The sequence below is a fragment of the Aquarana catesbeiana genome, linkage group LG03, assembly GCF_042186555.1.
Source record: "Aquarana catesbeiana isolate 2022-GZ linkage group LG03, ASM4218655v1, whole genome shotgun sequence".
Taxonomy (NCBI): domain Eukaryota; kingdom Metazoa; phylum Chordata; class Amphibia; order Anura; family Ranidae; genus Aquarana; species Aquarana catesbeiana.
Genome location: NC_133326.1, coordinates 45,443,762 through 45,515,850, shown reverse-complemented (window position 1 = coordinate 45,515,850; position 72,089 = coordinate 45,443,762). Strand labels below are relative to the sequence as shown.

At 43.2% G+C, this 72,089-nt stretch overlaps 1 protein-coding gene across 1 annotated transcript; it reads right to left on the bottom strand.

Moving 5' to 3' along the window:
• Positions 1-34,760: 34,760 nt before the first annotated feature.
• LOC141131323 (ras-related and estrogen-regulated growth inhibitor-like protein) lies at positions 34,761-61,505 on the bottom strand. The gene is made up of 4 exons (XM_073618457.1): positions 61,247-61,505; positions 53,668-53,721; positions 47,865-47,941; positions 34,761-39,320 (listed from the first exon to the last, which is right to left on the bottom strand). Exons 1-4 carry the CDS (start codon positions 61,488-61,490, stop codon positions 38,892-38,894), a joined length of 804 nt encoding a protein of 267 aa, XP_073474558.1. The 5' UTR covers positions 61,491-61,505; the 3' UTR covers positions 34,761-38,891.
• Positions 61,506-72,089: the final 10,584 nt, after the last annotated feature.

Genomic DNA, 72,089 nt, shown 5'->3' with positions numbered 1-72,089 from the left:
TTTTATTTTACCTAAAGTAACATATGTTGAAATTATATCAATCAGTTCTGTTACAGGGGAGGTTAATCAGTGATTAACTTTTAGGGACCTCAGATATTGGCCTGACACGTCAATGTTATAAAAAGACCATTTCTTTCTTTCTTTCTTTCTATTCACCCTGAAGATACACTATATTGCCAAAAGTATTGTGACACCTGCCTTTACACACACATGAACTTTAATGGCATCCCAGTCTTCTTCCGTGGGGTTCAATATTGAGTTGGCCCATCCTTTGCAGCTATAACAGTTTCAACTCTTTCGGGAAGGCTGTCGACCAGGTTTAGGAGTGCGTCTATGGGAAGGATTGACCCTTCAGAAGCGCATTTGTGAGGTCAGGCACTGACCTCACAAATGGACGAGAAGGCCAAGTAGACAAGAAGGCCTGGCTCGCAGTCTCTGCTCTAATTCATTCCAAAAGTGTTCTGTCTGGTTGAGGTCAGGACTCTGTGCACGCCAGTCAAGTTCCTTCACCCCAAACTTGCTCATCCATGTCTTTATGGAACTTGCTTTGTGCGCTGGTGTGCAGTCATGTTGGAACAGGAACGAGTCATCCCCAAACTGTTCCCACAAAGTTGGGAGCATGAAATTGTCCAAAATATCTTGGTATGCTGATGTCTTAAGAGTTCCCTTTACTGGAACTAAGGTGCCAAGCCCAACCCCTGAATAATGACCCCACACCATAATCCCCCCTCCACCAAATGATCTGGACCAGTGCACAAAGCAAGGTCCATAAAGACATGGATGAGCGAGTTTAGAGTGGAGGAACTTGACTGGCTTGCACAGAGTCCTGACCTCAACCAGATAGAACACCTTTGGGATGAATTAGAGTGGAGACTGCAAGCCAAGCCTTCTTCTCCATCATCTTACGGAGCACTGTTCAATCCATCATCCGAAAATGGAGAGCATGGCACAACTGAAAACCTACCAAGACATGGCCGTCCACCTAAACTGACAGGCCAGGCAAGGAGTGCATTATTCAGAGAAGCAGCCAAGAGGCCCATGGTAACTTTGGAGGAGCTGCAGAGATCCACAGCTCAGGTGGGAGAATCTGTCCACAGGACAACTACAGTATTAGTCGTGCACTCCCCAAATCTAGCCTTTATGGAAGAGTGGCAAGTAGAAAGCCATTGTTGAAAGAAAGCCATAAGAAGTCCCGTTTGCAGTTTGCGAGAAGCCATGTGGGGGACACAGCAAACATGTGGAAGAAGGTGCTCTGGTCAGATGAGACCAAAATTGAACTTTTTGGCCTAAAAGCAAAACGCTATGTGTGGTGGAAAACTAACACTGCACATCACTCTGAACACACCATCCCCACCATGAAACATGGTGGTGGTAGCATCATGTTGTGGGGATGCTTTTCTTCAGCAGGGACAGGGAAGCTGGTCAAAGTTGATGGGTAGATGGATGGAGCCAAACAGGGCAATCTTAGAAGAAAACCTGTGATGCCCCGTACACACGACCGGTTTTGCCGTTGGAATAAAGTCCGACCAAAGTCCAACTGTCAAGAATGCGGTGATGTACAACACTTACGACGGGACTAGAAAAAGGAAGTTCAATAGCCAGTAACCAGTAGCTTCCGTCTCGTACTTGCTTCAGAGCATGTGACGTTTTTGGTCCGTCGGAACAGCATACAGATGAGCGGTTTTCTCGATAGGAATTGGTTCCGTCGGAAATATTTAGAACATGTTCTATTTCCAGGTCCTTCAGAATTTTCTAAAAAAAAAAAAGTCTAATGAGGCATACACACGATCGGAATATACGATGAAAAGCTTCCTACTGACTTTTTCTGTCGGACATTCCGCTCGTGTGTACGTGGCATTTGAGTTTGCAAAAGACTTGAGACTGGGTGGAGGTTCACCTTCCAGTAGGACAACGACCCTAAACATACGGCCAGAGCTACAATGGAATGGTTTCGATTAAAGCATATTCATGTGTTTGCAATGGCCCATTCAAAGTCCAGACCTAAATCCAATTGAGAATCTGTGGTAAGACTTGAAAATTGCTGTTCACAGACGCTCTCCATCCAATCTGACAGAGCTTGAGCTATTTTGCAAAGAAGAATGGGCAAAAATGTCACTCTCTAGATGTGCAAAGCTGGTAGAGACATCCCCAAAAAGACCTGCAGCTGTAACTGCAGTGAAAGGTGGTTCTACAAATTATTGACTCAGGGGGGCTGAATAAAAATGCGCGCCACACTTTTCAGATATTTATTTGCAAAGAATTTTGAAAACCATTTATTATTTTCCTTCCACTTCACAATTATGTGCCACTTTGCGTTGGTCTATCACATAAAATCCCAATAAAATACATTTACGTTTTTGGTTTTAACATGACAAACTGTAGAAGATTTAAAGGGGTATGAATACCTTTTCAAGGCACTGTAGCTGCACAGATTGGGGTAGGGAGTTCCAGAGGATGGAAGGGGATCTAGAAAAGTCCTGGAGGCAAGCATGGGAGGAGTTGACAAGGCAGCTGGAGGGCGATATTTTAAAGTGAGTTTGGTAATGTAGCTGGGGTCAGAGTTGTGGACCACTTTGTATTCGCCTCAGTGCTGGCCTACAATAGCACTAGGTGGATTCTGAAAAGCACCAGAATTGGCAAGTATGAAGAGAATAAAACTATGTTTCATAAACTCCTTTTTCATTCTCACCTAAGGCTGGCCATACAGTATACAATTTTCTTTTTCAATTTCCTGTAGATTTACCTTCAACGATGTAGTGCAAGGGCCTGCTGATTGCATACAAATTGAAAGGGTTTACGGTTGACCCCATATTATATGGTTTTGGTAAATGTAAAGGAAAACTGTATAAGAGAATTGTATAAGGTATGGCCATCCTAATACTGGCAATATGTGAATTTGGCTGCCTCAGCACCATCAAGTTAGCTCAATTTACCTAAATGTATCAAACAGCAATGTATAATGTTCACTACTCTTGGGAACCAATCAGAAATGTATACTGCCCTGGCTTAAGTAAAGGAATGGTGGTTGGTTTCTAGGGGTTAGTGTCCTTCGCATTTATGTTTTGGTCACTGCCCTGTTTATTGATTTAGACTGTTTGTGCTCTAGAAACTTAAAAAAACATTATTGACATCAGTTTTTGTTTTTACATGAATTTTGCTTTTGCCAAAAAATCAACATTAGAACCCTGTAGACTTTGGCACCTTTTGTTTTAATGTCCTACTCCAATGCAAAAAGATGACTGGGAGAAAAAACTGTCAATAACTTTTGATTTCGCCAAAATATAATTTCTCTATAATAGAATAGGCAATCCAGAGACAGACTGCCATCGGCCCAATATCAGTTAAACAAGAGTGAAAATTTATAATTTGTTGAGTTACAACTTTTTGTTACAACAGAAAAATAATTAGTGGCTCTTCCACTGGGGGATACCTACTGTAAGGGGGGCTGCTTCACTGGGGGATACCTGATGTAAGGGGGGCTCCACTGGGGGATACCTAATGTAAGGGGGGCTCCGCTGGGGGATAGCTGATGTAAGGGGGACACCGCTGGGGGATACCAGATGCAAGGGGGACACTGCTGAGGGATACCTGATGTAAAGGGGGGACTCCTCCACTGGGGGATACCTGATGTAAGAGGGACACTGCTGAGCGATTCCTGATGTAAGGGGGGGCTCCACTGTAGGGTTACCACATAATCCCTTTAATCCAGGACACATATTAATTACACAGGTTTTGAGGCTGATTTAATGCAGATAAGGCACCAAGTGAGTTTAATTACCACCTTAATCAGCCAGTGTAATTAATGTGTGTCCTGGATTAAAAGGGATGATGTGGCAACACTACTCCACTGGGGGATACCTGATGTAAGGGGGGCTCCTCTGGGGCATACCTGATGTAAGGGGGGGCTCCACTGGGGGATACCTGATGTAAGGGGGGCTGCTTCACTGGGGGATACCTGATGCAAGGGTGGCTGCTTCACTGGGGGATACCTAATGTAAGGGGCTGCTTCACTGGAGGATACCTGATGTAAGGGGGGCTGCTCCACTTGGGGATACCTGATGTAAGGGGAAGCTCCAAAGGGGAATACCTGACGTAAGGAGGGTACCGCTGGGGGATACCTGATGTAAGGGGGGCTGCTCCACTGGGGGATACTTGATTTAAGGGGGGCTGCTCCACTGGAGGATACCTGATGTAAGGGGGGCTGCTTCACTGGGGGATACCTGATGTAAGGGGCTGCTCCACTGGGGGATACCTGACATAAGGGGGGCTCCACTGGGGGATACTTGATGTAAGGGGAGCTCCGCTGGGGAATACCTGATGTAAGGGGGACACCGCTGGGGTACACCTGATGCTAAGGGAGACACCGTTGGGGAATACCTGATGTAAGGGGGGCTCCACTGGGGGATACCTGATGTAAGGGGGACACCATTGGAGGATACCTGATGTAAGGGGGGCTCCACTGGGGGATACCTAATGTAAGGGGGACACCGCTGGGGGATACCTGATGTAAGGGGGGCTCCACTGGGGGATACCTGATGTAAAGGGGGCTCCACTGGGGGACACCGTTGGGGGACACCTGATGTAAAGGGGGCTCCACTGGGGGACACCTGATGTAAAGGGGGCTCCACTGGGGGACACCTGATGTAAGGGGAGACTCTGCTGGTAATGCCTGGTGTAAGGAGGGACTCTACTGGGAATGCCTGGTGTAAAGAGGGACTTTACTGGGAATGCCTGGTGTAAGGAGGTACTCTACTGGGAATGCCTGATGTAAAGAGGGACCCTACTGGGAATGCCTGATGTAAAGAGGGACTCTACTGGGAATGCCAGGTGTAAGGAGGGACTCTACTGGCAATCCCTGATGTAAAGTGGGACTCTACTGGGAATGCCTGGTGTAAAGAGGGACTCTACTGGGGATACCTGGTGTAAGGAGGCACACCAGTGGGGACATCTGATGTAAGGAGGGACTCTGCTGGGAACGCCTGGTGTATGGAGGGACTCTGCTGGGAATGCCTGGTGTATGGAGGGACTCTGCTGTGAATGCCTAGTGTATGGAGGGACTCTGCTGGGAATGCCTGGTGTAAAGAGGGACTCTGCTGGCAACATCTGATGGCATCCCTTCTCTTTAAAGAAGCCTACCCTGCTTCTAACTAATACACTGTATTACTTCCTCCATCAGCTCATCCCCCACAACTTTTACCTTTTGTATCTATTGACCCTCGCCTTTTTAGATTGTAAGCACTAATGAGCAGGGCCCTCTGATTCCTCTTGTACCAAATTGTAATGTAACTGTAATGTCTGCCTTTATTTTGTTAAGCGCTGTGCAAACTGTTGGCGTCATATAAATCCTGTATAATAATATAATATTAATCTGGTGGCAGGCGACGTGGCAAGTGACACGCTCAGGGCTCCCACTGATTCTACATTATGATGAGTTGGACTATTTAATTTTATATTACAATGTAATAATAGTAATAATGCGCTTCAATCATCCTGACACCTTACCAACCATGGTGCCGGGATGATTGAAGCACTAACACCAGGTGTTTGGAGTATCTTTATCTTCTGATTGTTAAACTTTCTGAAGTACACATTTTTCTATTGTTGTAGGATCTGGGCCTGCTGTCCCTTCATCTCTTCTTTCTTTCTTTCTTTCTTTCTTTCTTTCTTTCTTTCTTTCTTTCTTTCTTTCTTTCTTTCTTTCTTTCTTTCTTTCTTTCTTTCTTTCTTTCTTTCTTTCTTTCTTTCTTTCTCCCTCCATCCCTCGTTCATCTCAGACTTTAACCACACCCCCTTTGAGTCACGCCCCTTTAAGCCACGCCCCAATATTTAGCTTAAACCACGGCCATTTTTATTTACTACATCACTCCTACTCCTTTTAATCATCCAGTGTCTCCCTTTAACATTTGCTGCCTGTTGGCCTAGGCCAACAGTGCCTAAAGCTAAATTCAGCCCTGCATTTGTATATAGGCATCTTCTAGAAATGTAGTTATACAATCATTTATGTTTACCAGCAGCATCTGAGTCCAAAAGTATCAAATTTTATATCATACAGTACATGTCTCAATCTGAGTCCCAAAGTATTTAATTTTATATAATAAGTGTCTAAGGATATTTTACAATGGATGTCTTCCTTTACTTTCTTGGGTCATTTAGGATAAACAAAGCATATCCGAAAATAAATGTACCCCATTGTTATCAGAAGGCCTGCTTATTGGACAGGTGTCAGGTTCATTAACTACATTCAGGAAATAAAAAAAGCCCACGTCGGTTTCGTACTTAATTAGCGATATGTCTACCTCCTAACAGGAAATCTTATTTCAGGCTTCCTGATGAGCTCTTAATAATCATAAAGCAAAGTAGAACACTCTGTAACCAGCTTGGACAAAGAATACATAAATCCCATCTACTTTATATATATATATCAATGTGAGGATTACTGTAGACAAAGGATGGCCACATTATTAGAGGAAATCTAATACTCTAATAATTTTTAATGGATAAAAGTAAATTTTTTATACTGTGCTTCATTGCCCGGCTCTCTTGAAACAATTCCACTTCTAAAAATAATCCACATTTATAAAGCAACTAAAAGGACCGCAGTTGAAAGCTTCAGTTTCTTTCAAATTCCCTTTATGCCATAAATATGGAAGTCCAATTTAGTTTAAAATGTGCCTGTATTTTAGGAACTCTTTGATAGCCAGATACAGTCTACAGTGTTCTTCTACCATCTTGGTTATTTTTATCATGTCATTACACAAAGTGCCAAGAAAATTGACCGTACTGACTCAGAAGTGATTGCAGGCTTTCTACCACAGTGCAGCCACTGTACCTACACAGGAAGACACGATGATCATATGCAATCATGCGATTGTTTGCTATTTCTGACCTGTTCATCAAACAGCATTTAATGTCAATTGTTACAAATCCTGGGATCAGCTGTCAATTTTTGGCTACTTGGTGTGCGAGAAATTGCCCATGTAGTTCTGCTTCCTCCCCCTCCCTATAACCCAATTGCAAAAGTTAATAAATAAATAATTAAAATAAATACCTTCTTTTTCCAGGTCCTTAAAGCAGTATTAAATCCAAAAGCAAACATTTATTATATTGCAACTTACCAATTCCTAGATACGGTGGCTGCATTCTTTTTCTGTTTTTAAGCTTTCTTTCTTTTAAATTTACCAGGTGATCTGGCCAATAAGTCTGTTGTTTTTCAACAGATCAAGCTGTCCTGTAGCTGTAGAAGTTGGAGGGTTGAGACAATCAATTTGCCACTGACAGGGGGTGCTTGCCATGCTCTGCTTTTGTTCATTTCTGTAAAACCTTTATCCCAAAAGAAAAAAAAAACAGTTTGCTGTAACTGCTTATAAAGTGTTAACTGGAGTTTTGCTTCAATTTCTTAAAGTGATTGTAAAGTCTAGTTTATTTATTTTTTTAAATAACAAACCTGTTATACTTACCTGCTCTGTGCAGTTGGTTTTGCACAGAGTGGCCCGGATCCTCCTCTTCTTGAGTCCCTCTTTGGATCTCCTGGCCCTTCCCTCCTGTTGAGTGCCCCCATAGCAAGCAGATTGCTATGGGGGCACCTGAGCCGAGCTACAGCTCCGTGTGCTCATTTAGACACGGAGCTGTTGCTCCGCCCCTCTCTCTCCTGATTGGCTAACTGACTTTGACAGCCGCTGGAGCCTTTGGCACCGCTGCTGTGTCTTAATCAATCAGAAGGGAGAGTCCCTGACGGCCTAGGGACTCATGGACATCGCTGGACAGAGAAGGGGCACAGGTAAGTAATTAGGGGGTGTCGGGGAGGCTGCTACACACAGAAGGCTTTTTATCTTATTGCATAGAATTCATTAAGATAAAAAACCTTCTGACTTTACAACTCCTTTAATGTATTTAAATCTGCTAGTACATCCGACACTAATGATGTCTCTGTTGCTTCTTCATCCAGACTGGGGGCACTTTAATACAGGAGGTGTGTTACTGGCCAGATCACCAGGTGAAAATCGAGAGAGAAAAACCTGAAAACAAGAAAACGAATGCAGCCACCTAATGACTGGTAATCTGCAATATATTCAATTTTTGGCTTTGGGTTTAACACCTCTTTAATTCATCACCTAGGTGAGGATGAAGTACCGTGGGTAACTCTGGGATGCCCTGCAGCATTTTTGTGCATACATTCAGTCCTATGAACTACCTTCCAGGATTTCTACTTTACGCACCCCAGAAGGGAGATTGCGGGATCTCATGCATGTGCAGAAATGGCGCAGGGCCGTTTTACTTGCAGGGCCCACAGTGTGTCTGCCAATGCATAGACATGCCGCAGGATCTGCCACCTCCCATAGACCTGGCAACGATCCCTGCAGCATGTCCTTTAGTATCCAGTTATATTATGCACATTTAGGAAAGAATCCAGGCAATCTACTGAGCTGGCCAGAACCAGTTTTTTGGAGGAAATTAGTTTTTTTATATATTTTTAGGGGATATTTATTATAGCAAAAAGTAAAAAATATTGCTTTTTTTTCAAAATTGTTGGCCTTTTTTGTTTATAGCACAAAAAATAAAAATACCACCAAAAGAAAGCTTTATTTGTGGGAAAAAAAGGCCGTCAATTTTGTTTGGGTACAACGTTGCACGACCGTGCAATTGTCAGTTAAATTGACGCAGTGCCAAATCGCAAAAAATGCTCGTCAGGAAGGGGGTAAATCCTTCCAGGGCTGAAGTGGTTAATAAATTTGCCTTCTCTTTGTCCCCAGTCACCTACTCTAGATTATTTTATAAAGGACCTATATGCTCAGACCCGGCCTTGATTTCCTTTTTACATATTTTGTTTTATTCTTTGTAACATTTAAACGATGATAGTGTTCCTTCATTTTTATATTTTTTAAAAACTCTTATCTTATTATTTATAGCTTTTTTTGAAGCTATATTTTTTAACTTTGGCTGTGAGCCACATATGTTTTATTTTTAGCCTTTTAAAATTATTGCCCATGGGAATATATTTTGCAATGTGTTCCCATACAGTGTTTTTGAAGAATTACAATTTCTTTTCTGTGTTCATTGATGCCAACATTCCCTTCCAGTCTAAGTCTTGGAGAGCAGCCCTCATCCTTGGAAAATTTGCTCTCTTAAAGTTATGAGTTTTTTTATATTTCTAGTATGTGTTTGTTGTTTACAGCTTACATTAAATTAAATCATGTTATGGTCACTGCTAAGCAGATGTTCTTTTATATGAACATTAGTAATAGGATCTGCATGGTTTGAGATTACCAGGTTCAGCAGAGCATAATTTCTAGTCGGGGGCCTCTATGAACTGTACCATAAAATTGCCTTGTAATAGGTTTTTACATTTTAGCCCTTTAGCTCTTCCAGTAGTGCCATTACTCCAGTACATTTCCAGGTAGTTAAAATCCCCCATTATTATCACTGTCCCAGCCCTTGCAGCCCTTTCTATCTGTGCAAGGAACTGAGTCTCCACCTTCTCATTAACACTGGGAGGTCTATAACAAACTCCAATGATTACCTTTGTAGTGCGCATACCCATGTACAGTTCCACCTATAATGCTTCAGCCTTATTACACTCTCCATAAACTAGGTTCTCTTTCACACTCACTTTGAGCATAGCCAGGACATTTAATAGCCCAGACATGTGAAAAAAGAAGCCAAGATTCAGCAATACCAATTAAATTTTAGTTCATCATCTTGCACCAAAGCTTCCAACTCACCTACTTTGCTTGGCAGACTTCTGGCATTGGTGAACAAGCGCTTTAATCCATTTTCACATTTTGCACACGTATTTTGCATAATTTTTATTTTAGTACAAATAGTACAATTTGCAATGGCTGTTTGTAACATGGGAACCTTCAAGTCACCTGCAATAGTCCTCCCTCCATCTTTCCCCATTCCACCAACCAATAGGAACTGACCCCTGTCTGCCACATTATGATCTAATTTTCCCTCCCCCCCCTCAATACTAGTTTAAATACTCCTACAGCCTTCCCATAAACCTCCCCCTCAGCACAACAGACTCCTTCTATTTAGGTGCAAACAATCTTTAGCATATATGTTGTACCCCAATGAAAAGTCAGCCCCGTGCTCCACAAATCCAATTTCTTCCCTCTTACACCAAGTCTTTAGCCGTGCATTCAGTTTTCTAATCTCCCCCTGTCTTTCCTGTGTTGCGCACGGCACAGCCAATATTTCAGAGAATATCACCTTGGAGGTCCTTCCCTTCAACTTGCAGCCTAGTTCTTTAAATTGGTTCTTAAGGAGCCTCCACCTTGCATGTATTATGTCATTGGTTCCAACATGGACTGAGACAGCTGGTTCATGCTCAGCCCCTCCCGATTATTTATCAACCTGGTCCACCACATGCCGAACCCTGGCACCAGAGAGACAACAAACCATTCAGTTGAGGCGATCCTGGTGACAAATTATTCTATCAGTCCTTCTGATTAAAGAATGCTCTCTTACCACCAACTGTCTAGGCCTACATGCACTCCCCTCACCACCCCTAATAGATGGGCTGCTCTCCCAGCTGTGAAAATATATACTAAATATATACGCTCGCGCTAATGGTGTATCAAACAACAAAGAAATAAAATTCAAAATGCAGCTGCTATACACAAAGTGCTAATCACTTGAAAAACATATAAATATAAATATAGCGCTCGCAAACACAATAAGTGAAAATATGTTGACCAAAAAGAAAACAAAGTCCAAATACAATAAGTGAAAATAAAATCCAAATAAAGTGACTATAGGTGATCCAATCCAAAGTGAAGGAAATGTAAGGTGCTTCAGAAAAATTCAGGTGGGCAACACCCCCTCATGTATCACCACTCACCAGATCAGAACGACCCCCAGCTTTTCAGTCTGGTGGGTCATTTAAAGCTTGGTAAAGAAATCCTGGGATGGCGGATATGGTGATAAGTCTTCAGGTCCAGAATTCCTTTATAGGGTTTCTCAGCCAGAAACAACAGGTACCCAGAAGTAAAAACAGAAGGGAAATGAGAGTTAGGCTTAAAACAAGCCTTGCGCCTTGTTTTAATTTCAGGCAGCTCCAGAGGAAGAAGAAGCCAGACCCCTCAGCTTTCTAACTCCCATTTCCCTTCTGTTTTTACTTCTGGGTACCTGTTGTTTCTGGCTGTTTCTGCCTTTTCTGTCATGGGCACTTAAGTCCTTTAAGGGCGCATGAGCGGCGCCTCCCCTTTCCATCGCTGCCACCCCCATCCATGTGTCTGGCCCCTTTCAGGAAGCCGGGTGCATGAATTCCAATGCGGGGTGGGTGTTTTTTTGAAGCACCGGTTAGAGCCAGAGGCAATAAGGGGCTTAAAAATAGGGTGTGTGAAAGCCCACCCAGGTGTGTGAGAATAGGGAATAAATATTCCCTATTCTCACACTGAATCGCCTCTCCGCTAATCAGTAAGCACGGGTCTGAGACCCACTTCCTGATTGGCCAAAAGGAGAAGCGTTCTGATTGGCCGCCGAGGAGGAGGGAGGAGACGGAAGCCGCTGAGCAGGGGAAAGAGAAGCTGCTCGTGATGCCCGCTGCTGTGATGCCCGCGGAGGAGAGACGGGGAAGCCGCCGGTGATTGTCCGTGATGGATGGGGTAAGTGCACTGACCAGCCGACCAACCAACCCGACCCGATAACCGCCCAAAAAAATTTAGCACCAGCCGCCACTGTTTTTTGTGAGCCCCTACCACTCCCTCTGACTACAGTAACCCATCTTTCATCTTCCTACCTGATACTCCTGACTTACCCCTCTACCTGCCACCTCAACCCCATTACCACCTGCTCAGTGAGCAGAGAACCCCTTTCAAGGTTGTCAGAGGTTCTGAGAGGAGGAATTTCAGGAGGCAGAGTCAGTACAGGAATCACTGCTTGCCTGCAGCAAGGTACCATGGGATATATAGTCCTTAGAAATTGAAAGTAAACAGCAGAAGCTGAAAAGTATACAGGGAGACCAGGAAGTTGTGGAAAGAAATGGCCATCAGACAGGCAGAACCCACAATGTGATAGGAGGTTTTTCAAGTAAGCTTATATTGGATTGTCAATAATAACTATAGTTTGTATTGTTATTACAATTACAAAATAAAAATGTATGCTATGACCATAGATTTCTTTTAATTACTATTATTTATTATTATAAGTATTACTATTATTATTTATATTAATGATAATGCTATTACTACTACTAATAATAATAATAAATATTAGTATTTGTATTATTATTATGATGATGATGATGATGATGATGATTATTATATTATTATTGTAGGCGTGAGCCCTCTGTGCTCTAGGGCTACATAGAAACTTCTTGGCTTGTTTGTAGTATTTACACCTCAATTTCTATGCAATTTAGAAAACTTTTTTCTGCTAAGCAATAAAAAGTCAAAAGATTTCATTAAACTCAATGTGTTAGCTTTCCTATTATGTAGAGAGCACACACTTTTATTTTACAGAATATGTTGTTTTCTCCTATTTATTTGTTTTTTTTTTTATTTGTTTCCTTTTGTTTGGAAGGTCTGCATGCAGTGTTTGCAAAATATGCAGTAATTAAGGGAAGTATAAACCTTACTGTACAAGTATTTGCATATAAGTTACTGGAATATGCTAACAGAGGTGACCTTCTTCATGACATCATGAGGGATTGGTGTCTGGCTGTCACGCACATGGAGGATGAGGCTAAACATGCTGTGGCAGGCTTGGGACCTGCATATTCCCTGTCACACATAGCTGCTAGAAAAGGTGGAGGAGTATTACATAACATGAGCTGTGACCTCTTTACCTGAAGGTTTGGGCATGCAACATACTTGAGAATAAATAGAACTGATAGAAACATCTGCAATGGGGTGACTTCTTAAAGCGATATCTAAATCATTAGATGTGGTGACTGCATTCATTTTCTTTTTTTTTTTTAGGATTTTATATATTGCATGGCTCTTCTGCAATAAAGAGCCTGCCTGCTCACATCTGTTTGAAATTTAGACTTTAGTTCCACTTTAGCACTGACAGGGGTCCTTGCAATGATCAGTTTTTATCCATTAATGTAAAACTTTTATCCCTAAAGAAACTATTGCTGTAACTGCTTAAAATGTGTTAGCTGGAATTTGGCTTTAATTCATTAGTCAAGTCCATATAATTCTGCTAGTGCATCTGATAGATTGACAGTGCTGTATTGACAGTAAAACAAAAAAAGGACAGTAAAAAAAACAAAAAAGGTGTCTCCATTGCTCCACATCCAGAGCATAGACCCCCCTAGGCCTCATGCACACTGGATGATTTAACAGCTGCTGTTTTTGGCTTCAGACGTTTTTTTTTCTACAGTCAATAAACTCCCCATCATGTTATCCTATGTTTCCATGCACACATACGCTGTTACCAGCAGTTTTGGGGCGTTTTTTGGCTGTAAAAAAACCCAAAACTAGTGGGTTCTGAGAGGAGTTTTTCAGCTATTTTCAGCTGTAAAAATGCTCTAACGTCAAAAAACGCTGATAAACGCCAGATAAGAGCTCAGAAGTGCGGCTAGCCAGCATTTTTTTAACGTTTTTGATCCATTGAAATTGTACACTAAAAACACTAAAAAACACTAATGCAGAAAACCGCTAAAAACCGCTAATAAACGCTAAAGACACTATTGCAAAAATGTTGAAAAACGTTGAAAAACTCACTGCAAAGCTACTGTTTTTTTTATAATGTTATTTTAACGTCCAGTGGGCATGAAGCCTTAGACAGGAAGGGGTTGATTTACCAAAACTGGAGAGTGCAAAATCTGGTGCAGCAGTGCAATGTAGCCAATCAGCTAACTGTTCAATTAAGCTTTGACAAATAACAAAGCAAAAACAAATATATAATATATTGCAACTTATGAATCCATAAAATGTGGTGGCTGCATTCATTTTCTTTTTTAGTTTTTTTCCCCTTTATTTTCACCTGGTTTTTTGGCCATTAGCACATTGTGGTTGATTTACGAATACAGGCATACCCCACTTTTAAGTACACAATGGGGTTTATTTACTAAAGCTGGAAAGTGCAAAATCAGGCTCACTTCTGCATAGAAACTAATGCGCTTCCAGGTTTGATTACCAAAGCTAAATTGAACAAGCTGGAGTTAGAAGCTCATTGGTTTCTATGCAGAAGTGAGCCTGATTTTGCACTTTTCAGCTTTAGTAAATAAACTCCATTGTGTACTTAAAAGTTGGGTGTGCTTGTACTGGAGACTACAAAATCTGGTGCAGCTCTGCATTGAAACCAATCAGCTTCCTGATATTTTTGTCAAGTTTAAATGAACAAGCTGAAAGGGGTTGTAAAGGTATTTTTTTTTCTTTAAAAATAACAAACATGTTATACTTACCTTCACTGTGCAGCTCGTTCTGCACAGAGTGGCCCCGAACCTGCTTTTCTGGGGTCCCTCGGCGGCTGTCTCAGCTCCTCCCCGCAATAACTAACCACCTTAATGAGAGCTCCCTCGCATGGTGGATAGTTATTGCGGACGCACTCCCGTGATACAGCCGGCGGCTATAGCCGCTCGCTGTATCACTCGGCCCCGCCCCCCGGCGCGCCGCGTCATTGGATGTGATTGACAGCAGCGCGAGCCAATGGCTGCGCTGCTTTCAATCCATCCACTATAGCCAATCAGCGACCAGGCTGATCGGCTGAATGGAGGGCGGGAACGAGCAGGAGAGTTTTTGAGGTGTCAGGTAAGTAAAACGGGGGGGCTGGGGGCGGCGGTATTATCAGAAGTTTTTTCACCTTAATGCATAGAATGCATTAAGGTGAAAAAATGTATACCTTTACAACCCCTTGAAGTTAGAAGTTGATTGACTACCATGCACAGCATAACCAGATTTTGCACGCTCCAATTTTAGTAAATCAACCCCAATGTATTAATGGCCAAATAACCAGGTGAAAATAAAGGGGAAAAAACTAAAAAAAGAAAACAAATGTAGCCGTCACATTTATGGATTCGTAAGTTGCAATATATTACATTTGTTTTTGTGTTTAATGCTGCATAAGGACCGGAAGATTTTCCCCCTTAATGACCAGGCCATTTTTTGCAATACGGAACTGCGTCGCTTTAGCTGACAGATGTGCGGTGGTGCGCCGCTGTACCCAAAAAAAGTTTTTTCCCACAAATAGAGCTTTCTTTTGGTGGTATTTGATGACCTCTGCGTTTTTTATTTTGTTGCGCTATAAACAAAAAAAGAGCGACAATTTTGAAAAAAAAAGCAATATTTTTTACTTTTTGTTATAATAAATATCCCTAAAAAATATTAAAAAAAATAATTTCTTCCTCAGTTTATATATTCTTCTACATATTTTTGGTAAAAAAAACGCAATACGTGTATATTGATTGGTTTGCGCAAAAGTTATAGCGTCTACAAAATAGGGAATAGATTTTTGGCATTTTTATTAATATTATTATTTTTTACGAGTAATGGCGGTGAGCTGCGATTTTTAGCGGGGCTACAACATTGTGGCAAACAGATTGGACACCTAACTGACATTTTTTACACTTTTTTGGGAACAAGTGACATTATTACAGTAATCAGTGTTAAAAATATGCACTGTTATTGTACTAATGACACTGGCAGGGAAGGGGTTAACATCAGGGGCGATCAAGGGGTTAAATGTGTTCCCTCGCTGTGTGTTCTAACCGCATGGGGGAAGGGATCACTGGGACAACACACAGATCCATCTTCCTGCATAGCAGAAAGACAAGATCTGTGTGATCTCCCCTGTCAGAACGGTGATCTGCCATGTTTACACAGGCAGATCCCCGTTCTGTCACTGCTGGTAACGATCGTGGGTGGCCAGTGGACATCGAGTCAGCCCCACCCGCTGATTGGCTCCCCTGCTGGCCAGTGGGCGCACCCACAGACTAGAGTTCCTGAGCTGACGTACAATGAGGGCGATTCGTGGGAACGAGCCGACCTGCTGCAGTACAACGACGGCGGCTGGTCGGCAAGTAGTTAAAGACATTGTTTATGAATTTTTACATTGGCCTAGTAAGTAGTAGTGTTCATCTAAATGCTTACTCTTTGGAGGTTGTCCATTTGCTGAATGACTGTAATTTCACCCCAGCATTTAGCTACATCTGCTAGTGGCTGATACCCTTATTCTGTGAATAGCTTGGGGCCAGGGCCAGGACAGGAGGGGCGGCTGCCCTGGGCACTGTGGTATCATGTGAGGTAGGGGGGAGCCACAAGAATATTAAGGGAAGAAGATTTGTGCTGGGAGGGGGGGATTTGAAGTGGGGGGGGAGAAGATGTCTACTAGGAGGGGAAATTTTAAGGGGGGGGGGGATTTGTGCTAGGAGGGGTTTCTTTTTTGGGAGGGGGGCATTTGAGCTGGGAGGATGTGGGGGATGGGGAGGCAAACATTTGTGCTGAGAGGGGGGATTTCAGCAGGGGGCAAATTTGTTCTGGAATGAGGGGGGATTTATGCTTAGGGGGAGCATGCAGATTAGTGCTCAGTGTGGGGGGATTTTTGCTGACACATAATGCTAAAAGTTTTTTAACATTTTTGCAATAGAGTTTTTAGTGTTTATTAGCGTTTTTTCTGCATTAGTGTTTCTTGTCGTTTTTTTTTTTTTTTTTTGTAATTTTTTTTTTCAATGGATCAAAACCTTAAAAAACACTGCGTTTTTGAGAACATATCGGCGTTTATCAGTGGTTTTTGACATTATAGTGTTTTTACAGCTGAAAGCAGCTGAAAAACTCCTCTCAGAACCCACTAGTTTTTTTTAAAGCCAAAAAAACGCCCCAGCCAAAAACTGCTGATAACAGCCTATGTGTGCATGAACACATAGGATAACATGATGGGGAGTTTATTGACTTTAAAAAAAAACATCTGAAGCCAAAAACAGCAGCTGAAAAAAGGTCCAAAAACGTCCAGTGTGCATGAGGCCTAAGACAGAAGACTCACATGCCACTTGGATCTGCAATAAGGTCACTGCCAAAGACTCCACCCCAACACATTTTGTCCAATGACGTCTTCAGAGGACAGCGGATAATGCTAATGTGCATGGGGTGATTAGGGTGTGCCCAGTCATACTTCATAAACACGCCTATGAAGCGGTCGCAGGCTTACACATATGCTATATGAGCATTATGAATTTTGCTGCCATCTATCAACTATAAAACAGCATTGGTCACACTATATATACTCATAACAGGAATAATGCACTCTCTGTTTGCGTTTTCGTCCTTTTAGGATCTGGACTTAGGGCTGTTTCACACTGCTGCGCTGTGGTTTGGCTGCAGCTGGGGTGCAGCGCAGTGTACCACCGGTTTCCATGCGGGTTACCCACACCCTTCCATAGACTTCTTATATGTCCTGTGTTTTTAGCACGTTTTCTGAAAGCGTCCCAATGATGCAGCAGGACTTTTAGTGCACTTTTAGAAAATGCACTAAAAATGCAGAACATAATAGAAGTCTATGGGCAACCCGCACAAAAACCTCAGAAACACTGAGTTGCACCTGTGCTGTGACCAAACTGCAGCGTGGCAGTGTGAAAGTGGCCTTAGCGAGATACTGATACCTAGGCATTGGACAATTTTTCAATACAGAACTGGCCCCCTTGGTCTGTACCAACGCATGTATGTGATGAGCCTTGCACAATAAAGGTTCTTTGTGGCGTACCTGGACCTGGGCGGTCAGTGAGTGGATTTCACAAGGATTTTTGGAGCAAAGTCCTGACAAGGGATAAGGCATAGCTCCCAACTGTCCCTGATTTTGAGGGACTGTCCTTGATTTGGAGCAATGTCCCTCTGTCCCTCTTTCCCCCTTATTTGTGCCTCATTTTGGTCTAATCCATATAGTATATAAAATTCTCTTTTTATCTTTCAAAATGTGTTTCCCAGTGCTAAACCTTTCATCCAAATTCTAAATTGCTGCATTTGGACATTTTAAAAGCCAATATAAAGGAACAGTAGTGGTAAAAAAAAAAAAAAAGCCCGTCTGGATTTAAAGCGGAGTTCCACACAAAAATGGAACTTCCGCTTTTCGGAACCCTCCCCCCCCTCCGGTGTCACATTTGGCACCTTTCAGGGGGGAGGGGGGTGCAGATACCTGTCTAAGACAGGTATTTGCACCCACTTCCGGCATAGACTCCCACGGGAGTCTATGCCTCTTCCTGTCCCTCCGCGCTGTCTCCTGGGAAACACACAGCTCCCAGGAGATAGCGGGGACCAGTTAAGACGCGCAGCGCGACTTGCGCATGCGCAGTAGGGAATCGGGAAGTGAAGCCGCAATGCTTCACTTCCTGATTCCCTCACCTAGGATGGCAGCGGCAGCTGCCGAGAGTCGAGCGAGTGATCGGCGTCGGCTGCCGACATCGCTGGACCCTGGGACAGGTAAGTGGCCATTTATTAAAAGTCAGCAGCTGCAGTATTTGTAGCTGCTGGCTTTTAATATTTTTTTTTAGGTGCACTCCCTCTTTAAATATCCATTTTTTTGGTTAATTCTCCTTTAAGGGGGTGTGGCATGGGGCGTGTCCTATGCCTATATACGTTTGTTAGTAGGTGTTCCTCATTCCCATCTCAAAATGTTGGGAGGTATGGATAAGGTTGTTTTTTGTGTACGGGAACAATCTTCCTCCCCTAAAGAAGGATTCAAAACATGTTAGGAAGATTTTGCACCCTAAACTAGGATGTTCAATTTGAGTACTATAGCATGCTATAAGGTTTTTGGAATAATGGAGCATGAAGCAATAAGATTTAATGTTTGATATTGTTAGCCCATGTCTCTTTTAAATGTTTTTTTTTTACATTTTTTAAATAAATATCCTGTTTTTACCCATGTGAATGTTTTGGTTTGGAATGTTGTTAAAGTTCCATCTATATTCATCAAGTGGTTTAAACACAGTAGTGGTCAACTCACATAAAATATGGGGCCATCACCAAAGGGCCACACACAGGGGTTGATTTACTAAAGGCAAATAGACTGTGCACTTTGCAAAGTTGCAGTTGCCCTCAGCAAGTGTAGTTGCTCCAGAGTTTAGTAAATGAGCAGAAGTTCTGCTGACTACCATTATCCAATCATGTGCAAGCAAAAATGCTGTTTTTTTTATTTTCCTTGCACGTGATTGGGTATTCTTTGCAAATTGAAGCTTTACCTCATTTACTAAGCTTTGGAGCAACTTCACTTGGCAAAGTGTACAGTCTATTTGCCATTAGTAAATCAAACCCATAATATTCACAGAATGCTACAGAAAGCTGTCTGAGATGGCAGACTTGCAACAGGAGACAGTTAGAGCCTATAGGCATGCTACAAGAAATGGTTAGAGACTTTGTATGTGCTACAGGAGATGCTAAAAGAGATGGTCAGAGACTGTGGACGTGGTACAAGAGGTGGTCAGAAGCAGCAGACATACTACAGGGGTTTGTCAAAGACTGAGGACATGCTTCAGGAGACAGTCATAGACTGGAGAAAGGTTACATGAGACTGTTAAAGATCACTAAATGACCACCTATAATTTAGTGTTCCATATCTTGGGGTAAGAGGCCCGGTATGCTGGTGTATCGGTGAAGGACTTTAATTCACCTGCAGTTCATTTGGCTATGCACCCTGGGTGTATCCTAGGATTTATGGACTTTCACTTTTATGATTTTGTTGTTTTGTGTTATGGTGTCTGTGAACAATTATGATTTTTAAGCGCTACATTTTTTGCTTTGTTATTGATACCATTAATATACGCTAGCTGCTTTGTAGAGCCTAAGCGCAGTGGATATTATACTTTTTGTCCTTATCTACAGTGCCTTGAAAAAGTATTCATACCCCTTGAAGTTTTCCACATTTTGTCATGTTAGAACCAAAAACGTAAATGTATTTTATTGAGATTTCATGTCATAGACCAACACGAAGTAGCACATAATCGTTAAGTGGAAGGAAAATGATAAATGGTTTTCAACATTTTTTACAAATAAATATGTGAAAAGTGTGGGGTACATTTGTATTCAGCCCCCCTGAGTCAATACTTTGTAGAACCGCCTTTCACTGCAATTACAGCCGCAAGTCTTTTTGGGGATGTCTCTACCAGCTTTGCACATCTAGAGTGTGATATTTTTGCCCATTCTTCTTTGCAAAATAGCTCAAGCCCTATCAGATTGGATGGAGGGCGTCCGTGAACAGCAATTTTCAAATCTTGCCACAGATTCTCAATTGGATTTAAGTCTGGACTTTGACTGGGCCATTCTAACTCAAGAATATGCTTTGATCTAAACCAGGGATCTCCAAACTACGGCCCTCCAGCTGTTGTGGAACTACATGTCCCATGAGGCATTGTAAATCTCTGACATTCACAGACATGGCTATACATGATGGAAATTGTAGTTCCTGAACAATTGGAGGGCCATAGTTTGGAGACTCCTGATCAAAACCATTTCATTGTAGCTCTGGCTGTATGTTTAGGGTCGTTGTCCTGCTGGAAGGTAAACCTCCACACCAGTCTCAAGTCTTTTGCAGACTCTAAGAGGTTTTCTTCTGGGATTGCCCTATACATGGGGGGGGGGGGGGGGGTTGGGGGCAAAGCTGCTTACCTATAACCCTGTGAATTACCCACACCCTTCCAAGTTCATAGTCTACCCATTTAAATCGCTCTACCCTATCTATCCAGATACCAGTCCATTGATTTGCACGTCCCCCTAGTCGCCGCGGGGGGACTTTTTGGTTAAGTCCTTTACACTGTGCCTGCCAGGGTTATAGGTAAGCAACTTTGCTCCCCCCTATGTATATATTGTTATTGATATCACTGTATGGGATTTATCACTATTTTGGTCAATTGTACTGTTATTGATCATTTGTCAATCAAATTACAGATTTTCTCCCGATGAAGCGGCATTAGACCGCAAAACTAGTTGAGATGCTATCCGTGACCAACTATCCCACTGTGATCCTGCCCTTTTGGGTACCATTATATTGGTGATATACATGGATTGTTACCATGCTTTTAATCTGTATCTGATTATGTATTATCTTTTATTGATTTTGTATTAATAAAACTTTATATATTTTTCTATATACGTGTTTATACATTATACATATACATTTATGCATTTTTAATTGCACTGATCGCTGTATAAATGACAATGGTCCCAAAAATGTGTCAAAAATGTCCGACATGTCTGCCATAACATCGCAGTCACAATAAAAATCGCTGATCGCCGCCATTACTAGTAAAAAAAAAATTATTCATAAAAATGCCATAAAACTATCCCCTATTTAGTAAACGCTATAACGTTTGCGCAAACCAATTATTAAACGCTTATTGCGATTTTTTTTTTACCAAAAATATGTAGAAGAATACGATCGGCCTAAACTGAGGAAAAAAAATGTTTTTTTATATATTTTTGGGGGATATTTATTATAGCAAAATGTAAAAAATAATGCGTTTTTTTCAAAATTGTCGCTCTTATTTTGTTTATAGCGCAAAAAATAAAAATCGCAGAGGTGATCAAATACCACCAAAAGAAAGCTCTATTTGTGGGAAAAAAAGGACGTCAATTTTGTTTGGGAGCCACGTCGCACGACCGCGCAATTGTGAGTTAAAGCGACGCAGTGCCGAATCGCAAAAAACGCTCTGGTCAGGAAGGGGGTAAAATCTTCCGGTGCTGAAGTGGTTAAAGAGGCTACATTTATTTCTCCATTGTTTTTCTGCAATGGTCTGTAACCTCTTATTTTGGCCTGATCCTTTCAAAGTCCCACGGGTATTTTTTTTCTGTGGTATGTGCCACATTTGACATTTACCTCAGCAATACCTAATATAAAAGATCAGAGTTTAAAAAATTCAAAAGAGGCAAGGGCACCCCGGAGGGCATAGAAATGTTCTTTTGTCAGACATGACATGTTTTACGGTGCAACATTGAAGACACTGCAGACATTGCAAATCATAAAACATAAACCCTTGTAAAGATGGAAAAATCGCAACTGTCAATTCCAGTTTGTACTTGCTCCATCTTAGTAATAAAAAATAAATAAAAGACAAGAGAGCACAGAAAATCAATTACCGACTAGAAACCAGTCCAAAGAATATTTTCCATCCATGGCTTGAGTATGCAACTAAACGCACACAGCTTAAAGGTAAAATAAGTGTGTGTTTTCCCTTTTTTGCTTTACTGCTATTAAAGTATAACTAAATGCAAAACTTTTTTTTTTTTAGTTTTAGATAGAGTGGAGAGGGATTAGAACACCTGTCATGTTTTTATTGCTGTTTGTGTCCTTGTTATGGAGATTCACTCTCTCTATTTTTACTGTTTACCATTATCATTGAAAATAAAAGAAAATGCCAAATTGTGGGTTGTCCCCAGAAAACTGATAGAGGGGAAATCTTCCAATGGGGACCCTAGTTCTGATGACCTGGACCCTAGGAAATTCTCTTAAAGCGGGGGTCCACCTATCTATCGTTTTTTTTTTTTTTTTTAGTTCATTCATAAACTTTTCTTCTCAGCATTACATACTCACATATTGTGTGTAATCTGTCCGCCTGTGTCAGATTTCGTCGGAAAGAATAACTTATATTATTCACTGCAGGTGGTTTCCATCTTCATTGTGGGCATTTGAAGCCCACAAGCATTTATTTCCTGGATGTGGTGAATGCTGTGCTCCCAGCATTCACTGCTCGTTCCCACACATGCTCAGTGGCATCCTGGGAAGCCTGAGACTAGCTCCCAGGAGTCTGGGAGAGGCTAGAAACACGCCTACTCCCATGGGAGGAGAACCAGGAAGTGCAAAGAAGAATAGAAAAATAAATGGTAATTACGGCGATTTAAATTTTTTTAAACGGCATGTCAGCATCTAGGCAAGTAAGAGAATACATACAGATATTGTTCAAAATTTGGGTGGAACCCCGCTTTAATTTGCAGGGATTTCCCCCCACTTCCTGTTTGGCTATGGGACAGGAAGTGAAGGGAAACCTCCCCAATGGGACACAGATGGTGAAAAAAATCTGACAAATCTGGGTTTTAACCCTCCGTTACGCTATCCAAAATGAAAAAAAAAAAAAGTTTTGCCTGTAGTTCTACTTTAATTATATGAAGTTTTCCGTTTAATTTCACTTTATTTTAATTGAAGTCATTATCTGAGCACCTTGTTTTTAATAAAATGCTTTAAGTACACCCCAAACTTTACTACGAGTGCTTCTGTCTGCTCCATTAGACATGCTGGTAGGTTAATTGGCTTCTGTCTAAATTGGCCCTAGCATATGAATGTGAGTTAGGGACCTTAGATTGTAAGCTCCTTGAGGGTAGGGATTGATGTGAATGTACAATGTATATGTAAAGTGCTGCGTAAAATTGACAGCGCTATATAAGTACCTTAAATAAATAATAATAAATTAATAATAATTATGCATGGGGAAATGCATCTGACCAGTCTTTTCAAATCATAGTTATTTAAACTTCATTCAACTATAGTGATATATATGCCCAGTGCTTTGCATTTTTTAGAGTAAATACGGCATAGATGATGTCACAATGATCTGATCCACGGCATAGTAATTATCAGATGACGCATTCAGCATGCTTTCTGAAAGCTCCCATGTTAAACCTACTGCTGTTTTTTATATGTCGAAAGAACATTGCATTTCGTTTAGTGAAAGAAGGAATCCTAATCGAGACCCAGTAGGAACAGATCCTGGAGCGTCGCTGGAAACATTGTGTACTTCCAAGATGTGTTTGCTCTTGATCTGGCTCCAAGGCGATGTTCAGGCCATCCATAATAGATCTACTGATTAAATAAAAACAGCTATTTCTACTGCATTCATGGGGCATACATAGAAAGTTCCAAAAGATCCACACAAAAAAAAAAATAAAACAATGTGAACGTTGCAACTAAACAGTGGCCACAGAATGGCTAGGGGGTACAATTCATTTGGGCCCCCCTCCATGGGTTTATGGCTGCCCCCTTTCTTCTGTTTATTTTACTCATCCCATCTCCACTATTAATTAGAAACTGTCCAGCAGCGGGAAAAGAGTTTTCTGCGTGCCCCTACTAGCCCCATCAATGGCACATTGAGTACCATAAGGACAGGATCATTAAATCCACTTCAGTGTACCAGCGACAATACGGCGAGCTCCCCTCCCTCCCACCCTTGTTGCAGGCACTTTATATGTGGTTTGACCGCCCTGATCAGGGAGAGGGACTTTTGCTCCACGAATTGATGATGAATTTTGTTTGAGTCCTGATGACTGAAAGCTCTTCTTTAGCTATTATTTCAAATTTTTGGTTAACTCAGTTCAATAAAATGTTTCACATTTTTATATGTTTATAACCCAAAAGTGTCTTTTATTATCAAAATGGTTGTTTGTGTATTTTGAGGGGTTCCGCCTGCAATTCAATAATTGAGATGCTTAAAACTGAACTCAAGGTGTTAATGTATTTTGGGGGGTGGGGTGCTACCTGAAATTCATTGATTGAGATGCTTAAAACTGAACTCAAGACAGATATACAAGACACATTGATGTATTTTTTTTGTTTTTCTTAATGCAACTAGAGTAAATAGTAATACCTGAATTTAAATTGGTATCAGCCCCTGTATAGCATGGTGGAAACGGTTTAGCAGAACTGGGAGTCAATCAGGTGTGCTGCGTGCAGATGTGTTAGCAAGGTACATGCTTATAGCAGGAGAGAGCAGAGTGAGCAGAGACATATCCTTTTCAGTCTGCTGCTGCTCTTTCACTATCCAATCAACAGGCTGGAGGTGGAGAGAGAGCACCACTATGTTCTTGAGTGCTGTTATTTACCTGGGTGTGTGATGTGTGTAAATCTCAGGACCGGATAGACTGAAAAACAAATCCTATAAGTAAAATAGCTACGGTATGTTACTAGTCAACCATGGCGGCCGGTTCATATGGGGCGCAGGGGAGCCGCCCCCATAATCCATGCATTTGGCGCCTAATCTTTATGCAGGGCGCTGGACGCATGGATTTCAATGGGGTTTTTTTTTTTTTTTTGATGCACATGATTAGAGCATTAGGCTCTAATTGGCTTCAAAAACGGGTGGGCTCAGGGCGCAGAGGGGGTGAGATTCGAAGGACTGGGGGAGGGGGGGTTTGGGCGGGGTGGTGGTGATCCGACCAACCGACCCGGGGGGGTGGCAGATGGATTGTTTGACACCCGCCCCCCCCCCCCTCCCCCCCACACACACACACACACAAAAAATGAAGCACCAGCCACCACTGCTAGTCAATACTATTCAGTGCTGATAAAATATATATATATATACAAAATATGTATATATATATATATATATATATATATATATATATATATATATATATACATATGTAACACAGTATAACTATAACAAACGCTGCTGCTAAAAAGCTGGAAAAATCCTTCTCTGCATATATATTGTACAGATATTGGAAAAAGAAAATAGTGGGAAAAAAACAACAAATCTAAATGAATACATTAAAACCCATAAACTTTTTCTACACCGTTCACCTGATTTGGATGTAAATACCCTCAAAAAAGCTGAAGGTCTGGAGTTAAAGCACATCTTGTTCGTTTCATTTCAAATCCATTGTGGTGGTGTATAGAGCCAAAAAGATTAGAATTGTGTCGATGTCCCAATATTTATGGACCTGACTGTATGTTTTGTTAGCTGACCATAAACTTTGTAGCACAAGATTTCTGGAATGTTAGGACATCTTCATCCAGGATGCTTCAATACAAATAATTGGGGGGGAAAAATCACATATATAAAGAAGTTACAGTGCACACCAAACAATAAGCTAAAGAAAAAGTTCATTAAGCCCTGGTTCACACTGATGTGATTTCAGATGTGTTCCAGAATGCACCAAATTGCATGTCAAATGAAATGATGTGTTTCTATGAAGGACGTTTACATATATGCGGTCCTAACACAATGCAATTTGAAAAAGGGTCCTGTGCTTGTTTGGTGCGATGAGGTGCGATTTAGAGTCTCATAGAGTTGAATGGAAAAACTCATAGTTGTTCAAATGTAATAAGAATCCAGTGTGTTTGCAAAGGCAGAGGAAGGCGGATGAAGTTGTACTGCCTCTGATCCTTTAAAAACTCATTAAAATTGCAATGCCTCAGTCTGAACCTAGCCTAATTCAACAATAAAGGAGACCTAGAAGAGTCAAATCTGCAGTGGTGTCGCTAGGGGGTGGCTACTGGGGCTACAGCCCCGAATCTGGGGCCCATAGCCCCGAGTCTTAGCTAGGGTTGGCTCTGGGCTCCATCTGCTTAGCTGGTGGCCGGGGGAGGAACATGAATAGTTAATGTTATCAGGCACAAGTTGTAATCTATATTCAGCAGTTCCAACAATGTATTCATTGTCCCGACGTCCACTTCTGTACCGATCTGCCAGGCAATGTAATTGTCAGGAACCGCAGCACAAGGATTACTCCGCCAGGACTATTTGATGATTTTCGGGCTCAGGTGGAGTAATCCTTGTCCTGCGGTTCCCGGCACCCTCACATGGGTGAGAACCCCTGAATACACAAAACGTTTGTTGTCTTTCCCTTAAAGAGACCACAGACCAAAAATTGGGGAACTTATCCCTAGCATCCTGTACAATATATATATATATACAGTATACTAAATTGTTTGATTATATCATGGTTCATGTAGTCCTGAGAAAATATTGTTTGGCCTATAGTGGCCTAGTTTATTAAAGGATAAGTGCATTTTAATGTGCATATCTTTTTCCAGCCTTCACCCTGTATTGCAAGGTTAATATATAATCTTCATATTAAAATTATTAGGTTCAAACCGCAACTAGTTTTAGAATTCACAGAGCAATGGTCTTGCCTACTATGGAGTGATGAAAGCTAACTCAGTTTTATATTAAGTGTCTGGAGTAGAGCTGGTACTAGATTTACAGATTTGGAATTGACATTACTGCTGAGTTAATGCTTTTAACATAATAATACCAAGACCCAAAGTGTCATGTCTAGGGGGCTTTATGATGGGAGACATGCCATCATGACCATCAAAACTAAGCTGCCTGCAATGGCGTCTCCGGGATGAGATGGACAGAACCTGAGAAAAAGACCAGAGACGGCTATTTTATGTGGTCTGTCATCTCTTATCAGTTAAGTAAGTGTTTTTTTTTTTTTTTATTCTTTGGAAATGTGTGCATGTGTTATTTTACTCTCATCTTGAGAAACTTAAATTGTATAGATTTGTTTCCTTGATGTAACTGTAAATGAATTCAGAATGAACACAGTGCCAGGCAAATTGTAGACCTTTTCGCAAGGGATGTGCGCAAGGAGTGTGCGTGTTCCAGGTGTGGACTGGGCACATCATAATAATTATGTGCGGTGCTGATTCCCCCTACTGCCTGACACCCCCCCCCCCCCCCGTTTGCCCCCCTGCCCCACAGTCTTGCTGGCTTCCCTCCTCTAACCCCCCCACTGCTGCGGGGATGTGGAAGGATAGAGAGCAGGGGAAGGGGCTAGAAAATATGTAATTTACCGACCCCTTCCTTTTCTTAATGAACACAGTGCACACACTCACTCACTGTGTCCATTCATAACTGAAGCATAGTAAACAGTTTGTGAATGAACAGGAAGACACTCAGCACAGAGCACTTCCCATTCATTCACTGCCCTGTGTAGCTGAGGCTGCAGAGAAAGGCATGTGTGTTTGAGCTTTGGGATGCACACCCTAATGCAATAGGCTGCGCACATTTATGGTGCCACACACTACAATGGTGACAGTGGTGAGATTATCTACTTCTGATCATGAGATCAAGCATCAAACCCAATCTCTACACTCTTGACCTCGAGCACTTTCAGCATTTGGTATGCTTACCTACAACAGTACTTTCCTCATCACAGCCTCCAAGTTCTTTCTGCACATCACACTAAACAGCCTGGGTGGAGGTATCTGCCCTGCCGGATATTGTATTTTGACAGACGGCACCCCGCCCACAGCTGTCATAATGCCTGAACAGTGCCTGCATTTGATTGCATGCAGCCACTGTTCAGCTGTTAAATTTCTGACCGGCTCCTTTAGAGATAAGGATGTCAGGAACGAGGGTGCCGACAAGACCATTCATAACTTGAATTTCCCACCAAGGAATGGACTGACATTCACTCCGTGTATGGCCAGCTTAACACCTAAAGTGCACTCATCCTGGCAATAATGTTGCCAAGAAAGTAAGTAAGGGAAAATCTCCAACATGGGCACAGATATTAATGATACGCGTTTTTTTTAGTTTAGAACAGTGGTCTTCAAACTGCAGCCCTGGGGCCGGATGCAGCCCTGTGCATGCTTTCATCCACCCCTTGAGGTATTATTCCCCCCCTACTGTCATCAAAAGTGGGGTATAGTTCCTCCCACTGAAACCAATGAGGGGGCACTATTTCTCCCACTGACGCCAATAATAAGGCCCTTTTTTCTCCCACTGACACCCATGATGGGGCACTATTCCTCCCACTGACACCAATAATTAGGCACTTTTCCTCCCACTGACACCAATGAGGGGGCACTATATCGATGGGGCACTATTACTCCAGCTAATACCAATCATGGGGCATTGTTTACGCCCACTGATGCCATGACATTTTATTCCCCCATTGGCCACAGACTGGCCCCCTAAAGTTTGAAGGACAGTAAACTGGCCCTTTGTTTATAAAGATTGGAGACCCCTGGTTTAGGGGAAGGTTAGAGCACCTGTCATTGCTGCATGTGTCTCATTTGCTTGTTTTCCTTTTATAGAGGTTCTATATTTCCTACTTAAAAAATATAAGTTGACTGGAGATATTCTTTAAATTAGATCCAAAGCCAAAACATATTTTTTTTAAATTTTAGACAGAGTTAGCAATTGTCAGGCTTGTTTTTTCTATCTGTACCCCACTGGGATGATTTCCTTTCAGTGCTGTAGAGAACATGATAGGAAATGTCCTTTTAGACATTTGTCACTGGAAAATGTGTCCCCACTGGAAGATTTCCCCATTTGGTTTTAGATACGCTTGAAGCCAATCTCTGTGCAAATGTTGTGCCCCCTACCCTCTTCCCACCAAAAAAACTCACTAGCATTTTTTTTAACTCACTTGAGTTGGCCATCATGACCTTCTGCTGTGCCTCTTCCAGGAGTGGAGATCTGTGTTCCATCATTGCAGTCCAGTGCCGACTGGTCTTGTCGCTGCCCCTTATCATGATGTCATCTTGACATCAGTGTTCTGTAGAGGAACCAATGAGAAGTGCCCACAGCACCCAGATAGCTACATGGGGAAAAAAAGGACCCAAACACTGCCATACACTGATCAAATTTTGTCCGGTTTCTGATGAACCAGCCAACATTCAACCAGTGGGTAACCCTGTTGGCACCCTACCGCTCGACATCCTTTGTCCTGAAAGTTGAAGAAGCTAGGCAAGAAATTTTCGGCTGAACAGCGGCTGAAGCCAGTTTGCTACAATCAATGTTTGCCAGCGCATACTGTATTCTGACAGCCGCCAGCACCAGACGTCACACTACATTAGCCTCAGTGGAAGATTCATCCATCAGCGCCATGGCTGGGAATTTTCCTGTTTTGACGGGGCAATACCAGAATTTAGCTTCGGTTGCTAGGTAATCTTACATCCCTGGAATTTTAATTCTGAAGATGTAAACAAAGCGCAGTGTGATGTCATTTTACTGAGTCACACATGCTGTTCTTTGCCAGTAAATACCAGCTGCCATGAGAGGAAAAGGAGAAGGGGAAAGCAATGCAGTGTGTATGTTACATATATGTTGTATATTTATGTATGCATTGTGTATGTAGAGTATGGTGTATGCATGTATGTATGTTGTACATACAGTATGTGTATGTATATTGTATGCAGTGTGTATGCATGTTGTATGGAGTTTAGTTGTGCATACATAGGTGGTACTGCTTTTGTCTGGTTGAAGGTCTAAAAATTGAAAAATGAAATGTCCAAACTGACATAAATGAGAAATGAGAGTAAAAGGGAGAATAAAAATAAAAATAAAATAAAAAAATAAAAATAAGCAATAAAAATATAGTTGTGCACCTGACACACCTGACCCCTGTACTATGTACGGTACCTAACCCAGCCCCCTGCATTATGTATTTTGCATACTTCTGACTCCTGAACTATGTATGTTACCTACCCCAGACCCCTGTACTACAGTATGTAAACTGCATTTTTCTGACTCCTGCACTGTACATAATGTACATTACTCACCAAAGACCCCTGTACTATGTACATTACATACTTCTGACCCATGTACTATATACATTACCCACACCAGATCCCTGTCCAATGTGCGTTACATACTCCTGGCCCCTGCACTATGCATGCTGCCCACGCCAGACCCCTGCACTACGTATATTACATACTTCTGACTCCTGCAGTATGTACTTTACCCACACCAGACCCCTGCACTATGTATGTAACCCACCCCAGACTCCTGCACTATGTATGTAACCCACCCCAGACCCTTGTACTATGTATGTAGCCCACCCTAGACCCCTGTACTATGTATGTTACCCACCCCAAACCCCTGTACTATGTATGTTACCCACCCCAAACCTCTGCACTATGTATGTTACCCACCCCAGACCCCTGAACCATGTATATTATATACTTCTGACTCCTGCACTATGTATGTTACCCACCCCAGACCCCTTCACTATGTATGTTACCCACCCCAGACCCTTGCACTATGTATATTATATACGTCTGACTCCTGCACTATGTATGTTACCCAGCCCAGACCCGTGCACTATGTATGTTACATACTTCTGACTCCTGGACTATGCACATTACCCACCTCCTGCACTATGCACATTACAAAAGAAGAGGGGAAGGAGAAAAGGCGCCAAGCAGCCAATAGTGTAAATCAGTTTATTGGGTGTACATAAAAAACATAGTGACAGGTTCAACTCACAGAGTGTATGCAGGGAGATAGTTTGTGCCTGGATGGGCTGTGTGGAGGATCCTGCACGGGATCGTGAAGAAATCCTTGCTGCAGCGGCAGCTCCATGGAGATAGTGTGGATTCCCTGACCTCTGAGAAGGATGCCTGTTTCCAATGGATACCACAGACATTTCCCATTGACTTTTTTTCTTGTATTCTTCTTCTTATTATTATAGATGATTTATATAGCGCCAACAGTTTGCGCAGCACTTTACAACATCGGGGAAGACAGTACAATTACAATACAATTCACCATACAGAGTACTTAGAGACATATATATTTTTTTATATATACTGTAGGTGCACAACTATATTTTTATTGCTTATTTTTATTTTTTTATTTTGTTTTAATTTTTATTCGCACTTTTACTCTTATTTCTCATTTATATCAGTTTGGACATTCCATTTTTCAATTTCTAGACCTTCCACCAGACAGACTAGGGCAGCGCTGAGAATTTCTGTCTTATTCGTACTACGTACATTACATACGTCTGACTCCTGCACCCTGCACATTATCCAGACACTATTAGTTAGATTGGGGTGCGGGTTAAAGGTCTGGGGGAGAAGATTCCTGGATTTTGGCTTTATTGAAGCCTCAAGTGTTCCTAAATGTGTCTTCACTACAGGTCTAATAACATCTAACTGGATGACGCATGCCAGACATTAAAATCCTGTTGAGGCAGAGCAAGTCTCTATCTCCGCTGTGAATAAACATTTCTGTCACGGCTGTTTGTTGATTTTTGTTGCGTTTTTTTTTTTTTTGGAGCAAATTAACTACCCATTGTCACGACAGCTCTGCACTCAGGGCTGAAGTGCCTTTTACTTCCAGACATCCCCGCTCTGCAGTCTTCTATTTACAAACCTTCCTGAGCAATGCTGAATTTATAGGAAGATGTCAGATGGTTGTTGAATGCAGTCATACGAAGGCCTTGTTTTCACAGTTTGGTTCTGCAATAATGACGCCAAAAGTAAACAAGAACCTCTGCCTCCACTTGTAGGCCCGGCATTTTGTTTTATAAGAGCTGTGCCTGCTCACATCTGTAACTGATTCCGGCTGAGATTAGGAAGTTTCACACTCTCGTCTTTTCATATATATGCTATAAACATAGATATTCTGCATGCTATACATTTGTTTATAGACCAGCGAGTCACGCAGAGTAATATTTAGTGCAGAAAACCTTTCTAATGTAAGCGAATATTAAAGTGTTAGTTCACCCTACAGAAAAAAAATGTAAAGGTGAGCTAACACCGGACACCCTTCTAACCCCCTCGGTCACCGGTGTACTTACCTCTAGGGTTGCAGAGCTGTCAGCACCCCCGTGCAGCGCTTCCAGGACAGACCAGATCGATTCTGATCGCCCAGTGCCATCACAGTGCCCTTTGATAAAGTCACGTGTTCAGTGACGCAACGCGTCAGAGAGGAGGCAGGTGTCGTCACTTCCGCTCGCGGCCGAGACCAGAAGTACCGTACATAGCTGTACCTTAGATTTTTAACTGTAAGTTACTACTTGTTGTTTTAATAATTGGATTGAAATACTGCACTATGGAGCCCCCCCTCTTTATTGAATGACCACACTTATCGGATGAGCCTGAAGTCTGTCCTGGTACCGGTACCGATATGATCGTGGGAATCGATCGATTGCTGAGGATCCAGGTTATATGCATACCAAGGCTCGACTTGGCCCGTAGGGGTCTACATATAAGGTGAGAGGCTGGGGCAAACGAGTGGCGCACCACGGTCGGTCATAGTAACTGGATGAAATGGGTTTCGTTTGGGTGTGCTGCACATGTACTTTATTTGTTTTATATGAACTGTCACTTGGAGATTTTTTTTTTCATTTTTATTGGACTTTGATTGCACTTTTTGGAGTACCTTTGCACTTTATTATTTTGTTTGCACTTTACTAGAATTGATGATTGTTTATTACTGTGTACTATGTTGAAGATTATTTGCACTTGATTATCCAGCTTATTAGCTTCAGCACGGTCTTGGAAGTGCTATCCATTGAGTGTGCTTATCACAATTTATTTTTGGTTAATTTTTTTGATTATTTTACACTTTGAGTTAGTGCCACATACTTCATATATTCAAGTGAATCGATCGGATCTGTCCCAAAAGCGCTGATGGAGAAGAGGGAGAAGATTGGGGGATTTGAAATCCCTGGACCCCTGGAGCGACAGCCCAGCAACACTGGAGGAGGGTACAGCAGGTCCGGGGAGGGGGTGTCCAGTGTTAGCTCACCTTTGCATTTTTTCTGTAACAAAAGCCTGATAGGACTCAGGACTGTATCTAATGTACTGTGCAATAGTTTCAGGCAGGTGTAAAGAAATGCCTTCACACCTAAGGATAAAACAAATCTTAATGCCTAAGCACAATTTTGTAATTTTGACAAAATCGTACCTATCATCACAACAACTACTATGTAAATCCAGGTGAATTACACCTTGTTTTTCTTCAGGACAAATTGGGCTTTCATTCGGTAGTAAATAGTTATGGACATCTCTTGATTTTGTTTTTTTATTATCAAATCAAAACTGGCCCAAAATTGTACAAATTTTTTTTTTAAATTTAGCTGTATATTTCATGTTACTACCATAACCTACCACCAAAGAACAACCCAAAATAAATTCTCCTGCACCTGACGATCGCAGCGATACCACATATGTGTATGATAGTTGTTGTATGTACCCGTAGTACAACCCAGAAACAATAGTGCGCATTTTGCTCCTTTTTTTTGTCCTACCTAAAAGACACCGACACTAAAGCCTCGTACACACGATCAGATTTTCGTACGACTGTACGCACGTTTTTTGAGGCATGCTAATCTTATGTCGAAAGTGAAGAGGTTACTCGCAATACGAAAATTTTCGTACAACAGAATTCAACATCAGAAGTTACCTAATGTGTTGAAAAGTTTTGTATGTATTCTTTTATTTCTGAGCCTGCATAGTCTTGCTCTTACGATTTTCTTACTTTTTTCATACGAAAACCGTGCTGATGAAACAAAAATCAAATGTTGAGTTCACATCCAAAAAAAAAAAAAAATTTAGTCTGCACATCCAGCTTTTGTCTGACGCAAAAGCAAAATCAGCTGTCGAAAGCATCGTACTAACGATCCGAAAATCGGCACTTTCATCGTATGAATTTTTCCATGCGATTTTCGTATCGTGTGTACGGACCTTTACTGACACTGATGCCAATTAAAAAAAAAAAATAAAATTGTATTTTAACCATTTGCCGACCTGCTCACGCAGATATACTGCGGCAGACCGGCTCTCCTGCGCGAACTGACGTGCCTGTACGTCGGTCCATACAAGGATAGCAGGCACGTGCCTGCCACGGGTCCCATGGACTCGATGTCCACCGGTGGCCTGTGATCGCCTTTTTAACCCCTTGATCGCTCCCTAGTGTTAACCCCTTCCTCTATGGATGCCGAATGCTTGACTCGGGAGCGTGCCCGCAAGGTAACCCCCTAGGGAGAGCGCCTCTTCAAGGGGGTTATCCAATGCAGGGAGGAGCCGCGAGAGCCGCCGAGGGACCCCAGAAATGGATGTTCGGGGCCACTCTGTGCAAAAATGAGCTGCACAGTGGAGGTAAGTATGATATGTTTGTTATTTAAAAAAAAATAAAAAACAATCCTTTAGTATCACTTTAACTGAACAAGCTGAAGTTAAAAGGCGATTGGCTACCATGAACAGCTGCACCAGATTTTGAGTGCCCCTATTTTAATAAATCTACCCCAATGGATATTAAACTTAAAAGATGTTTAAACTCCAGTGTTTTTGTTTTTCAATGTCCCTCTAGGCCTTTGGAGTTCCATGCGCCTGTATATGCAAAAATATCAAATACCACAGAGAGTAGATACATTTATACACATAAAGAATATTTATTGATATATTGTATATATTATACAAACCATTTAAAATAGATTTTACTTTGCTATTTACATATACTTTTCTATTTTCAAAGGAAGGCAATACAGATATAATAGCAGAGCTCTGAACTGTACAAATATACAATCATAATGTACATAATATATTTTACACAGAAAATAATATACAGGTTACATAGTGGGGACACTGGCAGTACATTTGAATTGACACAATAACACCTGACGTATTTTTTTTTTCACAGATTTATGTATTAAATGAAGGCAGTGCTGTGATGGAATATGATGAACACTCGCTATCAGTGGAAAGCATCATAGCTCTCATAAAACATATTTGCTTTGCTTATCTACAGCAATAACTGTGCACCTTTATTACATCAAATTTATCTTGAAAAAAAATGCCCAATAATATTAGATAAAAGACATGTTTGCTCATCTGAAATTCACAATAACTGCAGAATGCAAAAATATTACCATTACAAAGAAAATATGGCACAAAATAATGGTGTGGCTTCTTTTTACAAGGCTTACAATATTCATAGACTAATTATCGCTTTATTTCCCCTTACCCTGAAGATAAGGTAGACATCACAGTGGGGGGGTCTTAAAGTGGTTGTAAATCCTTATGCTGCGTACACACGATCGGAATTTCCGTCAGAAAAAACTTGGATGGTTTTTCCGACGGAATTCCGCTCAAGTTTGCCTTGCATACACACGGTCACACAAACGTTCTCTGAACTTTCGACCATCAAGAACGAGGTGACGTACAACACTACGACGAGCTGAGAAAATGAAGTTCAATGCTTCCGAGCATGCGTCAAATTGTTTCCGAGCATGCGTGATTTTTTGCACGTCCGAATTGCATACAGAGGAATGCATTTTCAGATAGGAACTTTTCCCGACCGAAAAATAGAGAACATGCTCACAATCTTTTGCTGGCTGGAATTCCGCCAGCAAAAGACCGATGGAGCATACACACGGCCGACAAAAAGCTCTCATCTGAGTTTTGCTGGCGGCATTTCTGATCATGTGTACGCGGCATTACATTTACCCTGTCAAGTGACTGGCCTTTGATAATAAACAGAGCTAAAACGAAACCGCCTTAAAAAGTTGTACCTATTTATCTGCAGCCTTCTCTCCTCTAAAGCACTTCAAAGTACATAGATCAAAGGCTATTTCTAAAATAGAGAAGGCAAGGGGCGGGGATCTGATATCACACTCTACACAGCTTACAGGAGGGAGCTACTTGTAATCTGAGACCTAAGAGCAGGGAATGGACACACCCCCCTTCTACATAGTCAGTCACCCAACAAATTTTATTAAAAATACTAACAATAACTTACAAAGCCATCCACAACTTGGCCCCCAGCTACATCACTAACCTAGTCTCAAATACCAAACTAATCGTTCTCTTCATTCCCTCCAAGACCTCCTGCTCTCTAGCTCCCTCATCCCCTCCTCCCATGCTCGCCTCCAGGACTTTTCCAGAGCCTCTCCCATCTATGGAACTCCCTACCCCAATCTGTCCGATTATCTTTCTCTCTCTGTTCCATGAAAACGCTCCTCTTCAGAGAAGCCTATTCTGCCCACACCTAACAATTGTACTTTTATTTTCTTCAACAGCTCATCCCCCACAGTTATTACCTTTTGTATCACTTGACCCCCCCCCCAGATTGTAAGCTCTAACGAGCATGGCCCTCTGATCCCTCCTGTATTGTATTGTATTGTTTTGTAATTGTACTGCCTGCCCTCATTTTGTAAAGCACTGTGTTAACTTTTCAAGGTAATTACCATTCCAGGTGGTATCACTTGTATACACACCGTCCTAGTGTGTAGGAGATGAAGGGTCCTGGCTCGGCAAAGGCAATGGCTTTAGAACCACTTTAAAACTTCAGTTGGTAGGGGAAGGCAGGGTAAGCTTTCCAAAAAAAGTTTTTTAGGGATCGCCTAAAATAGGACAACGTAGAAGACAGCTGGACAGATTGGGGTAGAGAGTTCCAAGGAATGGGATAGGGCTTGGGAGAAGTCCTAGGGACGAGCAAAGGAAGAGCAGATAGGATGGTGTGGGTGATGTATTAAGAAAAGATTTTTGATGTAGCTGGGGAGCTGTAAATGGCTTTGTATGTTGTCAGTAGTATTTTGAATTATTTTCATTGGCAATTGAAAGCCAGAAAAGGGATATGCAAAGAGAGGTAGCTGACACTGAGGGTAGATAGGGTAGATGCAGATAGCTGCAGCCACTGAGACTGTAAGAAGCAATGCTGCTGTCAGTGTTTGGATGTAATCACACATGGAGCAATTACCTGTGCTTAGGGACAGATAATCGCCCCTCTATTTGCCGTCCCCCCCCTGTGAATCCAGCCACAGGAATTCACTGGATTCTTGCCGCGGCCAATATTTTTTTGCAGTGTGAATGAGGCCCAAGCTGCCAGGTTGGAAAATCTTTTGGCAATTCTTATTGCTCTGTGCCGACCAAAAAAGAGATAATTAGGCACCAAGTGTATTTAAAGTGGTCGTAAATGCTGAGGGCTTTTTTACCTTCATGCATTCTATGCATGAAGGTAAAAAACCTTCAGTGTGCAGCGACCCCCTGTTACTGTCTTATACTTACCTGAGCCTGAGCCCAATTCAGAGATGTGCACTAGAGCAGAAGCTCTCCCAGGTCTCTCCCTCCACACTGGCTGAGACACAGCAGGGGGAGTCATTGGCACCTGTTGCTGTCAATCACAGCCAGTGAGAAGGGAGCAGGAGGAGTTCTCCCAGGTCTCTCCCTCCTCATTGGCTGAGACACAGCAGGGGGAGCCATTGGCACCTGTTGCTGTCAAACACAGCCAGTGAGAAGGGAGCAGGGGCGGGGCCAAGCCAAGCCGCGCTCTCTGTGTCTCAGACACACAGAGGCGGCTCGAGAGCGGGGATGCAACAGCAAACAGCTTGCTATGGGGACACTCATTAGGGAGGAGAGGCCAGGAATCTCCCTTCTGACTAGGTGAGACAACAGAGGCGCCATTGTTTCCGCTGCTGTCAAAGTCAGTTAGCCAATCAGAATAGAGAGGGGGCAGGGCCGAACCACAGCTCTGTGTCTGAATGGACACAGGAAGCTGTGACTCAGCTAAGGTGCCCCCATAACAAGTTGATTGCTGTGGGGACACTGAACAGTGGGGAGGGGCCAGGGTCACAGAAGAGGGACCAGAGAAGAGGAGGATCGGGGCTGAGTATAACATGTTTGTTATATTTCTAAAAAAAAAAAAAAAATCTGAACCTTTACAAAACCTTTAAGACTTCATCTATAATGCATTATAATTGGATACGAATGTCCAAAAGGCTAAAAAATAAAAAAATCATCACAGGTCTTTATGTTTTTGACTGAGATCAGAACGTGTGTGCTCCTCACACCCAAAATTCCTGGATTTTGATGAACTACTTCATTTTATGGCTTAACTGCTGTGAGCACAGGGATCTGTTTATTGTGATTTCTGCAATTAGCAATGAGGTGCTTCTGTATTGTCCCAGCATGGAATGTCGGCTATACACATTCCATGACCCTCATAAAAATGCATTCCTCCCAGTGCACACAGCCAAGGAGCTTGTGAACACACAAAAGAGCACCTAAACAATGCCAGGACAGTAATATGTCTACATTCATTCCAATAAGCAATGGTAAATCACTGATAGACTCTTTCCTTTCACTACTGTGCAGATCTGCCACATGATGAAACCAAAAGTTCGAGATAGAATGCAAAGCTGAAAGAACGCAGCAACAAGAGCGGACATGTCTGATAGGAGATAATGAACAGATGAAAGCTGGAGACTCTTTAGATCTTCTTAATGTGTGGCGAAGCTTATCACACAAAAGCAGAGTCACGGTGATAAGCTGGGGTTATTTTTAATTTCACTCCTCATTTTCTAAGTTACTGCGACAACTTTAGAAGCTGTTAAGTAAACCATTTAGTTCATGTGTTAAAAGAGCAACACAAAAAGTTCAGGTAGGCAGTTCTAAATACATGTCGGTTCCACCACCAAGTCAGATGGTTAGAATGTAAAACAGAAGATGTTGCAGATGTTGAAGTCATGTCATGTGTCATCGTCTGCCAAGCATTTCAGATATTACAGGGAGTCCGTTCTCCTCCTTGCAAACACTGCGGACATGCTCTTCACAATGCCTCGTATTCCTGTCCCCTTCTTGGTCACCAGCTTGGACTCCTTAATCTTGTCCACCAAGCCATGGAAAACCATAAGAACACCGTGGTAGGCCTCGGCTGCTGAAACTTCATAGAACTCGCAGTCCATAGACAAAGCCAAAAGCCTCCCTTCTTCGCTGGAGACAGTTCGTAGGTGGTGCAGATCGCGCTTATTACCCACAATGACTATGGGCAGTTTCTCTGGTCCTAAGCAGTCTTTGGAGGCTTTGATGAGTTGGATAGTCTGGCAGATAATGTTAAAACTGGCCCGGTCACAAATGCTGTAAACCAAGACAAAGCCGTCAGCCCACTGAATGCGCTTCTCCTCCTCTGCGCAGCTTTCTTCAGTTGGCTCCTATGGCAATTTAGAAAATAAAAGTCAATTAAGAGCAACAGCATTTTAACATATAGAGATTAATGGATTTAATAAAACCTTTCCTGATAAGGAGCAGATAGTGCATTTTGACCAAAGTTACTTTTTTTCCCCCTCTGTTACCCCCCCCCCCCAAAAAAAAAAAACCCACATACTTAAAGAGGAACTATGAGCACCACCAACCAAAAATGCTATTTAATTAATTTTTAATATTCAAAGCAATCTCACCCATCCATTCATGTCCCCATGCTATATTTTGCTGAGTAATCACTTTGAAAAATGCTCCCTAGCATTTCTGGTTGTGGCCATCTTGAGTATGGGCAGATTAATGATTAATGTAGCATTTTACTTCCTGGAATCTATCTGTCTTTAACTCAGGCATGCTGAAAGGAGGGTGTGCTTAGTTGAGAAAATACCTCCTCCCGTCCTGAAGGCATCTAGGATGTATGACATAGTTTGCCTAGGCCTGGAAACCAGGAAGTAACTGAATAAATGTTAAAAAAAAAAAAAAAAAAAGTTTAACACAAGTAAATATTATATACTTCACTATTTATTTTCTAACACTAGCGAGGATTAAAACTAGTCAATGTTGATTGAGAGAGTGAAGTTCCACTTAAACTACTTGACTCCCCAGCAATTCCTCAGCATCCTACTCTACCATAGCCAGCACAAAATACCTGGTACTAACAGATATGGGGGAACATGTGACCTCATTCCATGTGACAGCACTCAGGTCAACCAACAAATCACTAGGTCCGAGCACGGTCACATGGTGGAGGGAGTGGCACCATCGATCCCTCTAAGCTCCAACAATCGGGCATTCTGGTGCTGGCTGTGACAGAGGAAGGAGTGGAAGGTGATCAATAGGAAGGTGAGTATCAGTGGGTCTTGGGTGGTCTTTTCATATACACTGTCATTTTGCCATGTATGGACAAAAGTTAAAGTATAACTGAAGGCAATTTTTTTCTAAAGTTTTGGATAGAGTGGAGAGGGACTAGAAAATCTGTCAGGTTTTTATTGCTATCAGTGCCCGCCGTTCGGGAGTTCACCCTCTATTTGCCCTGTTTAACGTTATCAATACAAATGAAAGTGAGAAAATCCCAAATTTTGGGTTGTTCCCAGAATAACAGTGGGGAAACCTTCCAATAAAGACACTACTTCTGGTGACAACCAGGGATTCCCTCATTTTGGAGGGATTGCCTCTCTCTTCCTGTTTTGGCTATGGGACAGAAGTGAAGGGAAATCTCCCCAATGGGACATAGATCGCCCAAAAAAAAAAAAAAAAAAAACTGACAGGGGTTATAACCCTCCCTTACTCTATCCAAAATGAAAAAAAATAAAAAGTTTTTCAGCTAGTTCTATATTAGTTATCTCTAAGTATTACCTAAATCTATAAGGCAGAAACAGTAATATCTTAGGGGTACAAATACGGTGCCACATTCCATATGCACACATCCAAACGTTAGGAACCAAAAATTTTCAATCAAAATTCCAAACCACCTTGGTGGTGATTTGGAGCGCTGGATACGACTGATGTTATTCTAGGTTTTTAATTAATGTGGTAAGTGTAAATATGCGATTAAAGCTGTGTATGTGTGTAAAACATAGGATTGTTATTTTTATCATTTGATGTTGTACAATTTACTATTATTATTATTTTTATATTATTATTGTTATATTACTCTCCTAAATTTTCCCCTGAAGAAGCCTGGATTTTTCAAGTCATGCAACACTAAAAGGACTAGTCTAATCTAGTATCATTTCACATCATAGACTGTGTATGGACTTCTGTGTGTCAAAGTGCTGCATTGATCATTGTAAACTATTAATTAGAGGGAGAATGTGACACATGATTTTGTATAATATTAAAGGGGTTGTAAAGATAGGTTTTTTTTTTTTATCTTAATGCATTCTATGCATTAGGATAAAAAGCCTTCTGTGTGCCGTAGCCCCCTTAACACTTACCTGAGGTTCTTCGCTGTCCAGCGATGTCCACGAGTGTCTCAGTCACCCAAGATTCTCCTTCCTGATTGGCTGAGACACAGTAGCGGCGCCACTGGCTCCTGCTGCTGTCAAAGTCAGCTAGCCAATCAGGGGAAAGAGGGGGCGGGGCAAGGTCAGGGCTCTGTGTCTGAATGGGCACAGGGAGCTGTGTCTCGGCTTGGGTGCCCCCATAGCAAGTTGCTTGCTGTGGGGGCACTGAACAGGAGGGAGGAGCCAGGATCACAGAAGAGGGACCCGAGAAGAGGAGGATTTGGGCTGCTCCGTGCAAATCCAACTGCACAGAGGAGGCAAGTATAACATGTCAACATGTCATAACAATCACTTTAATGATGAATAATGGTTAATTAATTTTGTTCATTTTAATTGTGTTTTGCTGCTTAGAACTGTACAGTGCCTTGAAAGTTCCCTTTAACCAATGAGATTTTTTGGTTCCTATCTTTTATTACCTAAATCTCTAGCTACATGACTGTTAGTGGACACAGACACATCCCTCTTTACAGTGTAAACACACGGGCATATTTTAATGCCCAGGAGCCCCTGGTACTGCATACAGCCACCCACAGATGTGGATGCTTGGAAGCAGCTGCCCGTAGGTAAGCACTGCTACTTGCATAAAGTGATGCATGCACATAGACATAAGTCCCTGAATGCAGACAGTCTACAGCCACCTACAACTATTCATGTCTATGGGCGGCTGTATGCAGCACCGGGGGCTCCCAGACACTAAGACCCCTTTCACACTAAGGCACTTTTAAGGTGTTTTATAGCGCCTGTAAAGCGCCTCTCAAACCACCCCAGTGTGAAAGCCCTAGTGCTTTCACACTGGGGTGGTGCACTTGCAGGACGGGAAAACACGGGATGGGAAAAAAAAGTTCTGCAAGCAGCATCTTTGGGGCGGGGCGGGAGCGGTGTATACACCACTCCTCCACCGCCCCTGCCCATTGAAATGAATGCCGAAGCAACTGCAAAGCGAGCGCTATTAACCCTTTCTTCGGCTGTTTGTGGGGGTTAAAAGCGCCCCGCTAGCGGCCGAAAAGTGCCGCTATAACAGCGGTAAGGCCCCGCTAAAACTAGCGGCGCTTTACCGCTAACGGACCTGCCGCCCCAGTGTGAAAGGGGTCTAAAATATGCCAGTTTGTTTGCAATACAAGTAGGACTACGCCCGTGTGGATGAGTCCTTAGGGGCACAGAAATGATATATATTGTAGTTATAAAAAAAGCAAACTTAGTTAATCATGGTCAAAGAAAAGGCGATTTCTGATTGGCTGCAATAAGGTTATTCTTTTTGCACATTTTTTGCGCTTTTTTGTTTTAAATACTGGTCTGTATCCTTTGCTTTAATACAATTTTCCAATTGCTTAATTCAGCACATTCCTCAATCACTGATCAAAATGGAAAATATTTAACTTTTTTTTTGTGAAGTTGCATTCAGATAAGAGCAGCCTAGTGGCTAGTTCTCCTTATCTCCCTTGGCGTTCTATTCATGATCAGACACTGGTACAGATGTTTTAAAGCAGCTGTGTTTTTCCATCAGCTAAAAGCGCAGTCTCTGGGAAGCATCCAGTGATAACTTTCTGTATGTTGTAATATCAAGTAGGATAAGGAAAGTCATTGAGTAAGACCCCTAGTAGCATAATTGCTACTTCAGTAGTAAAATATTAAGTGTTTGGTAACGTATTAACCGAGATTGTGGTCGGTGTCATGTGACTGCGTGCACAAGTGCCTCTAAGCACTGATACTTTATCATAATCTGTGTTTGCAGGGTTTAAATCCATTGTTTAAATCATAGTGTTTTATGAAAGATAATGCTATAGTGGAGCGGATGATCATAGCAACTAATCAGATTCCTGGTATAGGCAAAAGAATTCCCATGCAGGACAAAAAACAAACGAAAAACAAAACTGCTCAACACCCAGTCCCAAATACCTTTCCTTTGCTCCCCCGACACTCCATTCAGCAGGAGAATCCACCCCTTGTAAGCTATGAGCTTTTAAAGCTGTAGCTTACACAGTCCTATGTACTATACTCATGTGACAGCACTGGTGCTTGATGATTGGCCCAGTGTGGTCACATGGAGTGAGTTGCATACATCTTTATACCCATTAGTACCAAATATACTCCTCACTCAGCAGACAGTAGCTGAATAGAGCAGAGGGGGTGTTCAGTCAGAATTGGCAACCCATCAGATTAGGTAACGGAAGTGACATTCCGTCAGCTGCGCATGCGTTCCACTGGGACCAGGTTTGCTCATCTGACAGACCACCTGAAGTCAGAAGAAGGCAGCGGACATCTTACTACACCCAGCTAGGTCTTGAATTTCAGAATAATTTTTATAATAAAGTGAGCATATAAAATTATAGTATATTAACATCTGGGATGCTGTTTGGATGTTTAATTTTGAAACCTTTAGCACTGAGCAGTGCGGGGTATACCAACATGGCGTCCACCACCTTCCTACTGCCGACGTCCAGCTTCTTTCAAAATGTAACATCCAAACAGCATCACAGATATCATTTTTTTTGCGTATTTGTCACATTTGAATGACTCAGATCAAACAAATTTTATTATTACACAAAGATAACCCGAGTAAATACAAAATGCAGTTTTTTAATGATGGTTTCATTGATTAGGACAAAAAAGCTGTCCAAACCTGCCTGGCTTTATGTGAAAAAGTAATTGCCCCCCAAAACCTAATAACTGGTTGTGCCACCCTTGGTGGCAACAACTGCAATCAAGCATTTGCGATAACTGCCAATGAGTCTTTCACATTGCTGTGGAGCAATTTTGGACCACTCTTCTTTGCAGAATTGTTTTAATTCAGCCACATTGGAGGGTTTCCCAGCATGAACGGCCTGTGCAAGGTCAGGATACAGTATCTCAATTGGATTTAAGTCCGGGCTTTGACTAGGCCACTCCAAAACCTTAATTTTGCTTTGTTTGAACCATTTGGAGGTCACGAACTGATAGCCGGACATTCTCCTTTAGGATTTTCTGGTAGAGTTCAGAATTCTTGGTTCCATCAATTATGGTAAGTCGTCCAGGTCCTGAAGCTGCAAAGCAGCCCCAGACCATCACGCTACCACCACCATGTCTGACTGTTGGTATGATGTTCTTGTTATGAAATGCTGTATTAGTTTTATGCCAGATGTAACGGGACGCACACCTTCCAAAAGTTACATTTTTGTCTCATCAGTCCACAGAATATTTGCCTAAAAGTCTTGGGGATAATTGAGATGTTTTTTGGTAAATGTGAGATGCGTTCTTGTGTTCTTTTTTGGTCAGCAGTGGCTTTGGCCTTGGAACTCTCCCATGGATGCCATTTTTGCCCAGTCTCTTTCTTATTGTTGAATCATGAACACTGATCTTACCTGAGGCAAGTGAGGCCTGCAGTCCTTTAGATGTTGTTCTGGATTCTTTTATGACCTCCTGGATGAGTCGTCATCATGCTCTTGGAGTAAGTTTTGTAAACCGGCCACTCCTGGGAAGGTTCTCCATTTGTGGATAATGGCTCTCCCCGTGGTTCACTGGAGTTCCAAAGCCTTAGAAATGGCTTTGAAACCCTCCATAGACCGATACATGTACATTACTTTGTTTCTGATCTGTTTTTGATTTTTTTTTTTTTTAGATTCTGGCATGATGTGTGGCTTTTTGTGATCTGTTAGTAGTGCTTCACTTTGTCAGACAGTTGCTATTTATGTGATTTCTTGTCTCAACGGGTCTGGCAGTAATCAAGCCTGGGCGTGACAAGTGAAATTTAACTCAGCTTTCCAAAATATTGTGGCTAATCACAGTTCATTCGTGATTCAGCATGGGAGGGGGCAATTACTTTTTCAAATAGGGCCAGGCAGGTTTGAACAGCTTTTTTCCCCTTCCCTTAATAAATGAAATAATAATAAAAAAACTGCATCTTGGATTTACTCGAGTTATCTTTGTGTAATATTAAAATTTGTTTAATGATCTGAATCATTTAGGTGTGAGAAATATGCAAAAATAAATAAATCAGGAAGGGGGCAAATACCTTTTTACAGAACTGTATATACGCTCACTTTATTGGTAAAATTACTCTGAAATTCAAGGCGTAGCTGGGTGTAGTAAGATGTCCGCTGCCGCTTTTTCTGACTGCAAGTGTTCTGTTAGATAAGCAGAGCTGGTAGCGGTGGAACGCATGCGCAGGTTATGGAACGTCCGTTCCTAATCCGTTACCTAATCTGACAGGTCGCTGATTCTGACAGAACAGGGGGATTGCATCAAAGGTGCTACTGGGCAGTGGGGGTAATAAAGCAAATCTGTTACTTTTCCCTGCACGGAGAAGGTGCAGGTTTGCTTTAAGATTTTTTTTTTTTTTTTTATATAGTAAAAAGGTGCTTTTATTGCAGCATGGGAAAAAATCTTTTCAATTTCATCCCAGATTTGCAGATCTGTATGAAATAATCTAACTAGGTTTAAAACTAGTTCATGTATGGATAGCTATTAGCTGATAAAGAGGTAACAATCTTAAAGTGGAAGAAAATCCCTAAGCCTGGTACACACGTTACGTTTTTTTTTGTTCAACCCAGCAGGGTGCACGAAAAAAAACTGAGGAGGTTGTTCTACTAACTATACAATGTTAGTACAGCTATCTCCCTGCTGTGCTATTGTGTTCTGTAAGGATGATTGCTCTCCTGCTAGAACACACTTATCAGCACTCGCAGCCCTTGGCTGAAAGCGCTGATCGGATGCCGATCTGCTGCTGGTTTTCCAGCATGCTCTTTCGGCAGAAGCCAGTCACCACATGTCAGACAAGCAGCTGTACACACGGGCCGAATGTGGGCCGGCTTTTACTGTACCGGCTGATTTTGGCCAATATTCGGCCGGTCTCTATGGGGCTTAAAGTAGTTGTAAAGTCAGAAGGTTTTTTATCTTAACCACTTCAGCCCTGGAAGATTTGGCTGCTCAATGACCAGGCCTTTTTTTGCGATACAGCACTGCGTCCCTTTAACTGACGATTGCGCAGTCGTGCGATGTTGTACCCAAATAAAATGGACGTCCTTTTTTCCCACAAATAGAGCTTTCTTTTGGTGGTATTTGATCACCTCTTTTTATTTTTTGCGCTATAAACAAAAGAGCGTCAATTTAAAAAAACTTTTTGCTATAATAAATATCCCTAATTTCTTTAAAAAAAAAAAAAACAACATTTTTCCTCAGTTTAGGCCGATATTTATTCTTCTACATATTTTTGGTAAAAAAAAAAAAAAAAAAAAAAAAAAAAAAAATCGCAATAAGCGTATATTGATTGGTTTGCGCAAAAGTTATAGCGACCTACAAAATAAGAGATAGATTTATGGCATTTTTTTTTTTTTACTAGTAATGGCGGTGATCTGCGATTTTTAGCAGGACTCCGATATTGAGGCGGCCAAATTGGACACTTTTGAGACCACTGACAACTATACAGCGATCAGTGCTATAAAAATGCACTGATTACTGTATAAATGTCACTGGCAGGGAAAGGGTTAACACTAGGGGGAGATCAAGGGGTTAACTGTGTTCCCTAGGATTGTTCTAACTGCAGGGGGGATGGGACTGACTAGGGGAAGAGAGAAATTGGTGTTCATACTTGGTGTTTGGTCATACTTGGTCATAATTGGTGTTCCCCTGAGAGAACCTGGATTTGTGTGTTCATGCTGTACCTTGTTTAATACTCCAAAACAAATATGCTTTCGGCAATACAGCTCTATCTCAGATTTCTTTGTTACTGTAACCTTACAATTATATCTTTATAGATGTATTGGTTGACGCCTCCTGAGGAAGCGGCATTGGCCACGAAACTTGTTGAGGTCTACGTCTACACTCACATCACTCTGCCTCTACATATCTGTGGGGGTTCTACAATCGTTAATTTTATTGTTATTGTCATATGGATTTCTGCAACAATTACTTTGTTGTTGTTGTAATTTTTGTATATTGTGTAATAATGCTATTTTTATCAATGTTCTACCGTATATTTGGGTACCGGGATAGTCCTAAACCATCACTGGGGATCGAGGGCAATTTTTGGAGTAGCCCTTGTCCAATCCCCCCTCCCCTTCCTTACTAAATTTATGAAGAATTTAATTCTATTAGATATGCTTTATAGCAGAAAGTAAAAACATGGTTTGTTTTTTTTGTTTTGTTTTTTTAAATTGATGGTATTTTTGTGTTTATAGCGCAAAAAAAAAAAAAAAAAAATGCAGAGATGGTCAAATACCACCAAAAGAAATCTATTTGTTGGGGGGAAAAAAAAAAGACATCAATTTTATTTGGGTACATCATCCCACGGTCGTGCAATTGTCAGTTAAAATAACGCAGTGCCATATCGCAAAAAAATGGTCTGGTCATGAAGGGGGGTAAATCTTCTAGAGGTCAAGTGGTTAATAGGGGTCACTAAACTCAGTAGGCCTGTGGACAAATATGATGAAAGATTTTCCCTTATGCAAAGTACACGCCATAAATCTTCATGAGCCTACATTGTGGAAAATAGTTGGGTAAGCCGCTATAAAAACTCACCTTTGAGTACGGAAAATCCCAAATATTAAAGATGACTTCCTTTCCGTCCACCAAGACGTTGTGGCTATATATAGATTCTGCAAGAAGAAAACATTTGAGCGGTCACAACAGAGCTCACTCCACGGGAATTAATATTGCACGAGTGTTTGGTTTGCATGAAAGCTTTCTTTGCGTGTTCGGGACAACTTGACTACATCAACATCCACCCAGCCACATCTGCTTCTGTTCATCCTAATAGCCTGGCTTTATTTCATTACGGCTATACAGAAGATTCCAAAGTAAAACTCAGACAAATTATGTTATCTTGCAGCTTCTAAGTTAATTAGGCAGCTTCTTTAGTTCAGATGAGCTGCATCATCTAAAAATAGTTTTATTATGACATTAGTTTCAAACAGGGGAACGATGGGTACCGTGCGCTCCGCAGTAATGACATTAATGAAGACATCAGTACAGTAGAAAATCTGCATCCCAACAGGTCTCTATATGAATAGGTTCACATCTATGGAGGCTGCGCTTGATGTGTTTCTTCTGCTCGTTTTGCGGTGCGTTTTGCGCTTTTAAATGCATTTTTGCATGCAGTTTTCATGCATTTTGCAGGTTTTTTTTGTCTTCCCTTGAACCACTTAAAAGGGGTTGTAAACCTTTGTGTTTTTTCACCTTAATGCATCCTATGTTGAAAAACACCTGGCAGTGACGCCCCCCCCCGTTTTAAGCTATGATTAAGCACTGTTTGAAGTGTGAAACGCATAAGCTCTTTTGTCCGCTCTGCTGTGGCATGTATTTTTGATAATATTTTTTGAATAAAAAGGCAAAAACTTTTTTGGAATGCGGCTGTCCAGAACTTCTTTCGATGTTGATTGCTATATGCATTGCCAGCACCTGGGCTTCTAAACTGGAGGAGAGGTTTTTTACCTTTGTCGACCTACCTGGAGCGGTGATACCCCTCCCCCCCCCATTTTACTTACCTGAGCCCTGGAACTTGATCCGACGGGGACGCGCTGTCTCTCTGCCCGGTTCTCGGCTTTTGATTGGATAGATTGATAGCAGCGCATCCATTGGCTCCCGCTACTGTCAATCAAATCCAATGACCGGGGGCGGGGTCGAGTCATACATTCGGCGGCTACGGGCACCGAATGCTGGACTCGGGAGCGCGCCCGCAAGGTAACCCTCTCAGGAGAGCGCTTCTCCTAGGGGGCTATCTGATGTAGAGAGGAGCCGCGAGAGTCACCAGGGGGCCCCAGAAGACGAGGTTCGCGGCCACTCTGTGCAAAACCAGCTGCACAGTGGAGGTAAGTATGATATGTTTGTTATTTTAAAAAAAGGGCATAGAGTCGAGTGGGGCCATCACGCCCTCACTCGACTTCCTGCCCATCAGGCCACAGGACCGTATCTTCTCCGTTTCCAACGGCTCCGGTAAGCGGCAGAGACCACCGGAACGCGGCGGGAGGGAGGCACCTCTCCTGCTGCCATAAAAGTGATCTTGGCGAATCTGCCGTGGAGACCATTTTTATCTTAAAGCGGACCGCCCGCAGTGAATAAAAATACCAGGGTTATGGCAGCTATCTGCTGCCATAACAGTATTTAACATCAAAGTAGCGATGTATATCCACGGTGGGCGCTCCGGAAGTGAAACACTGTATATAGCTGGTTGCTAAGTAGTGGGCTGGGAAGCCGTCTGTTATGCCGGAGGGCCAGCATGCACCGGTCGATGATGTCACAGGGGGCAAAGTGTCACTGGCCACTTTATTAGGTACGGCTGTTGAATCGCTTGGTAACACAAATTGCTAATCAGCCAATCACATGGCAGCAACTCAATGCATTTAGGCATCTAGACGCGGTGAAGAAGACTTGCTGAATTTCAAACCATGCATCAGAATGGAGAAGAAAGGTGGCATGGCTGTTGGTGCCAGACGGGCTGGTCTGAGTATTTCAAAAACTGCAGCTATATGCCATAACACCATATAATTTTTTCCCTCAGATGGCTGGCTTTCCGATAAAAGTGATTCCTTTTAGAAGCGGCGGGAGAGGTCCCCCCCCCCCCGCCCTCCACCGCTGCTTGCTGGGCTTACGTTACTGATCACTGAGCCCGGGAACCATGAACCATGCAGCGGCGGCAGTCACTTCCGGTTCCCGTGCCATGTAAACGTTTTGTTTTTTTACTAAAGCAAAAGACATGTAATATTTTTTTATCTCTCCATAAAGAGGACCTGTCATGCTGTATTGTTATCGCAAGGGATGTTTACATTCCTTGCTATAGCAATAAAAAAAAATAAAACTTTTTTTAAAGGGCCAGTGTAAAATAAAAATAAAAATGTTATAAAATAAATGAAAAAATTTAACGCGCCCCTGTCCCCTTGTTCAGTAGTGAACGCATACGTAGGTCACACCCGCATATGTAAACGGTGTTTGCACCACACATGTGAGGCATCGCGGCAAACGTCTAACTCTAAACTGGTAACCTAGAGACATTTTTTAAGCGTCGCCTATGGAGATTTTTAAGTACCGTAGTTTGCCGTGCAATTTTAAACTTGGCGTAACATCAGCTTTCATATTATACAAAAAATTGGGGTATATATTATATGTTCTAATTACATTAAAGTGTATTTTTTCCCCAAAAATTGCACGTGAAGAACCTCTGCGCAAAAACTGTGTGCCATAAAAAATTGCAATGACCGCCATTTTACTCTCTAGGGTCTGTGCTTATTATATTATAATAAAAAAAAAAAAAAAAAAATATTATATATATATATATATATATATATATATATATATATATATATATATATATATATATATATATATATATATATATATATATATATATATATATATATATATATATATATATATATATATATATATATATATATATATATATATATATATATATATATATGAGCTGGGCGATTTTCTCCCCAAAAAAATCTGCGATTTAAAAAAAAAAAAAAAAAAAACACTCGATTCACAATTCGAATCGAGTTTTATTTTTTTTTTTTGATGGACACCGCGCCGGTCCTGAGGAGCTGCGGGCAGGAGTTTTTAGGTGAGGCCACAGCTTCGGCCTAGTCCGCAAGGCCGGACGCCGCGGACTAGGCCAAAGCCGCAGCCTCGCCTAAAAACTCCTGCCCGCAGCTTGCATTGCAGTGCATTGCACTGACCGGTGTGTAGAGTTCCATAGGATTTAAAGAGATGCATTTTTTTTAAGCATTTTTCTACTTTTTTTTAAACAAATAACTTCCCGCACCGAATTCAAATCACACTGCCCTTGCGATCTGCAGCGGGGGTCAGTGCAATCTTAACGACACACCAAATGCAAGTTGTAAATGCACTGCACTTGTCAGCACCAGATCGCATTGGTACAAAACGACCATGTGATCCGGTAGCAGTGCAGTTCCAAAATTGGCGCATGCACAACTTTGCTGCGAAGCAGTGGGATTTGAGCCTATTCAAAATGAATGGGTTCAAATTGCATTGCACAGAATCGCACGTGAATTGAACAGGAATGCAGTGCGGTTCCTGTGCGATTCATAGTGTGAACTGAGGCTCATGTAGTACACTGAACACAATAAGATACAACAATGTATAACAACTTGATGTAACAGATACATTGTATTTTCTGTATTTTGTATCTCTCAAATATCAAAGTGTGTTTGCCCAACACAAAGACAAAAGGTGTTTACAGAAGGGTTCTCACGGTTATTTAAAATCTTCACCAAAAGGTTGACCTTTAATTCTGAAGGATCAATAAAAACACAACGCGCTCATGTACATCAGTGAGAACTCAGCCACAAAGAGACTAGCAGCCCATATTCCAGGATTTTTACTGGATATTTTGTCTTGTTATGCCTCCATACGTTACAAAAGCAAACATCACCTCTGCCTTTTGATTTGATGGCGAGGACAAGCGGAAGGATACAATCCATCTTCTGTTTTGTACTCAGCCACTTGCCGACCGCCTTACTGGGAATTTATGTCATGACTTTGACAATACCGGGGTGATGGCTGCAGCTAGATGCCATAACCCTGGTATTTTCTTTTCCCTCAGACCCCTTTCACACTGAAGGTGTTTTTCGGGCATTTTAGCGCTAAAAAACGCATGTAAAGCGCCTGAAAAACGCCTTTCATGCCTCCCCAGTGTGAAAGCCAGAGTGCTTTCACACTGGAGCGGTGCGATTGCAGGACGTTAGAAAAAGTCCTGCAAGCATCTTTGGGGCGAAGTGGGGGCGGTGTATACAGCAACACAGTCGCTTTTAACCCTTTCTGCCACCGCTAGCAGGGGTTAAAAGCGTCCTGCTAGCGGCCGAAAAGCTAAAACTAGCGGCGCTTTACCACTAAAACTAGCAGCACTTTACCACTAAAACTAGCAGTGCTTTACCGGTGACGCGGTCCAGTGTGAAAGGGGTCTTAGGCAGCGAGCTTTCAGATTAAAAAAAAAAAAAAAAAAAATTAGGTCCACTTTTAGAAGTGGCAGGAGAGATGGCAAGATGGCCACCGTTCATCTCTATGCCCTTGGAGAACCGAAGCGGCGTCATGACATCACAGTGTCACTTCCAATTCTCAGGGCCATGTAAACATGGTTTCTTTTTTTTTCTTAAAGCAAAAGTTTTTTTTTTGATCATTTGCTTTTAAGGGTAAAGGAGAGATTTGGGGTCTTTTAGTCCCCAGATCTCTCCATAAAGAGGACCTGTCATGCTGTATTGTTATCGTAAAGGATGTTTACATTCCTTTGCAATAGCAAAAACAGTGATCAAAAAACAATTTCATTTTTTTTAAAGGGACAGTGTAAAAATAAAAAAATGTAATTAAATAAAATAGTTCCCCCATCTCCACGTGCTTGCGCGCAGTAGTGAACACATGCGTGGTAGGTCACGTCCACATATGTAAATGGTGTTTGCACCACACGTGAGGGATCACCCCAAATGTCTGAACGAGAGCAATAATTCTAGCACTAGACCTCCTCTAAGTAATTTTCTAGCAAAAAATACAGATTTTTACTTGTAAATATCAAATGTCAGAAAAAGGATGGAGATTTGTTTTAAAGATGAACTTTAAGAATTAGGCACAATGTACCCTGCAGTGGCCCCCCAGCCCCCCTACACTGCAAGGGTAAATGCCGATTTGGTCTAAGGGTGCAGGGATAAGGTGTAATACCATACTCCTTGCTCCAGCAGGGTCCCTGCCCATGTTGCTGCCTCTAAGGCACTTCAGGCCGTGGTTGCATGATCGTATCCTAATGTACAATGCAGGGTTTATAGCCCTGCACTGCATGTGATGATGCTGAGGGACTGCACAGGGCCTGGAGTTTAGGGCAGAAGAGAACAGCACTGGAGCAAGTATAAGTAATACACCTTTTCCCTGCACCCTCAGACTAAACTAGTATTCAATCCTTGTACTGCAATGGGTAGAATTCAGCAGATTCCCATTTCAGCTTTAATAGAATTTATTTTAATAATAGGATTCTTCTTGGTGCGTATTACTATGCAATCATTCACACAGGTGTAAATGGGGACTCAAAGGGTTTATTCGCCTTTTCAGAAAAAAAAAAATTACTTTTGTACCCCAGATGTTTTGGAACTACATTTCCCATGATGCTTATGCACTCTGCAGCGTACTTGAGCATCATGGGAAATGTAGTTCCAAACCATCTGGGGTGCCTAGGTTCACCATCACTGGTGTAGGATCTTCACCGTTTCATTTTTTCTGAAAAGGTGAACTAATCCTTTAAAAAACAGTAAATTTGTGATGGTCATAAAAAACATCTCATAATGGTCTGGACTCAGATATGTAAAGAATGTGTACTTACCGAGCTCTCCATACTCTCCAATGAAGCGTCTTGTCAGAAAGCGAACTGTCAGTGCTGCAAGGAGGAGAATCAAAATCAACATTAAGTAAAAAAATTATGGACAGGAGGTTGAAATCTCTGCTACACATGTTATTACTACAAAGATGTTCATCTAATATGTTACTACATGTGAGCGTCGCTGTCCACAGATCCTAAGGGCTCATTCACCCTAGTGATGCACTCTGAAGTGCGAGCTGCATTCAGAGCGCAGTTGACAAGCATTGTATCACCTTATGGCCCTTTTTAACTCCAGAATAGCATGCTACAACCATGTGCATTACACGTGCTTGCAGCCTGGCCCCATTCACTTGAATGGGTCACGTTTATCCACTGAAAGCAACTAGATCAGGGATCTCAAACTGGCGGCCCTCCAGCTGTTGCAAAACTACAAGTCCCATCATGCCTTTGCCTGTGGGAGTCATGCTTGTAACTGTCAGGCTTGCAATGCCTCATGGGACGTGTAGTTTCTCAACAGCTGGAGGGTCACCAGTTTGAGACCCCTGAACTAGGGGGTATAATTCTTTCCAGGGTGTGTGTACACCCCCTGCTGCTGCCTCACCAATCTCTACCTCTAAATACATTTATTTTTTCGTATTTATTTATTATAAGTAATAAATAAAGTGCCATCAATTTAGGCAGTGCTTATTGTACATGAACATCAGTCCCTGCCCTCAAGGTGCTTACAATGTAATGTCCCTAACTCACATTCATACATACACATACTAGAGCCAATTTAGATAGGAGCCAAGTAACCTACCAGCATGTCTCTGGAGAGAGAAAGGAAACCCGTGCAGGTACAGGGAGAACATGCAAATTCCATGCATGTAGTGCTGTGGTTGGGATTCGAACTGACAACCCTAGAGCTGCTAGGTGGAAGTGCTAACCACTTAGCCACAGTGCTGCCCATTTGTTAAAGTGGTTGTAAACCCTTTACAACCACTTTATACTACAGGCAAGCCTATAATTAGGCTTACCTGTAGCTACACTGGATATCTCCTAAACCTACACGGTTTAGGAGATATCCCCTGTATGCGTCGTCATCGGCACATGCGCACTTAAGCAAACTGAAGCAACGGCACGTACGTGTCGTTGCTTCGGTTGTATTGTGCCGTTACCGGAGGCTCCCGCGCGCGTGCGTGGGAGTGACATCATCATGGCCCTGGCCAATCACAGCGCCGGAGCCGCGATACCAGAAATAACTCCCCGGAGAGATATCGGCTACCGGAGCGGTGGACGAGGACCGCTGTGGGGGCTTTGATCTCAGGTAAGCAATTCATAATGAGCTAGTGTGCTATGCATACTAGCTCATTATGCCTTTGTCTTGCAGATTTTTTTTTTTGGTATTATTATGCCTTTGTCTTGCATATTTATTTTTTTTTTGGTATTTTTTAAAAGGGTTTACAACCACTTCAATCTTTATTTGTAACCAGCTGTCATTGAAGTTTAGATGTTCAGACCAAATTTAGAAGCCTCAATATGCATCAGTTCCCAGTGTCAGGTCTGATTAGGGGGAACAGATCCTCCGCTGAATCAGAGCTGAACTGAACGGATGGCATTTTGGAGAAATCAAGGTCTGTTTTGTTTTTTTTATTTATTTTGCAATGTGCTCGGGACAAACCTAGATCTATACTCAGACAAAAAGTTAAAATAAATAAATGAATACCAAAACAAACAAACAAAAAAAAAATACAAAAACATGTATAAATAAAAAAAATGGGCAGACTCAAACCACTTCTTGGTCTTTTTTCTGCGGTCATTTTTCTAATGTTTCCGTTTAACACCCGGAGCTTTCCAGTCCAATATTCAATCTAATGGTGTCCGGATGACTTCATTGTCAGATTACACTCGATTACCTCCGATCTGTCACGTTTAGGTTGCAAAAAATGGAAAAGGATGCAGACATTTTCCCCTTTTTTTTTTTTTGGAGGTAATCTTATGTAAAGGAACACAAGTCCATTTACTGTACGTCATGGCTACCTATAGACTGACATGGAGCTTCTGATGAGGTCTGCCTGAAAAGTGGAAAGCGGGCCATACACTATACAATCCGATTGTCCTTCTCAGATTCTCAGATTTACCAACACTGTGGAATATGCAGACCAAAGAAAACAATACTTTCAATTAGTGTCCAGCCAGGCAGGCCCTTGTTCTATATAGCTGATGGTGGATCTAAAGGAAACTGTACAGTGTATGGTGACCAATTTTACAGTGGGGTCTGAGAAATAGGAACACACATAGGTGCACATTCCTGGCTCTTCACCCTGCCCCGATATGGTCTTGCTGCGCTTTGGCCAAAGCACAGCTAACCCGTGGGTTTTGTGCGGTTTTCCCATAGACTCCTATGAGGTCCTGCGGTTTTGGTGCATTTTCAGTAGGCGCACCAAAGATACAGCATGCAGGAGTTTTGGCGTGCTTTCTGAAACCGCACCAAAACTGCAGGACCTTATAGAAGTCTATGGGAAAGTACAGCTGTCCTGCATGAAAACCGCAGGTTGGCTGTGCCTTAGCAAAAGAGCGGCAGGGCAATGTGCCGTATTGGGCATAAAGCGCATCTACACCCGAGAACAAAAATGTAACATATTGCAGTAGGGTTGCACCGATACTGTTTTTTTTACCGGCGAGTACTCGACGATACAGAGCACCGATACCTTTGCGGAGTGATTTGAGCCCATCCAAAAATGAATGGGCTCAAACAGCACTGCAAAGAATTGTATGCGATTTGAACAGGAATGCAGTGAGATTCCTGTCCGAATTGCATGCAATTTCCCCCCGCCGCTTCTGTGTGAATCCAGGCTAAAGTCACTATGAGAAGCCTGGGTTCACACAGGAGCAATGGGGGAAACCGCATGCAATTTGGACAGCAATCGCATCACACAGGGCCGGGACAAGGGGTGGGCAGGAGGGATAGCTGCCCTGGGCACTGTGGTAATATGTGAGGTTCGGCGGCACCACAAGGAGATTGGGGGGGGGGGCTGGGAATTTGTGTTGGGAGAGGGTAAGAATTGTTCTAGGAGGGGAAATTTGGGGTGATGTGCTAGGAGGGGTGATTTTGGGGGGGATTTGTGTTGGGAGGGGAGATGGGAGAAGAGGATGTGTGTTAGGATGTGGAATTTATGTTAGAAAAGGTAATATGGGGGGAAATCTGTGCTAGGAGGGGAACATTTTTTTGGGAAGGGGATTTGTGCTAGTAGTGCTGATTGGGGGGCATTTGTGTTAGGAGGGGAAATTTTTTTTAGGAAGGGAATTTGTGTTAGGAGGGGAAATTTGGGGGGGATGGAGGGATTTTAGGGGCATATGTGTTGTGAAAGGATTTGCACTAAGCATGCAGATTAGCGCTCGTTTTTCTCGGGAGGAGGGGATTTTTGCTCATACATCTGGACACTGGCACCGCATTCTTGTTCAAATCGCATGCACTTCTTTGCAGTGTGATTTGAGCCCATACTTTTTGTATGGGCTCAAATCGCTCCGCAAAGTATCAGTTTGAGGTACCAGAGCATTTGCACGAGTACAACTACAAATGCTTAGTGTCGGCACCGATACCGGTATTGGTGCAACCCTATATTGCAATTAACCTTCATCCTGAGATGTGGTGGCTGCATTCGTTTTTTTTCTTTTGTTTGTTTTTTTAGACTAAGGACAGGCGCAATGTGGCATGTTCACCCTGGGCCTCTAGATGACCTTGTCCCAGCACCGCATTCCTGTTCAAACGCATGCGATTCTTTGCAGTGCAATTTGAGCCCATTCATTTTGTATGGGCTCAAATGGCATCGCAAAGGTATCAGGTTCAGTATCAAAGCATTTGCAGGAGTACATGTACTTGCACAAATGCTTAGTATCAGCACGGGTATCGGTGCAACCCTATATTGCAACTTATCTGTACCCAGAGAGTAGCTGGCTGCATTTTTTTATTTTATTTTATTTTATTTTTTATATACTTCAATCTTAATTTTATTGGAAAATTATTATACAAATAGACAAATATGCATACATTAATGGCATAATCATACAATCAGTCAATTTACAAATACATTATACAAGCTTACATAACCAAAAAAAACCAACAAAACAAAAACAAAAACAAAAACAAAAAATGGGGGAACATGATGGCAACACAAAGATCATGTTTTGTAAGATTATTACAGTGGAACCTCGGATTGCGAGTAACACGGTTAACAAGTGTTTCGCAATACGAGCACTGTATTTTTAAAAATACAGAGTGTTGTCTCACAAAACGAGCACAATTTAGGCCAAAGCGTGTGCAGTACCGCGTTTGGCCTGAGGTGGGGTTGGCGCCGGAGCCGATCGGCGCCATTCGGAAATGCATGGAAAGGCCCGAGGAGGGCTCGGCTGACCCCGGCAAACCTCAGGAATGGAGTCCTCGGGCCTTTCCGGGCCATTTCCAAGACTCTCCGGCGCCCTCCCACCTCTGGCCGGATGCGGTATTGCATGCCACTGAACAATGGCATGTGGAACAAATTATTTTCGTTTCCATTGACTTCAATGGGGAAACTCACTTTGATATGCGAGTACTTTGGATTACGAGCATACTCCTGGAACGGATTATTCTCGTAATCCGAGGTTCCACTGTATGTCTTATTTAGATTCTGCTTAAATTCCCATAAATCATTCTAATTTCCTGACGACTCCCTATAAGTTCTCCAGGGGGTCCATACCTGACGGCATTTTCCATATGTATCCAATTCATGTGCCAGGAGGGTCTCCATCATCCTCTCAATATAATCCATTTCCATTACGTATTTTTTTAGACTAAGGATTGGTTCACACATTATTTGCATGTTCCATTTTTGACAGCCCAAACTTTGGAACTGTCAAACCGCATGACAAATCACACCCATGTGAACGGGGGCTAAAGGACCGATAAGATGCAATATATACAAATTTTTGTTTTCTGGTGGCCACGTGCACTTTTTTTTTTTTTTATCCGAACGACGTGTGATCCGATCAAAACAAAACAGAGATACACGTGGTGGCAACAGAGGTATGATGGATAACTTGTGATTGTATCTGCCAATTATCAGTCAAACTCCATTTCCCTGTGTGTGGCAAATAGTTTGTGTTGTTGACGATCAATTGTTTATTCCTATTAGGAGAGCTCGAGCAGAAAATAAATCAATCATTTATCAAAGCGTGTACGACCCCCATAAGGTGGAAAATTATTGATGGGCAGCACCGAGATACTTTGTTCATCAATACAATCGTATTTTGATCAATCAGAATATATAGTGGAAACAGAGATGCGATGGATAACTTATGATTCTATCTTAATCATCGATCGAAATCCACTTCCCCATGTGTGGCACATCGATTGATCACAAAAGAACTTGATCATTTATTGAAGTGTAAATGGCTACCATAAGACGATTTGCCAGGGTGGAAAATGATTGATTGTTTTGCATGGAGTGGATTTGGTCATAAATTCTATTGTATTTAGATCGCTCAGGTTGAGGTTGCCTGCTTGAAACTGAGATGCGATCGATAACTTACGATCATAACTTATAACTCTATCTTGCAACTATGAAATTCAATTTCCCCTGTGTGTAGCATATTTATCAGAGTTTATTATTGGAAGAGATCAACTGAAAAAGAAATCGATCATTTATCAACGAATTTATGGCCACCATAGGGCCGAGATGCTTTGTTTTTTAATACGATTGTATTTGGATCAGATTATGAGATTACATGATGGAAACAAAAATGGGATTGCTAATTTCATAATTTATGATTGTGTCTTAACAATCCATTGAAATCCACTTCCCCTGTGCGTGGCACATCGACTGATTTTTTCTATCGGGAGCTATCAACTGGAAAAGAAATCAATTATTTATTTATTGAAGTCTGTAAGGCCATCATAGGGCAGAGAATTATCAATTGTTTTGCATTGATCAGCAGCACTGAGATACTTTGTTCATGAATACGATCGTATTTGGATGAAGCAGATTATGAAATGACATGATAGAAACAGAGATGGGACTGAAAATGTAATATGCTATCCTAACTATTGACCGACTTCCACTTCCCCCCATGTATTTCACATTGATTGATTATACCCATCAGAAGAAAGTGATTGAAAAATAAATTGATCAATTATTGATCAAAAACACCCTATAGTATACATGGCCACCACAGGGTGGAAATGATTGTTTGTTTGACTTTGATCGGGAGCACTGAGGTACTTTATTCCTAAATATTTTGATTGATCAGATGAGATTACTGGTGGAAACTGAGATCTGATCATCAACCTATGATTGTATCAGATTAATCAAAACCCACTCCCCTGTGTGTCTCAGATCCATAGATTATTCCTACTGAGAGAGATCAAACAGAAAAGAAATCGATCATTCGTTGAAGCGCATATGGCCACCATAAGTCAACTGTCCTGGGCAAAAAAATTATTGATCGTTTTGCATTGATTGGCAGCACCGATATACTTTGTTCATGAATACGATAATCAGATTATGAAATATCATGGTGTAAACAGATACGACCGACACTTTAATATGCTATCCTAACTACTGACCGATATCCACTACATCGATTGAATTTTCCTATCAGAAGAGAGTGATTGAAGAATAAATTGATAATTTATTGATCATAAACACTCCATGGTGTACATAGCCACCACAGAGTGGAAAACTGATTGTTTGACTTCAGCAGCACTGAGATACTTTATTCCTGAACATGATAACATTTTGATTGATCAGATGATGAGATTACTGGTGGAAACTGAGATGTGATCATCAACCTCTGATCGCATCAGATCAATCAAAATCCACTCCCCTGTGTGTCTCAGATCCATAGATTATTCCTAGTGAGAGAGATCAATCAGAAAAGGAAATCGATCATTTGTCAACGTGCATATGGCCACTATGGATCGAATGTTTAGGGCAAAAAAAAAAAAGGTATTGATCATTTTGCATGGATTGGGAGCACGGAGATACTTTGTTCAAAAATGCAATATTTTTTTTTCCAGTTTGGAAGGGTACATGATGGAAACAAAGGTGTGATCAATAATGTAAAATGGTATCCGAATTATTGATCGAAATGGAATGATTATTCCTATAAGGAGAGATTGTTTGGGAAAGAAATACAAAGGTTTCTCAAAAGCGCTGCGCAAACTGCTGCCCCTGTATAAATCCGGTACAATAATAATATATACATATAAATGTAGATATAGAATAACATATATAAATATATAAGTGTGTGTTTGTGTGTATGTATATGTGCATATATATATATATATAGTGAAATATAATAATATATTAAATGTATAGAACTATAATAACATATATGTGTGTGTATATATATATATATATATATATATATATATATACATATACATACACACACACACACACACACACACATATATATATAGACAGATAATATATTAATAATTGCTGAAGTGTATGTGGCCACTATTAGATACATTGTAACTTTTGCAGGAAGTATCAGCCAATGACATTCATACAGAAGAATCTCTCCTGCGGGATGACGGTAGGTGCCCCTTGCCATCACTCACCTGACTTGCCCACTCCGTCTGCCCCCAGCACCAGGATATTGGCTTCCATCTTCAGGGCGGTAGGTCCGGTCATTTCTGGATGGGTGAGGGTAGGTTGGTGTTCGGGGCTCAGGCTTACAGATCTACGGACAGGGATTTTTAGAACCATTTGCAGTGACCGCTCCGCTCTCCTCCGGCAGGACCGGTCCGATCTCCTCTCCGATCTCCTCCGACTGACCCCCGCACCGGAGCCCAGCGCAGGCATTTCAATGGAGCGTACCACTCCGCACCGCCCTATAGGGGGGATCACCAAATGAAGAGAGGGGATTGGAGAACCCTGGTGTGCCTCCAGTGCGACATTCCAGTTGTTTTTAACTAAATTAAAGAAGAAGAGAGGAGACAGGTCTGTTATATTGGTTGTAGGTGATTAATAATAGTGATCCGGTTTGGTATATTCCATGTCACTGTACAGAGTGACTGGGGGGAGATGTCAGTTTTGGATAAGGATGTCAGGGGGGAGAAGAGATCTTCTAATCTGTCTGCCCAGAAAAGAGAGTCAGTCAGTTACAGAAAGAAATGATGATTTTTTACACACACAAATATATATATTTCTAAAATAGATATCTCTAAATGGTTCTATTTTGCTTTATATTATAGGTACAGACAAGGAAGTTGAATTTAATTGATAGTTGGAAGATAGATTGTAATACACGCTTTGCTTTTTATCCAATCTTTAATTCAACCAAAATGATCAGATCTCCAAAAGATCGAATAGCCATAACTTCCCTTCTGAACAATTTAACCAGAGGCGTATCCAGTGAAAATGTCGCCTATGACAAGCACTGAAACCGCACCCCTGTCAAAACAAAACAAAAAAACAACTAACAAAACCAAAGTCAAGCTCTTTAAACTTTCAATTAACAAATTATGGATTGGCACTACATTAAGTGCCCACGTGCCCGATGGGTCGGTCCGCCCCCGCTCATTAAACAGTCCACATTCAGTGACAGTTCATGTACTGCAAAGTCCACTCAATGTAGACTGTTTAATGAGCTTGTTGCACAAATCACTTTATTACACTTTATTTGTGATATCTATTTATTTAATCCATATTGAGCACTATATTTGATTGGCTACTTCTGCTTGGCACACACGCACAATGCAAATGCCCAATCAGAAGCAAGCAGCCAATCAAATATAGTGCTCAATATGGATTCAATAAATATGCATAGCCGTAGATATCAAAAATAAAGTGTAATAAAGTGATTTGTGCAGTGCAACAGCAGGTATTACTTTTAAGTAGACTGTGGATGCGACTACAGGAAATAAACAGAGACTGTGAATGTGACTACAGGAGATGACCAGACTGCAGATGCGACTACAGGAAATAACCAGAGACTGCAGATGCGACTACAGGAGATGACCAGAGACTGCGAATGCGAATACAGGAAATAATCAGAGACTGCGAATGCGACTACAGGAGATGACCAGAGACTGCGAATGTGACTACAGGAGATGACCAGACTCTGCGAATGTGACTACAGGAGATGACCAGAGACTGCGAATGCGACTACAGGAGATGACCAGAGACTGCGAATGCCACTACAGAAGATGACCAGAGACTGCAGATGTGACTACAGGAGAAGACAAGAGACTGCGGATGCGACTACAGGGGATGATCAGGGATTGCGGATGTGACTACAGGAGATGACCTTTTGACAGGTACCCGCTTTCACTTCTGAGTAAGATCTCCGATCAGCAATCTATGACATTTCTGGCCCCTCCTCTTTCCCTTGCTGCCTTCTGGGACACACACAGGTCACAGAAGACAGTGTGAACATTCAGAAAGCACAGTGCGAATCGCAGATGCACAGTAGGAAACCAGCTGTAAAGTCTGAAGGTTTTACTGCCGCCTGACGGTTTCCTTTACACTTATGATCGCATCCTAGCTATCGATCAAAATCCACTTCCACGGGGTGTGGTATATCAATTCTGAAGTGGGGGTGCAGTAAAAATGTCAGGGGGGCAGAGGATGAAATGTCATTAGGACAGTGAATAGGGGTCAGTAGGGCAGTGTATAGGGGGTCAGTAGGACAGTGAATAGGGGTCAGTAGGGCAGTGTATAGAAGGACAGTAGAGCAGAGGACAGGGTCAGCAGCAGGTAGAATAGGGGTTAGCAGTGCAGAAGACAGCGGTCAGTACAGCAGAGGACAAGGAGTCGGTAGGGCAGAGGACAGGCGTCATCAGGGCACCTGACAGGGGTTGGCAGGGCAGTGGACAGGGGTCAGCAGGGTGGAGGACAGGGGTCTGTAGGGCGGAAGACAAGGAGTCAGTAGGGCAGTGGGCAGGGGTCAGCAGGGAAAATGACAGGGTCGGCAGGGCAGTGGACAGAGGTCAGCAGGGAGGAGGACAGGGTCAATACTGTGGATGACAAAGAGTCAGTAGGGCAAAGGACAGGGGTTGGCAGGGCAGATGACAGGGTGGAGGACAGTGGTCAGTAAGGCAGAGGACAAGGAGTCTGTAGGGCAGGGGTCAGCAGGGCAAAGGACAGGGTTGGCAGGGCAGTGGACAGAGGTCAGCAGGGGAGGAGGACAGGGTCAGTAGTGTGGAGGACAAAAAGTCAGTAGGGCAGAGGTTAGGGGTTGGCAGGGCAGAGGACAGGGGTTAGCAGGGTGGAGGACAGGGGTCAGTAGGGCAGAGGACAGGGGTCAGCAGGGCAATGGACAGGGGTCAGCAGGGTGGAGGACAGGGGTCAGTAGGGAGGAAGGCAAGGAGTCAGTAGGGAAGAGGACAGGGGTCAGCAGGGTGGAGGACAGGGGTCAGTAAGGCGGAAGGCAAGGAGTCAGTAGGGCAGAGGACAGGGGTCAGGAGGGCAATGGACAGGGGTCAGCAGGGTGGAGGACAGGGGTCAGTAGGGAGGAAGGCAAGGAGTCAGTAGGGCAAACGGCAGGGGTCGGCAGGGCCATGGACAGGGGTCAGCAGGATGGAGGACAGGGGTCAGTAGGGAGGAAGGCAAGGAGTCAGTAGGACAAGGGGCAGGGGTCGGCAGGGCAGTGGACAGGGGTCAGCAGGGCAGTGGACAGGGGTCAGCATGATGGAGGACAGGGATCAGTAGGGAGGAAGGCAAGGAGTCAGTAAGGCACTGGGCAGGGGTTGCAGAGCAGAGGACAGGGGTCAGCAGGGCAGTGGACAGGGGTCAGCAGGGGAGGAGGACAGGGTCAGTAGTGTGGAGGACAAAAAGTCAGCAGGGCAAAGGACAGGGGTTAGCAGGGTGGAGGACAGGGGTCAGTAAAGCGGAAGGCAAGGAGTCAGTAGGGAAGAGGACAGGGGTCAACAGGGTGGAGGACAGGGGTCAGTAAGGCGGAAGGCAAGGAGTCAGTAGGGCAGAGGACAGGGGTCAGCAGGGCAATGGACAGGGGTCAGCAGGGTGGAGGACAGGGGTCAGTAGGGAGGAAGGCAAGGAGTCAGTGAGGCAAGGGGCAGGGGTCAGCAGGGCAGTGGACAGGGGTCAGCAGGGCAGTGGACAGGGGTCAGCAGGATGGAGGACAGGGGACAGTAGGGAGGAAGGCAAGGAGTCAGTAGGGCACTGGGCAGGGGTTGGCAGAGCAGAGAACAGGGTTCAGCAGGGCAGTGGACAGGGGTCAGCAGGGTGGAGGACAGGGGTCAGTAAGGCGAAAAGAAAGAAGTCAATAGGGCAAGGGGCAGGGGTCAGCAGGGCGGAGGACAGGGGGCAGTGGACAGGGGTCAGCAGGGCAGTGGACAGGGGTCAGCAGGGTGGAGAACAGGGGTCAGTAAGGCAGAAGGTAAGGAGTCAGTAGGGCAAGAGGCAGGGGTTGGCAAGGAAGTGGACAGGGGTCAGCAGGGCGGAGGACAGGGGTCACCGCTGGCAGGGCTGAGAACAGGGGTCAGCAGGGCTCTATACAGGGGTCAGCAGAGCTGAGCACAGGGGTCAGCAGAGCAGTCACTAGATCCACAAAAACATTCCAACACTTAATACAAGATGCTCCCAAGGACGCTTAGGTGCGTAATGCTTCCTCAGATGCAACCCTCCACAAATTGGGAAATCCTCAGTAAACTGCAAAAAACAAACACAACAGGGCGCAAGCTCCTCGTGCATTACCAACATTTTTCTTTCTGAGAAAGAGAGTGAGTCTCCCGAAACGCGTCAGTTTCTGACCAGATGTTCCTCGGGGTGTGGTATATAAATTGTATGGGTTGTAAACTATAGATTGATTATTTTTATAGGAAGTGATCGATCAGGAAAAAGAAATCTATCATTTATCAAAGCATGTATGGCCACTATAATTTTCCATCACATCTCATAATACAGTGAATTGCAATACAATCCAATTAATGATCAGGCTCAGTCTTGCCAATCGAGGCAAAATTTCCTACTATGGCTGGTCTTCTTTATATTGCCCATACATGCTTCGATAAATGACCAGTTTATATTCTTATCAATCTCTCCCAATAGGAATAATCGATCAATGTCCACCACATGAGGAAGTATAATTTGATCAATAGTTAAAAGAGAAGTATGGCTAAAGATTTTTTGGCCATACTTCTCTTGAGGATCACAGCAGGGCCAGATCTAGCCTGTCTGATGTGGAGGTGCAGTAAAAATGTAAGGGGGCAGAGGATTAAAGGTCATTAGGACAGTGAAGAGGGGTCAGTAGGGCAGTGTATAGGGGGTCAGTGGGACAATGTATAGGGGTCAGTAGAACAGTGAATAGGGGTCAGTAGGGCAGTGTATAGGGGGTCAGTTGGTCAAAGTGTAGGGGGTCAGTGGGACAATGTATAGGGGGTCAGTAGGACAATGAATAGGGGTCAGTAGGACAGTGTATAGGGGGTAATGGGACAGTGTATAGAAGGACAGTAGGACAGAGGACAGGGTCAGCAGCAGGCAGAATGGGGGTTAGCAGTGCAGAGGACAGGGGTCAGTACAGCAGATGACAAGGAGTCGGTAGGGCAGAGGACAGGTGTCATCAGGGCACCGAACAGGGGTTGGCAGGGCAGTGGACAGGGGTCAGCAGGGTGGAGGACAGGGGTCTGTAGGGCGGAAGACAAGGAGTCAGTAGGGCAGTGGGCAGGGGTCAGCAGAGCAGTGAACAGAGGTCAGCAGGGAGGAGGACAGGGTCAATACTGTGGAGGACAAAGAGTCAGTAGGGCAGAGGACAGGGATCGGCGGGGCAGATGACAGGGGTCAGCAGGGCAGTGGATAGGGATCAGCAGGGTGGGGGACAGTGGTCAGTAAGGCAGAGAACAAGGAGTCAGTAGGGCAGAGATCAGCAGGGCAAAGGACAGGGTTGGCAGGACAGTGGACAGAGGTCAGCAGGGGAGGAGGGCGGGGTCAGTAGTGTGGTGGACAAAGAGTCAGTAGGGCAGAGGACAGGGGTTAGCAGGGCAGTGGACAAGGGTCAGTAGGGTGGAGGACATGGGTCAGTAAGGTGGAAGGCAAGAAGTCAGCAGGGAAGTGGACAGGGGTTATAAGGGCAGTGGACAGGGATCAGCAGGGTGGAGGGCAGGGGTTAGCAGGGTGGAGGACAAAGAGTCAGTAGGGCAGAGGACAGGGGTTGGCAGGGCAGAGTACAGGGGTTAGCAGGGCAGTGGACTGGGGTCAGCAGAAAGGAGGACAGGGGTCAGTAAGGCGGAAGGTAAGGAGTCAGTAGGGAAGAGGACAGGGGACAGCAGGGCAGTGGACAGGGGTCAGCAGGGCAGTGGACAGGGATCAGCAGGGTAGAGGACAGGGGTCAGTAGGGAGGAAGGCAAAGAGTCAGTAGGGCAAAAGGTGGGGGTCGCAGAGCAGAGGACAGGGGTCAGCAGGGCAGTGGACAGGGGTCAGCAGGGTGGAGGACAGGGGTCAGTAAGGCGAAAGGCAAGGAGTCAGTAGGGCAAGGGGCAGGGGTCGGCAGGGCAGTGGACAGGGGTCAGCAGGGCAGTGGACAGGGGTCAGCATGGCAGTCAAAGAAATAAAAAGAGAAAAGGGCGCACTGGCCATGTGCATTATCTTTTGTAAAATTTATTGAATAAAAATGGTAAAAGAAATAACTCACAAGCAGTTGTAAACCCAGGTGCCGTAAAACTCGAGCAGCAACTAGCAGCAAGCAGTTATAATGATGAGCGAAGCCTTCCAAAGGTCTTAGAGGAACATACAGGCATCACTACCAGCTAACACGTTTCGAAGGGCACATCCCTTCTTCATCACTTGTGCGCAGGAGTCATTTTCTTTTTCTGTGTCAGCATGGCAGTGGACAGGGGTCAGCAGGGTGGAGGACAGGGTGGAGGACAGGGGTCAGTAGGGAGGAAAGCAAGGAGTCAGTAGGGCAAGGGGTGGGGGTCGGCAGAGCAAAGGACAGGGGTCAGCAGGGCAGTGGACAGGGGTCAGCAGGGTGGAGGACAGGGGTCAGTAGGGAGGAAAGCAAGGAGTCAGTAGGGCAAGGGGTGGGGGTCGGCAGAGCAAAGGACAGGGGTCAGCAGGGCAGTGGACAGGGGTCAGCAGGGCAGTGGACAGGGGTCAGCAGGGTGGAGGACAGGGGTCAGTAAGGCGAAAGGCAAGACGTAAATAGGGCAAGGGGCAGGGGTCAGCAGGGTGGAGGACAGGGGTCACTGCTGGCAGGGCAGTGGACAGGGGTCAGCAGGACAGTGGACAGGGGTCAGCAGGGTGGAGGACAGGGGTCAGTAAGGTGGAAGGCAAGGGGTCAGTAGGGCAAGGGGCAGGGGTTGACAGGGCAGTGGACAGGGGTCAGCAGGGCGGAGGACAGGGGTCACTGCTGGCAGAGCAATGAACAGGGGGTCAGCAGGGTTCTATACAGGGGTAAGCAGAGTTGAGCAAAGGGGTTAGCAGAGCAGTCAATAGATCCACAAAAACAACCCAACACTTAATACAAGATGCTCCCAAGGACACTTAGGTGCGTAATGCTTCCTCTGATGCAACCCTCCACAAATCGGGAAATCCTCAGTAAAAATACAAACACAACAGGGCGCAAGCTCCTCGTGCATTACCAACATTGTTCTTTTTGAGGAAGAGAGTAAGTCTCCCAAAACGCGTCAGCTCTGACCAGATGTTCTAACAATGAGACTTATCGTCCATGGCTGAAGCATCTATGTTGCCTGCTGTTTTTATATGTTTGTGAGTATCCATTGGCTGTGGGGTTTTAGTAAATTGTTTGTGGTAATGTACGAGAAGTCAGGGGTGGATCCAGGGGGGGGAACGCGGTTATTGCCCCCCCCAGAAATTAGTGAGCAGGCTGTCGGTGACTTAGCGAGCAGGCCGCTGCGGGTGAGCGAGCAGAGAGATGACATCATTTCTCACCAGTGGCGACAATATACTTTGCCCCCTTGATGCAGACACCCCTTGCACATTCCATCAGCACTGCTGCCACAGGACACACATAGGGCAGCGACGCCGAAACTGACAGGCTCTGTGAAGGGAGTGACACAGGCAGAGCCGCAGCTGTGGGGGATTTCCGCCCCTGCTTCTCCTCCTTGAGCCAAGCATCTCTCAGTCAACTGGCAATGCCTGCTCCTATTGGCTACATTCAGGGCCAATGGTTGGGAAACTAACAACCAGAGGATCATGGGACATGTAGTCCCGGATACCAGCAGACCCCAGGATGATTCCCTGAGAGTGCACTGCAGCCCCCAACATGCCGAGCGGGAGGGGGATGGGAAGAAGGAAGAGGGGGGAGAGAGAGAGAGGACCGTGAGAGGAGAAGAGGGACCATGAGGCTGTCAGGTGGAGGAGGGAGCCAGAGAGAAAGTGCCAGTCATTCTATTATATATCCCCCAAGATAAGAACTTACCTCCAGGTGGGGGGAACGAGGGAGATGAGGGGGCAAAATTGCAAAATTGTGCTTAGGCATTAAGATTTGTTTTACCGTTAGACGCAAAGGGGTTAAACTGTATTGTAATTGTACTGTCTGCCCTTATGTTGTAAAGCACTGCGTAAACTGTTGGCGCTATTTAAATCCTGTTTAATAACAATAACTAAAATAAAGACCACAATGAGGTGCCACACTGAACCAGTCACGAACCCCTTGAAATAATAGTGACACCATAGCTGCATTGCCCTCTCCCAGACAACCAAAGCCGTGAATCATTGTAATTTTGGTTTTGCGAACGGAATCCGTGGTTCAAACTACAGTCATATCCTTCAGTAGAATTTTGTTTCAATGTCCAGGCGAGAAATTATAAAAATCGCTTGTCTGACTGTAGCACCCTTCCAGTTTAGAGTAGGCTGCTAGGCCAAATTTAGTTTTAGCTCCATTGTAATCAGAGGAGCAGGGATGTATGGCTTAGGGCTGCTCAGTGCGTCACAGGCGGCTGCTCTGTTACTTCTCCCTGTCGTCTAGAGATTTCTAGAACATAGTAGGAGGAAGGGCAGAGCCTGCAGCCTGCATATTTATGGGACTCCAGCCAATCTCTGGGGAGGTGTACACAGAATGTGGTAGAAGAGCCCCTAAATAGTCCTAAATAGCCCCTAAATAGTCTTAGGCCTGAGCAGCAGGGGCAGCAGTTCACTGGTCCAGATTTACAGGAGACCTCTGTTGAGGGGTTCTGCCCCCTTGGACAGAAGCCTGGGAGGAAGCCAACCTGAAGACACTGGCTCCAGCTAGGACCTATTCGCATAGGTCCCAACTGTCCCTGATTTTGAGGGACTGTTCCTCTTTCAGGACAAATGTCCCTCTGTCCCTCTTTCCTCCTCATTTGTCCCTCATTTTGGTCTGATCTATATAGATGTATATAAAATGCACTATTTATCTATCAAAAAGTGTTTTACAGTGCTAAACCTTTTATCCAATTTCTAAATTGCTGCATTTGTAAATTCCAAAAGCCAATATAAAGGAATAATAGTGGTTAATGTAGTGCTGACAACTTTTGTTTCTAGCCATATGTGTGTTATACAGTACATAAATTGTTATAGTGACATCTTGTGGACAATTGAAAAGGTACAATACTTTTACGTTTCATGATTAAGTGAAGTGACATGGAAGTGATTGATTGTTTACTTCGGAACTTTAGCTGTGACCCACCCACAATGCTCCTGGACAAGAGGAGAATTGAACTGCATTGTGGGAGGATATAAAAGGGCTAGCAGCGGCCATTTTAGGTCTCTTGTTCCTGGGACGCGTGGCCTGTCAGCAGAACTCTGTGGGTGTGTGTGTGTCCCACAGGGTTTGTGAAGGAGTGGAGCAGCTGTAAGGATCCTGCCGTTGTATCACAGTGTGCTGGAGCAGCAGAAGTGGTCGTTCCGGAGACCCGTGGGGAGGTAACCGAGGACTCCTGGTCATTAGTGAACGGAACAGTGTGACGGCGTGGTGGTGCCTCCATACGGACTGAGAACTGCAGAAACGGAGACATCCATCTGCCTGGATCCCATGTGGTGAGTGGGTTAACACCCGGAAGTTTGTTTAATACTACACACACACTTAGAACTGTTACAGAGTGTTGCTGGGACTGATAGTCCCACAGAACAAGTTAAGTTGGAAAACAGTACATCTGCATAGACTTCAGTATTCAAGAGCGGATGCTAGATGTTTGTCTTCTTCATATAAGAACACTTAGTCAGTCTGCTGGATTATAACTGCCTTAGTGTATTACCTTACACTGCGCAACACCCAAGAGGAACCCCCCGTAGTTTACAATTATAAATTCTTAGCTAGCGAAGACTGAAGACGCCAAGACTATCTCTTTCATTGCAGGGCCCTGCATTTAGTTACAAAGAATAGTGACTTTACGGTTTAGAGCAGGGGGAGCTCCCTGGTAATTATATATATATATATATAATTAAGCATATTTGTGTATATTACTAATTGTTATAACCATTTCCTATACTGTTGCACTACGTTGGTGTGATAGTATAGTCATTGTAATAACTCTTTATAGAAATATATTATTTACTCAAGGAAAGAAGTTATTTTTGGTTATTATTGAAGTTTGTGTGCAGTGTTGTTGTTTCTCCTGCAGGTGGAGCTACCAGCACCCAGGTAGAGGTAAATATAACTATAAGTGTATATTTTGGTTTAAAGTTGATACTCATATTATTACAACACTGCACTACAGTTGTGTCAGGGGGATTGAACAATTTAAGAAGGGTCGAAGAGCATAAAGGACAGGCCTGCTTTAAACCAGCAGCTCCACCGAGAGTTATTGCTTTAAAAAAAAGCACTTGTGGGTTTAACCAATCATTCTGTTTTGTACAATTCTCCTTTAAGGGGCGCCATGGCAGGGGGTGTGCCCAATGCCTACATACGTTTGCTAATGGGTGTCCCTCATTCCCATCTCAGAAAGTTGGGAGGTGTGCTATTCCCAAACCCAGCCCAAGGATCCAGCAGGGTTGGGAGAGAGCCCAAGGTGTCCAGAGGCGGTGTGACCCTGCATCCTCCTAGGAAGAGCCTGGTGGATATTAGAAGAAGGCAACCGATGATCCTGTGGCAGTACAAGACCCCAGTGCTGTAAGAGTGACAGTGTGGTGCTTTGAGACTCTGGGAGGAGTACAGGTTACAGACAGCTCAGAGATCCTGTGGGACATTATTTTGTGAAAGTGCAGCCAGAAGTTGTCCAGTACAACCAGCAGTTGTGCAATACAATCAGGAGTTGTGCAGAGCAGCCAAAAGTTTTTGGTTTTGACAGGTACCCAACCCCATTTCCGAGTGACTTTACTGCGGTGAAGTAATCAGGAAGTTCGGCCCCCCTCCTCCTTCCCCCGCCGCCGGGCCATTTACAAAACACAGCGCACTTCGTGCATGCGCAGTAGGGAGCCGGCTGTGCAGCCGCAAGCTTCACTGCCCATTGCCCTTACAAGGAATGGCAGCGGCAGCACCTGAGAGTCGATTGAAAAACCGGCCGGGGTGAAGATACCGCT

Coding starts and splice junctions, on each gene's coding strand:
- LOC141131323 (XM_073618457.1), bottom strand. CDS start 61,490: ATGCCTGCGCTGGGCTCCGGTGCGGGGGTCAGTCGGAGGAGATCGGAG. Junction 53,722..61,246: donor AGACGGAGTGGGCAAGTCAG/GTGAGTGATGGC, acceptor TCCTCCTTGCAG/CACTGACAGTTCGCTTTCTG. Junction 39,321..47,864: donor GGGATTTTCCGTACTCAAAG/GTGAGTTTTTAT, acceptor AAATTGCCATAG/GAGCCAACTGAAGAAAGCTG.